Consider the following 72,089-nt stretch of genomic DNA (forward strand, 5'->3'; position numbering starts at 1 on the left):
CATCAATCAGTTCATGATTGGGGCAGAGGTTGATTAGTGAAATAACCCTAACAAAGAAGGATAGGTTAGGAAAAAGAAATGCTTTTGAAGCAGCCATCCATGTCTATAATTTGTTTTCATATAGACTTTTAGTGAATTTTATATGAATAAAATGGGATCCTCAGACTTCTCAGGGCCAAACCCTCATATCAAAAAAGTCTAATAGGTTTTGATTCAGACCTATAGACCCTGGTGTAAAAAAAAAAAAAAATCTCCAAAGAAAGCCAAATTATTATTATTTTTTCTGGACTTTTGGGACCAACTATGTTATCAGAGACTGGTCCACTGGAGGATCCTCTGGTTTACTGGTGTGCATATCTAATGTTGCCTAAGGCGGTGCTGCAGAAACACTGAACACTTATGCCAAGTTCACACAAACGTTTTTTTTGCAAGTGTACGGGTAATTTTTTTGTGTCCCGTATACGGTCCGTATACGGAACCATTAATTTCAATGGTTCCGCAAAAAAAAACGGAATGTACTCCGTATGCATTCCGTTTCCGTATATCTGTTTTTCCGTTTCGTGGAAAGATAGAACATGTCCTATTATTGCCCGCAAATCACGTTCCGTGGCTCCATTCAAGTCAATGGGTCCGCAACAAAAATGGAACACATACAGAAATGCATCCGTATGTCTTCCATATCCATTCCATTTTTTCTGAACCATGTATTGAAAATGTTATGCCCAGCCCAATTTTTTCTATGTAATTACTGTATACTGTACGTGGCATACGGAAAACTGAAAGGAAGCGGAAACACAACGGAACTCAAACGAAACAACGGATCCGTGAAAAACGGACCGCAAAAAACTATAAAAGCCATACGTTCGTGTGAACTAGGCCTTACTGTCAGGTTTCCTCACCGATTATAGCAAATTGTAGAGGAATGTTTTGTGATCTTAATATCATTAAGTGAGTCTAACAAGTAGACATTGTACAAGACATTGTAGGGGTTGTTCTCACATGCAATAGCATCTCATGTTATTTGACCATATCATGCTCTTTTCTGGATGATAACATAATTAATATGATTGCACTTGTTTTGTTGACCTTTAGATATAATGTCTTAGGTATTATTAAGGACATATAAAGACGAGGCTTTAGTACTCACCAAATTTATATGATGCCTGGAAGCCTCTAAACTGAGTTCTGTCATCACTAACAAATCTCAGCCACAGTGAATTGCCTTGAGAGATAAAGGAAGGGATTTTATAGTTCCCACAGAATGGACCCTTCCAGTTGGACCCATCCTGGATCTCTAAATAGTCATAGATGCAGTACTGACTAGCCTCTGTCTGAAAATCAGCAACCTTGAAGGAAATCTGGAAAGATCAGAAGCAAAGATTGAAATATCAAGTGGGTCAGACTGCAACATATGAATCATTACTGAGAAGTTCACAAGACAAAATTATCATTTGTGTAGGTTGAAAAAAATTAGGTGGAAATATTTTAGAACTTTATTGCTCTAATAAAACTTTTTTACAGATTAATTTTAGAACGCCTAAAATAATAAATTAAAAATATTTTTGTGGGGCTTCAGACAAACTGAAAAAAATAAAAATCACTTTACCTTCTTTCTAATAGGAGCTGTAATGGTGTAGATGCAATTCATGTTTGGGCCGTAGGAATTGGGGTAACCGGGGGATGTAACGTTTCTTCCAGGGGTATAGAATGTTCCTCCACATTGCACTGAGGGAAATACATTTTAATGTCATTATTAAAGTAGAATATTCCTACACAACATATTTTACATTACCATTCGCATTGTATTTAATATGGTAGTCTGAAGAATTAAAAGAAAAAGAAGTGTAAAACACTATCTGATATTAGCTTTTTTTTTCAGATAAACTGAACTTTGAGCCCCCCCCCCAAAAAAAAAGCCAGATAGACTTTAAAAGGGCATTCTAAGACTTTTGTTTTGCTGATCTATCCTTAGGATAGACAATCAATATTTGATTGGTGCACCCCACCAATAGGCTGTTCCTGAATAGCTCGGGTTCTAGAAGACAAAGCTAGAACCAAATGGCTCCATACAATATGTTATGGACAGACCTCGTTACTGCAGTAATCACTTCAATGGGAGCAGCGCTTCAGTATCTAGCTCCATCCACTATGCATTTTATGAAGCTGTGCAGTTTCAGGGTCAATCTTTTTGTTCCAGAGCTACTCATGAAAATCTGATTGGAAGAGGTAAATAGTCTATCCTAAGGATAGTCCATCAATATTATAAACCTTTTCTTTTAAATAAGTTTTCCAGTAACATTAAATATCCAACACCAACAGCAAAGGCTTAGCTCTCTAAAAATAAAAGTATTCCATTTCAACTGCCCACTCTTTTTCCTCCTGGAATGTAAAAGCCCCTCCCCCCACAAACACACACACTTACAAATTAATTGGTATACCTCTAAAATCATTGTGATCATGCTTGAAGTAATAATGATATGACTGTTGAAAAATGATCTTCACAGAACAGGAAGACTTGCCATTATCATTACTCAGTGACATCAGCCATAATTTAGGATTTTGTTTGAATATAAATAGTGGCATGGAAAACACAAAAACTTACTAAATTCTAAACAAAATAGGTTTAACATACAAACTTTATTTAAACTATAGGACATTTTATGTAGAGGCATTCTCTTTAAACATTGAAATAAAAAAGTACAAGTTAGAATAAAAGATTTAGTATATAATAGTGTACCTGAGCTGTATGAGGCTGTAAAGCCTACCCCAGTACCACTGCTGTCACTGGAAAACTCAACCAATAACTGGTTAGTAGAGGCAATAATTGGAGGGATCAAGACAGTCCCACAAGTTCTGTCCAACACCAGGGGATCTCTCTTAGTGGGGCCATCATAAATCCTAATATAGTCAGATATACAATTGGGAGATGACTGGACATCAAAGGCAACAAAGTTCAAAGCAACCTAAAAAACAAACAAACAAAAAATCATCAAATCAGTAGAAGATTAGATACATTCTGAAGATATGGTATGAAGACTGATACTTGATTAGTTCATGGCAAAAATATACTAAAAGCACAAAATTTTAATTCAGTTGACATGAATTCATTGTCAGATTTCAGGCCCAACTAAAATCAAACCAAATTGAAAGTCTCTCATTTGCCTTAAAATGTCTGTGGTCTTCTAGGGCTGTATCAAACCTCTTTCAATCTCTTCAAAGCCAAGACAACATTAGAAATATCAACTTGACAGTGACATTCATGGCTTTGGGTAAACGGATGGTAGTAGGAAGTCACACACCACCGGTCTGTTTTTGGCTAAGAAACTATCTAAAACTGTTCCTTTTTTGGTGGCTGTCGCTGTTTGGTGGCTGTCGTCTTCTGTCGTGTACAAACCATTGTAGCCACCATTTTGATTGATTGCTCAAAAATAGATTTAAGAATCTTCGTATTCGCCTGAATTCCAATTTTTGGGGAAACTTTTCTATAACTTATTCACTTATCTCCACTAATAACAGTTGGATAATTTAGTTCCTTGTATACTAGATATTGAATTTATAAAAATTAAAAAATATGGTCTTGTGTCAAAAACTAAGTAGCTTTGGTTCTTTGTTAATAGTTCAGCCTCTTAACTACGGTACCTGATCTGATGGTGTTCTGATCAGCCAAACACAGCTGGCATTATTCGGGTAGGCTGATGGGTAGTTGGCGGATGTTAGACTTCCATTCTTTTCATTAAGTAAATTGGCACAGACATCTATTAGGAGAAACACAATTTGATCAATGACCGCGATGGATCTTTTATACAACTTTCTGAAATCTGTAGACCTGCAATAACTTACTGCATTGATACAATTGGTTGATTTTAGCGACATCTAAAACACTCAGTCCATTAATTTGCCCAATTGGGATGTTTGGGACCGGTATGGTCACAATGGTGGGTTGTCCAGAAGTGTTTGAGAAAGCGAAACTATCAGAAAAAAAAAGTTATAACACATTAGAATGTGACCATATAATACAGCATATAAAATAATATTCCAGAATTGTATTTGTTTTAGTATTAGTCACAGTGGATTATTCATTTTGCCAATAAGTAATGAGCTAATGACCTTACCTGTCATAATGCATCACTGATCCATAGTCATACTCAAGACCAAGGTTATTGGTGTTTTGCATTTCAAAATTTATTATATTACCTATAAAAGAAAGCATCTCTATAAGGGTTAACATGTTAACATGTGTTGGATTTTATGTAGATTTTGGTGTGGATTCTGCACCCGAAACCATGTGAAGTTTGCATCCAATGCAGGTAACTGGGGTTTCCACAACCCTGTTCACATGCAATTTATATCTGTAGGACAAAATAAGGAAAAATATGGAAATATATTTACTGAGAAGGAATTACCTGGTGATATGTACTGGTACATGATGGTGACATAGTTATCCCGGTCACTCCTTGTATGCTCATGGTAGAATCCCAGGGCATGGTTTAGCTCATGCTGTACAATTCCTCTGTACATACAGCCATCCATGTCTACTGCAACCATCTGACCTCCACCTATCCGGCCCACAAATGATGCACATCTGAATATAAATAGGACATTATTATTACTAACATCAAGAAATTGGTCAAAAATGATAAAGCATAAGAAACAAGTAGACAAAACATCAAAGTAATCACTAATATTCTGATTCATATAATCTTGTACAGGAGACAAAATGAGTTATTTTATAGCTAAATAACTATCATTTCATATTATTACTGTGCTACAATTAAGTTTAGGAATTATTGATCATAAATTAGTGAGGGATGGAAAATCCCAAGAGCTTTTAACGAGGAGGCTCAGGAGTTGTATTGTGGTATAATGGAGCCCTTGACACAACAGACTGACAGACTCCATGCAAATACAGACCACGGTGGTTTTCTATTATTCTAATGACCGCTTCATAGATTGTCAGCAGTGAATTTCAGTTCCCTTCAGCTCTTTCATCACTATATTTCAAACTGTGACCAAATCTAGTCAACTAATAAGATAAGGAAAATTGGATCAGGTCGCACATTCCTCCAAAAATCCAATCACTCTGGTGTATGGACTAGCTGGGCTGGCTCCCTTCAAATGTTCTTTTATACTGTGCATATTGCATAGCTTTTAACAATAACTTTTATTCTACAAGTCATCTAGGACACATAATGATGATAGAAATCTGGTCTCTACGTGCATGTTTTCATTCTACCTTTGCTGTTAGCTTGTAATGTCTAAAAGCTATGCTTCAAGTTAGGGTTGAGCAAACCCGAACTTTGCCGCAAAATTTTGGGTTTGGTGTTCGGGCATTTAATAAAGCTTGCTGAAAGGCTGCTTATCAACAAGCTTTTAAGTTGTGGGCATTTAGAAGCCATCATAGCCATGCCTAGTAATGGCATGGCTGTGATTGGCTGGTGCATCATGTGACCCAGTCTCTAAACAAGCTGGATCACGTGTCGCACCTCCCATGAGCTCTGAGTAGTGCAGGGACAGGAAGCAGCCAGCTGAAGTGAGGGAGTGCGTTAGGAATTTCATCTGGCTATTTATTTTGTGGGTGACATATAGCGATTTTTTGTGGGTGTAATGTACTATCTTTGTACCCCTTACACAAAAATATAATAGTTAACCTGTCTGTTAGTTCGGTTTGGTGACATTTACCCCTTTTTGATGTTAGGTACACCTGCACTGCATTCATGACAATGAAATTCATATAGTTAATCTGTTTGTTAGATCGGTGGGTGACACATACCCATTTTTGGTGTGAGGTACACCTGCACTGCATACATAACAGGAAAATAATATAGTTAATCTGTCTGTTAGATCAGTGGTTAACATCTAAATATTTTTGGTGTGAGGTACACCTGCACTGCATTCGTGACAGGGGAATTAATATAGTTATTCCGTCTGTTAGATCTGTGGGTGACATATAAACTTTTTTGGTGTGAGGTACACCTGCACTGCACACGTGATAGTGAAATTGGATGACGAATTTATAAAAAAAATAAAAATGTTGGCTACCTCCTCCTCCACCGCCACTTCCACCTACACCACCATGTCCACCACCTCCTCAACCTCCTATTTCACTTTGAAATCAGACTCCTAGTTCAAGATTATTATTTTTATTTTTTTCTATGTTATTTTAAATCATTTCCCTCTCCACATTTGTTTGCAAGGTAATTCTCCTGCTCTTACCCCGATTTCTCTTCCCTTTGCAGCCCTCTAGCTCTTCTATGACTGTTTTACATACATTTTTGTGCACCAAAGTTCAGGTCCCCATTGACTGCAATGGGGTTTGAGTTCGAGTCAAGTTCGTTTCTCAAATTTTGACCCGAAGTTAATAGAAACCCGGCAAACCGAAACATCCACAGGTCCGGTCATACCTACTTGAAATGTTTGAAATGCATAAGCAAAGATCATAATTTTTAACAGTGTTATTGTGTGCCCAAGGTAAAATAAGGTTTTTGTAGCCAAGTGTCGGGAATTGTTGAGTCTAAAATGATAATTCATTATGGAATAATATTTTTCTTAGTATAGGTACACCAAGCTTCACACACAATAGTAGACAAAGGTTTCTATTTCTTCACTTGTTTCACACTTATAATCATAGATTACAATATTATAGATACCTACCCCCTAGACATAATATTAAGGTAGTCATTCTCCGTTGTCCGAGGCACAAACCTCACACAGGTAAGGGTTTCGAATTCCCCCATTGACGTCTGAAACAAGTTGAGGTTCCAACTACCTGGGGTTAAAAGAACATTTATACAATATTAAATCTACTATAAAACAGTTAGGGCGGCCAAATTAGATATAACATTAAAAAAAACTTACTATAATTGGAGGCAAACGAATAAGGCACATTGACCGTCCCATTGGCAGATTTGGGCCACAAGCACCCTGTGCAGGACGTAGCGCTGCGTCCAGATGTTTTCAATATGTCACCTTGATATAAGTTCAAGGCATTTTCTAAATAAAGAAGATGGTGACATTTTAAATGCAGTATATACCATTACTTTACAAATCAAATACTCAGGTCACTTAATTTCACTAATCTAGACTTTTAGACCCATAGACAACACAGAGAGAGGAGTCAATGGTTGAACACGAAGTGTGTAATCTATCTGATATCCATCTTATGTACTACAGTACTACTGCATATCCTATTCCATTATGTTTGATTTCTAAAAACTACTCTATACAGAGACATTTTCTCATATTCTTAATTAGGTCTATTAATATTCTCTTCATATTCTTAATATAATATATAGATATAAGATATACAGTAAATATAATATAATGGTGATGGAAAGGGCAATCGGCGGATAGTATGTACTGCTAGTAAGTTCCAGCCTAAATTTTACATTGAACCCCTGGGGATAGGCCATCAATGTTAAAGGACCAGAAACCCCTTCAGGTTTACACAGTCTTATTATATACTATTAACAACTACTCTTTGTTTACAAGGAATGATTTTAGTAGACCATTAGTTTGATAAGAAACTTGTGGAGCTGAAAGTTCAAAGGGGATAGCTGTTGGTAACCTATGAAAGCTACATGACCCTAGGGCTGTGATGGATAGCCTCCGGTACTGCAGCTGTGGTAAAACTACAACCCTCAAGATAGGCACTTGCTTTGCTGTTCTCAGAACTCCATATAAATGAATGGGGCATGCTGGGAGTCTCACCACAGCTGGAGTGCCGGAGGTTAGCCATCACTGCCCTTGGCCATTGCCAGGGTCAGTGCAAATTAAGTAATTATCACTCATTGGTCAGCATACCCTTGAAGCATATGACCCTTGCCCCATGTCACGTACACTAAAGTAATTCCAGACCAACAATTTATTTAATGACTAAATAAATTTGATGGCTTTAAGATATTATCTAAATTATTAATGTAAATAATTGAGAATTACCTTGTGTGATGTCTATAACTCATCACTTACTGCACATTGACAGGAAACATAACTAAGCGGTTACCTTTGTTGACCTTTATTATCTTGGCAAAGTTTTCTTCAGGTTCTTCTGCTGCTTCAGAATCTGTAGCTAAAAGCATATCTATAATGAAGGACGTGTGTCACATATATCAGCAGCCAATACATATTGGTGAATAAGTTTAATATTATTATAAATCAGAATGAGAAGAGTTTTAAACTAGACTTGAGAGAACTGATTTGTTAGAATAGATATTCAACCCAAATGTTTTAAATTAAATACTTTAAATTCATTTGGGTAGAATTTGAGAGATGGTGAGAGAGAGGTTTTACAGATTTTTAAAGCACTTTTGATTTAGGTGGAAAATGTGTATACCCAAATCAAATTTCAGACAAACAAACCAAAATTAATTTTAAGAAATGTTGTCACCTCTACTTTAAATGACTAAATTAAAAGTTATTCTAAATCTTTCACTAAAGACTATATATAAATCTTCTCATCTTCTCATGCTCTAGAAATTGCTGCTAGAAGATTGTTTACTTTAAAAGAAGCCTGTCGCCTCCAAATATAAATGTAGGCATGCTGTCATGTAGGATTGGTAATCCAAAATGTAAAAATACCTTTCATGCAATAATTCGGTTCTCTAGCTTTGTGAAATGCTTTGTTTCTAGGCAAATATAGATTTTGGTGCTCTGTGGGTGAGGCTGCTCATTTCTGTGCACTAGACATCCCCTATAAGGGACAATAGCTATGCTAAACTGTGTACCACTAAATGGAGGCACTGACCATAAACACGGATCCCCAAAAAAATATCCAGCTTCCAATAAAAAGCGTTGCCTTATTCATGATGGCATCGTATTTTGGAATCCTAAATGCATAAACTGTAATGCTATGTTTCTGTATATGATGTCACACTTGGATTTTAGTACCCATGAAGAATAATGATGCAACAATTTGTATTGTAAGCTGGACTTTTTTCACTTATTTTTTTGGACTAGACTTCCCCATGTCACAATTATCTGCTCTGAAATATCAAGTACTGTCAATGACACCAGAGCGGGGAGACACTGGATGGTGTTACTGATGGAGCAATGGTGCACTGAACTGATAATCTCTACCCACAGTGCACTGAAAACCTTAGCTGCATACAAATGAAAATAAGCATTTCTCAGGATTTGAGGATATGATTTTCACAAGAAAGAGCTGATTATTATTGTTATGTTTAAGAATTCACTAGAATAGTAAGTATGGTACTAGTAAAATTCAATCCAGACACCAGAGACACACTTAAAGAATAAAGAGTGGCACAAACACTGAAGGACAGCCCAAATAACACTGAGGAGCTCTTACCAGGTTCATCTAATCCAGGTATGGAAAGCTGGAGAAGAAATACATGTGATCATTAGTAACACCTTATAACAGAACTGAAAATGCCAATGATGAAAAATGAGTTGTAAAGTGGATTATACTGGGCTAAAACTCCCATCGTGAAAAATAAATGTCTTCATTAATATAATAAGTTAATAAAACTTCAATCTGATTTGATATAAAAGCAAGGATATCTACACTTCCCTTTCATATGAATGGGACAATGTTAACTGTTTCTTCCTTCCTAAAATGTGCAGAGACTGGCATAACATTTGAGAAGATTCTATGTTACTAGAGACATAGGAAATTATCTTACCTGTGATGATGCAGATAGAGGAACACTCGTCACCTGTCCCACCACAAAAAGCAGGAGAAGAGAAATCTTCTTATCCATGTTACTGAGAGATAGCTACAGTATTTGGAGATTGTTTCTTTGTCTAGATTACTGCTCAATGTATATGCCTTATATACCTGTAAATTATAGACCTCTACCAATCACAAAGCAGAACTAAAGATATCTGTAATAGTCAAAAGAACAGCCTGGAGCCTAAAGCCTATAACAGGTTTAGAATCCTCTCTGCATGTGACCACCAAGGAGATGTTTTCCAATTAGTTCAGCCATTCCAGAACGTTTTCATGGTGTAATTTTTATGCCATTGATAATTTTGTGTCTGTGTCAAACCTGAAGAATACTCCGTTTTTTAAAGATCCAAAGTGAAATTTGAATTGTGAATGTATATATCGACTGAACGATATTACTATAAACGCTCATTCTACTCTTGATGTCGTTAATGAATTGTGATAATGTAAATTTCTCTGATAGGCACGATGACTAGACCTTTCTGAACAAAGATAACTATCAGCATTTTAGCAAGTTTATGACCAGATATGAATGAAGGTGTACACAATACTCCATGCTTGTAAATGATTGTTATTATTATTGGCGGTGTCTGTAGGTCACTTGTGTCATCAATCATCTGAGTGATTACTGATAATGATGTTTACCCTATTACAATAGTCGCAGTCCATTGTCATTTAAAGATCCCCTATTAAAGAGTTTCCTCAGCCAGTATGTGCAGTTTCACCAGTAACCAGTCCTTTGTAGGTGCTAAGTAACAGTTTTGTCGCTTTAATTAGGAATCTTGACACTGAATATAGTCATTTATGCAAATACTTAAGCTATTTGTGTGATACCTAATTACCCACTTATCCCTTGTTCTATAAACAGCAAGTGATTTAGAAGTTATTCTGGTTATATGGGATCCCTGTTCTTCCAGAACATCTAACCTTAGGGTCTTTGTATATTGACAAACCAACTGAAAAAATTGTGTGGTGTTAAACAGGCAGGTAGTGCTCAAACCCATATGCAGTTGTGCATGTGTATACAGAGGAGCAAATCCTACACTTGTGGCCCATTGCTAATGGCAATCTCCAGCAAAAATGCATACAGTGGAGGATGCCTGCAGCGGACCACAAGAACCACAATAGATAGCAATTATGTGGATGTGATAACCAACTTAACAATATAATAACATTTGCAAAGACAGGTGTACTCTGCGCTCATAATAAACTCTCATACTTGTGTTAAAAAAGAGAGATTACCCAACATATCCTATTGTGGAGGACATGTCTGAGCCCGATCACCACGCCAATGTTTCTCAAGTAGCTCGGTACCTAACTGTGCCATATGGACAATACCATGAGCCAGTGGGAAAATTACAGGAGCGTAAGGTCCAACTCATAGCCAACGCACCAGGTACCTCAAATATGTAGCCATGCTTGTAATGGGAGGAGTCTGCGAGTCCCACTCAAGACTGGCTGATATGGCCCAGGCCTCGCATGTGCACCCAAATGTAGCCTGTGGATAGAAAACAGGCACATTTAAATTGGTTTTGCACTCCCTGGACTTTGTGTGGCTGTCATGGCCCATAACAGGTAGAAACTAGTGTTAGGGACCACTCATGGAGGAAACCTTGACGTGGTGAGTGGCTTATTACGCTTTGGCCAAAATGTACACTAATGCATCATTCAACATCCAGCATAGAGGCAGGACAGAGTGCTGGTTGCAGAGTGCTATTGCATTTGTGTTTTTACATTTATATTGGACTTTATACAAATACAAACATCTCAATATACTCACCAACTGAAAAATGGTGTGGTGTTAAACAGGCAGGAAGTGCTCAAACCCATATGCAGCTGTGCATGTGTATACAGCGGAGCAAATCCTGCACTTGTAGCCCATTGCTAATGATGATCCCCAGCAAAAAGGCATACAGTGGAGGATGCCCGCAGCAGAGCACAACTACCACAATAGACATTCTACACAAGATAGCAATTATGTGAATGTAATAACCAATAGACCAATATAGTAACATTTGATAAGACAGGTGCACTCTGCTGTCGTACTAAACCCTCATACTGATGTTAAAATTGAGAGATTAGTCAACATATCCTTCTGTAAAGGACATGTCTGAGATTGAGCATCGTGCCAAGGTTTCTCAAGTAGCTCCAGACCTAAAACTCACCTACCTGTGCCATATGGGCAATACCAGGAGCCAGTTGGCAAATTACAGGAGCGTATTTAAACTCCAATTTAAATTTACCCGTTTTCCATACACAGGCTACGTTTAGGTGCACCTGCGAGGCCTGGGCCATATCAGCCAGTCTTGAGTGGGACTCACAGACACTGCAAGCATGGCTACATACTGGAGGTAACTGGTGAGTTGGCTAAGAGTCGGACATTACGTTCCTACAATTTGCCCACTGGCTCCTGGTATTGCCCATATGGCACAGGTAGGTGAATGTTAGGTCCCGTGCTAATTGAGAATCCTTGGCCCGGTGCTCGGGCTCAGACATGTCCTTCACAGTAGAATATGTTGGCTAATCTCTCAATATGAGGGTTTAGTATGACTGCAGAGTAAACCTGTCTTTGCAAATGTTATTATATCTTTGTATATAGGAACAATTATTTAGGATAACAATTTATTTATTCATTTTACTCATTTTCAAAGCTTTGGAGTATCGTTGGAGTGTTGGAGGAGACCAGAGTACCAAGAAGGAAACCATAAAAACATGGAGAGGACATTCCAAATTCCCTGCAGATGTTGTCCTTGGTTGAATTCAAATCTAGGACTCAAGTGCTCCAAGGTTGTTAACCACTGAGGCAACTTCCATATGAAGAGTCATTTCGTATATTGTGGATTGCAATTTGTGGAACAGAACGGTCCGCCCATAATAGAGAAATGCCTATTCTTGCCACTTTGAAATGAATGGGTCCACATCCAAGGTGTTAAACCAGTTAACACATTCAAGTTTACTGATTTAATATTTGCTATGAAATCTATTGAGGAATTTCTGATAAAGAGCGACGTCACTCTTGCTTGCATATTTCAACTTTGTCAATATACCATATGATAAGTCAATACCTTCTAGGGTCATGTGCTTTGCACATGACCCATAGTAAGGTCATCTTTCAGACTGAACATGTACAGAAACACTCTTTAAAGATACTATTGTTTATTTAGGACTCCTGTCAAGGTTGAGTATTCCGCCAATAACACCAATTGTGCCAGCTATGCAGACTATGGCTGCTCTGGCGCCATACATTGCTAGACAAAAGTGTCAGATGCTAACTCATTTTTTCTCCAACCAAAAGGTTCTGAACAAAAGGAAAAGTAGATGGAGTACACCCCCGTTTTAGTGACAAGATCTTGACATGCAAGCATTATACAGTATAAACAACATGTTTTTTGTTTGGGCTGGCAATAGAACTGAGGCTGAGGACAACAGAATATTAATGAGTTTTGCTTGTCCTTCACCCATCAATTCCCAAGTATTCTTAGATCTGTTGATGTTGAAAAATTCTTATAGTTGTGTACATACTCGTACTCATTTTAAAGTGGTGGATGTTGATTGTTACTTAGATTTTAAAAGTACACAATTTTATACTCTCTGGTTGAAGAACATATGTTTTGAGTAATTAAAACATTTAAAAAACTGTTCTGATTAGGGTCAGAATGAAGATCAGGCAAGAATCAGGGCAGACAGAGAAAAGTCAATACCAGAAGATAGGCAGAAGTCCATGCAATGAACAGGCAAACTAACAATTGGCACACCTTAGAAGACAACTAGCATACAACTTTGGAAAGTGCCCAAAGTACCCCAGGATGACCATCCATTGGCTTGGAAACATTATGGTGAGAGCATGATGGCCATTTTAAGGGCTAGAGAGAGCATTCAACTGATACGGGTGGAAAAAGGAATTGCCAACAGGTAGTAGGCCTCGGGCTGTGAGGAAGGTGAATTGTTACTCTGGTGGTCAGGACTATTGGGCAGGGAAAGGGAAACTCCACATGGACCGGAAGCTACTGAGCAGGTGAGCAAGGTCTTGCTCTCCAGTAGAAGAGGTACGGCAGATAGCATGACCCGCCACCATGACAAAGTGATAACAAATGGTTTCACCAGTTGAATAATGGATCCCAAGACTTTAGGGGCACCCTCTAGTGTCACTAGCACATTTTGCTTGGTGATTTATATTATAAAGAGTTTACTTTAGGGACTAGGTATGTTTTTTAGATGCTTCACTCCTCTGCATAATTTATTACCCATTAGTAGAATGCATATGACCCAAATAAATGTCCCACTAGAGATTTTAAAGGGGTTGTCTCACTTCAGTAAATGGCATTTATCATGTAGAGAAAGTTAATGCAGGCACTTACTAATGTATTGTTATAATCCATATTGCTTCCTTTGCTGGCTGGATTAATTTTTTTTATCACATTATACACTGCTTATTTCCATGGTTACAGACCATCCTGCAATCCATCAGTGGTGGCAGTGCTTGTACTTTATAGGAAAAAACACTAGCCTATGTGTGCTCCCATGGTCCCGGCCAGCAGGGAGGCTGATGCTATTTCCTATAGTTTGCAAGCACGATCACCGTGGAAACGAGCAGTGTATAATGTGATGGAAAAATGAATCCAGCCAGCAAAGGAAGCAATATGGATAATAATATACTAGTAAGTGGCTTGTATTAACTTTCTCTACAGGATAAATGAAACTTACTGAAGTGAGACAACCCCTTTAAGTTCAAGGAGCCTCTTTTGCAATAAAATCATCCATAAGATTCCTTTTTTTCTTTTACTGTCACTCATAAAAAATTTTCATCTTTTTGTTTCTGATTACATGACCAGTTTCTACTTACTTCAGTGTCCGTATAATTTTCTATATTGGTCACACTACATAGAATAGAATTTACAAAGACCATTCTAATATCACTTATGCTTATTTAAAGCACAGGGGGCACTTAGACACTATACAGGGGTTGATAATAGTCAGTTTGGAGCAGCCCCCTTTTGTACAAAATTTGCAACTTTTTTAGGTTTCCGTTTGCACCATTTGCCTCTTCTCCAAAAAGTGAGCAGATTAGGCAGAGCAGAAGGTGGTGAGGGGCCAGGGCACATTTATTATAATCTACACTACGAAACTGGCATAGATTAAACCTGAAATTTACACCATCTTCCTTGACTTACAGTAGAGTAGATTTCAGTTTGGGTGCCTGGACCTTGTCAGATGTGCCACAATTATTAAGAGGCTCGTGCCACCAAGAGATGGCTCGAGACCATGGGGTAAAATGGCAATCTTAATAAATGCCCTCTGGTATTTTAGACACTGTGCCCAGGTGGGATCTCAGAAGCATTCACATCATCCTGTCGAACAAATTGAGTTGTTTTAGATTTAAAGGCTTTTTTGTCTTCAGGCCATTGGGCTGAATGACATGGTAGAATGGCACTTTGTGTTCCTTCATTTGTAACTCCATTCTTTGTTTGCATTTTGCAGCTTGGTGAGCAAGCACATTTATCTTTTCTGTCACCTTACAAGAGCTAATTTATAGATTATATAATTTTTCTACCGATGTAGCCATGTGAGGGCTTGTTTTTTGTGGGACAAATTGTAGTTTTTAATGGCAATATTTTGTAGTGCCTTCAATATATTCATTGATTAAATTGATTAAAGGGCAGGGGCGTTGCTAGGGTCTAAAAAGATCAGGGCCGAAGCCCCAATGAATATTGCCCAATTCTCGAAGATAACCAATCGCAAACCCTGCAAACACTAGCACTGAAGACATTTTACTGTACTTTCTATACAGCAGCACATACATTTCACATCCATTGCCTCCCAGGTGACATCCCCCCTGATGTAGATCTTCTCTGTCATCATCTCAGTTCTGTCCGGGCAACTTCTCTCAGCCACGCCTCGTCTGTGCAAAGTGTGACACACGGACACCTTAGGTTCCTGACTTTTCTGTATAGACTATCCTGAAGAAAAATGAGTGCCCTTCATAGTAATAGTACTCATCAAAGTCCCACCAATAGTAATTTCCTTCTATAATGCCTTTATTAGTAAGTCTGCCCCCTACAGTGCCCCCAACAGTGATAGTGCTTCCCAAGAATGCCTCCATTAGTAGAAGAAGCCCTCCGGTAATAATAATGTCCTTACAGAAATAATGTCCCTAGTAGAAATAAGGCCCCCCCTATTGTTATCCCAGTGGTAATAAAGCTCTCTACAGACCCCTCAGTATTATTAAGGCCCCCCATAATGCTCTTAACAGAAATAATGTGGATCTATAAGTCCCTCCTATAGAGCCCCCAGTAGTAATAAGAACGCTTAATGCCCCCTGGATTTAAAATGTCCCCACAGTGCCCCCAGCATTTATAATATCCCCTAATGTTATAATGTTGACCCTGAAGTGCCCCAGTATTTATATTGCCCCCTGCTGTTATAATGCCCACACAGTGCCCCCAGTATTTATATTGCCCCCTACTGTTATAATATTTCCCTTGAAGCACCCCAAGTATTTATAATGCCCCCTGCAGTTCCCCCTATATTTATATTCCTCTGTTTACTGTCCTCAGAAATTATAATTCCTTAGCCCCTCCACCATACAGTCCCATGTAAATAATATTATTTCCCTCCTCCACCATATTTCTCTCCTCTCCCATGTAAATACCATCATACCATCTCTCCAGCCCCCCTCATTATACATTCCCATGTAAATAACATCCCTCTTAATCTACAGCCCCCTCCAAAATAAAGTCCCACATAACTAAAATCACCCCCTCCCCAGCCACCTTTAACATATAGTCCCATGTTAATAACATCACCCCTCAATATTCAGTCCCATGTAAATAACATCACTCTACTCCACTGTCCCACGCAAATAACTTCAGCCTTAACATACAGTCCCAGTTAAATAACTACAACTCCCAACATTGCTCTGTCTCTCACACTGAGTAGTCTAACCCTTCACTTACCTCTCCTCATGTAGGAGACCTCACCACAGCTTCTTCCCAGGACTTCTCTTCACTGCTTAGCCGTCCTCTCCTGCACTGGTCACATGAAGGTGACATCATCGCAGGTCCTTTTCAGATACTGCATTTAAAACTGATCATATGGTCTGTGATGTCATCACAGGTCCTTCAGCTCTTGCAAGGCATTAGATTTAATTGTATTGCTGTCCTTAGGATGGCAATACAGTTGGATCTATCTAGCAGGCAGTACATCCGGGGCCTGGGACAAAACATCAGGGGCCCAGGCCCCAAATGTTTTAACCTAGCAATGCCCCTATTAAAGGGGTTTTACAATTGTGGACATTGGGGTTTTATTAATAGAGGATATCCCACCAATGTCTGATAGGTGCGAGTGCCGCCATTGGGAACGCCCACCAATCCTTGGAACGTAGCCCCCACCGTCCATTCTTGGTCCCTGTTCATTTCTTTGGGAGTGCCAAAAATAGTTATTTCTGTAGGCCCCATAGAAGTATATATAGTTGTGGCTGTAAGACTTTATAAAATAGCCAAGTGCGCTGCTCGGCCATTTTCAGCACTCCCTTAGAAATAAATGGATGAAGGCCACACATGATTTTGCATTGCCGCATCTGAAGACCAATACTTTTATTTCTTGTATTCTACAAAGCTGAGCTGTGTGAGATCTTGATGTTTGTAGGGTCTTTAGTAGTTTTTATAGGTATCATTTGTATTTGTTTTATAGGTGGGGGGTTGATAGTGAATATGCAAAATAAAAGGTTTTTTTTCCAATTTTTTTTTTGGGTTTCACCATGCAGGGTAAATTATGTGATAATTGTATCGTTTGGGTCGTTATGGATGAGACAATACCAAATATGTGGAGGGGAATTTATTTTTTCTAATTTTTTCCATTGAAAAGCATTTTTTCAATGGAAAAGGGCTTATATTTTTTTGTCTTTAAAAGAACAGTTTTTAACTTATTAGTAGAGTTGAGTGGACACCTGGATGTTCGGGTTCGAGAAGTTCGGCCGAACTTCTCGGAAATGTTCGGGTTCGGGATCCGAACCCGATCCGAACTTCGTCCCGAACCCGAACCCCATTGAAGTCAATGGGGACCCAAACTTTTCGGCACTAAAAAGGCTGTAAAACAGCCCAGGAAAGGGCTAGAGGGCTGCAAAAGAAAGCAACATGTAGGTAAATCCCATGCAAACAAATGTGGATAGGGAAATGAATTAAAATAAAAATAAAATAAATAAAAATTAACCAATATCAATTGGAGAGAGGTCCCATAGCAGAGAATCTGGCTTCACGTCACCCACCACTGGAACAGTCCATTCTCAGATATTTAGGCCCCGGCACCCAGGCAGAGGAGAGAGGTCCCGTAACAGAGAATCTGGCTTCATGTCAGCAGAGAATCTGTCTACAAGTCAGCAGAGAATCAGGCTTCACGTCACCCAACATTGGAACAGTCCATTGGCATATATTTAGGCCCAGGCACCCAGGCAGAGGGGAGAGGTCCTGTAACAGAGAATCTGTCTTCATGTCAGCAGAGAATCAGGCTTCACGTCAGCCACCAGTGCAACAGTCCATTGTCATATATTTAGGCCCAGCACCCAGGCAGAGGAGAGAGGTCCCGTAACAGAGACTCTGGCTTCATGTCAGCAGAGAATTAGTCTGTATGTCATAGCTGAGAATCAGGCTTCACGTCAGCCACCAGTGCAACAGTCCATTGTCATATATTTAGGCCCAGCACCCAGGCAGAGGAGAGAGGTCCCGTAACAGAGGATCTGGCTTCATGTCAGCAGAGAATCAGTCTGCATGTCATAGCAGAGAATCAGGCTTCACGTCACCCAACATTGGAACAGTCCATTGGCATATATTTAGGCCCAGGCAGCCAGGCAGAGGAGAGAGGTCCCGTAACAGAGAATCTGTCTTCATGTCAGCAGAGAATCAGTCTGCATGTCATAGCAGAGAATCAGGCTTCACGTCACCCAACATTGGAACAGTCCATTGGCATATATTTAGGCCCAGGCACCCAGGCAGAGGAGAGAGGTCCCGTAACAGAGAATCTGTCTTCATGTCAGCAGAGAATCAGTCTGCATGTCATAGCAGAGAATCAGGCTTCACATCAGCCACCACTGCAACAGTCCATTGTCAGATATTTAGACCCAGCACCCAGGCAGAGGAGAGAGGTCCCGTAACAGAGAATCTGTCTTAATGTCAGCAGAGAATCAGTTTGCATGTCATAGCAAAGAATCAGGCTTCACGTCAGCCACCACTGCAACAGTCCATTGGCATATATTTAGGCCCAGCACCCAGGCAGAGGAGAGAGGTCCCATAACAGAGAATCTGTCTTCATGTCAGCAGAGAATCAGTCTGCATGTCATAGCAGAGAATCAGGCTTCACGTCACCCAACATTGGAACAGTCCATTGGCATATATTTAGGCCCCGGCACCCAGACAGAGGAGAGGTTCATTCAACTTTGGGTAGCCTTGCAATATAATGGTAAAATGAAAATAAAAATAGGATTGAATGAGGAAGTGCCCTGGAGTACAATAATATATGGTTAAGGGGAGGTAGTTAATGTCTAATCTGCACAAGGGATGGACAGGTCCCGTGAGATCCATGCCTGGTTCATTTTTATGAACGTCAGCTTGTCCACATTGGCTGTAGACAGGCGGCTGCGTTTGTCTGTAATGACGCTCCCTGCCGTGCTGAATACACGTTCAGACAAAACGCTGGCTGCCGGGCAGGCCAGCACCTCCAAGGCATAAAAGGCTAGCTCTGGCCACGTGGACAATTTAGAGACCCAGAAGTTGAATGGGGCCGAACCATCAGTCAGTACGTGGAGTGGTGTGCACACGTACTGTTCCACCATGTTAGTGAAATGTTGCCTCCTGCTAACACGTTGCGTATCAGGTGGTGGTGCAGTTAGCTGTGGCGTGTTGACAAAACTTTTCCACATCTCTGCCATGCTAACCCTGCCCTCAGAGGAGCTGGCCGTGACACAGCTGCCTTGGCGACCTCTTGCTCCTCCTCTGCCTTGGCCTTGGGCTTCCACTTGTTCCCTGTGACATTTGGGAATGCTCTCAGTAGCGCGTCTACCAACGTGCGCTTGTCCTCGCGCATCTTCCTATCACGCTCCAGTGCAGGAAGTAAGGTGGGCACATTGTCTTTGTACCAGCAGGGTGGCAACCCAGTAGTCCGCACACGTTAAAATGTGGGCAACTCTGCTGTCGTTGCGCAGGCACTGCAGCATGTAGTCGCTCATGTGTGCCAGGCTGCCCAGGGGTAAGGACAAGCTGTCCTCTGTGGGAGGCATATCGTCATCGTCCTGCCTTTCCCCCCAGCCACGCACCAGTGATGGGCCCGAGCTGCGTTGGGTGCCACCCCGCTGTGACCATGCTTCATCCTCATCCTCCTCCACCTCCTCCTCATCCTTGTCCTCCTCGTCCTCCAGTAGTGGGCCCTGGCTGGCCACATTTGTACCTGGCCTCTGCTGTTGCAAAAAACCTCCCTCTGAGTCACTTCGAAGAGACTGGCCTGAAAGTGCTAAAAATGACCCCTCTTCCTCCTCCTCCTCCTCCTCCTCCTGGGCCACCTCCTCTTCCATCATCGCCCTAAGTGTTTTCTCAAGGAGACAAAGAAGTGGGATTGTAACGCTGATAACGGCGTCATCGCCACTGGCCATGTTGGTGGAGTACTCGAAACAGCGCAACAGGGCACACAGGTCTCGCATGGAGGCCCAGGCATTGGTGGTAAAGTGGTGCTGTTCCGCAGTGCGACTGACCCGTGCGTGCTGCAGCTGAAACTCCACTATGGCCTGCTGCTGCTCGCACAGTCTGTCCAGCATGTGCAAGGTGGAGTTCCACCTGGTGGGCACGTTGCATTTGAGGCGGTGAGCGGGAAGGCCAAAGTTACGCTGTAGCGCACACAGGCGAGCAGCGGCAGGATGTGAACGCCGGAAGCGCGAACAGACGGCCCGCACTTTATGCAGCAGCTCTGACATGTCGGGGTAGTTGTGAATGAACTTCTGCACCACCAAATTCAGCACATGCGCCAGGCAAGGGATGTGCGTCAAACCGGCTAGTCCCAGAGCTGCAACGAGATTTCGCCCATTATCGCACACCACCAGTCCGGGCTTGAGGCTCACCGGCAGCAACCACTCGTCGGTCTGTTGTTCTATACCACGCCACAACTCCTGTGCGGTGTGGGGCCTGTCCCCCAAACATATGAGTTTCAGAATGGCCTGCTGACGTTTACCCCGGGCTGTGCTGAAGTTGGTGGTGAAGGTGTGTGGCTGACTGGATGAGCAGGTGGAAGAAGAGGAGGAGGAAGCCGAGAATGAGGAGGTGGCAACAGGAGGCAAAGAATGTTGCCCTGCGATCCTTGGCGGCGGAAGGACGTGCGCCAAACAGCTCTCCGCCTGGGGCCCAGCTGCCACTACATTTACTCAGTGTGCAGTTAGGGAGATATAGCGTCCCTGGCCGCGCTTACTGGTCCTTGTATCTGTGGTTAGGTGGACCTTGCTACAGATGGCGTTGCGCAGTGCACACTTGATTTTATCGGATACTTGGTTGTACAGGGAAGGCACGGCTCTCTTGGAGAAGTAGTGGCGGCTGGGAACAACATACTGTGGGACAGCAAGCGACATGAGCTGTTTGAAGCTGTCTGTGTGCACCAGCCTAAATGACAGCATTTCATAGGCCAGTAGTTTAGAAATGCTGGCATTCAGGGCCAGGGATCGAGGGTGGCTAGGTGGGAATTTACGCTTTCTCTCAAATGTTTGTGAGATGGAGAGCTGAACGCTGCCGTGTGACATGGTTGAGATGCTTGGTGACGGAGGTGGTGGTGGTGTTGGTGGTACATCCCCTGTTTGCTGGGCGGCAGGTGCCAACGTTCCTCCAGAGGCGGAGGAAGAGGCCAAGGCGGCTGCAGCAGAAGACGCCGAGGCGGCAGCAGCAGAAGAGGTAGCAGGGGGAGCCTGAGTGACTTCCTTGGTTTTAAGGTGTTTACTCCACTGCAGTTCATGCATTGCATGCAGGTGCCTGGTCATGCAGGTTGTGCTAAGGTTCAGAACGTTAATGCCTTGCTTCAGGCTCTGATGGCACAGCGTGCAAACCACTTGGGTCTTGATGTCAGCACAATGTTTGAAGAAGTGCCATGCCAGGGAACTCCTTGAAGCTGCCTTTGGGGTGCTCGGTCCCAGATGGCGGCGGTCAGTAGCAGGCGGAGTCTCTTGGCGGCAGGTGTTCTGCTTTTGCCCACTGCTCCCTCTTTTGCTACGCTGTTGGCTCAGTCTCACCACTGCCTCTTCCTCTGAACTGTGAAAGTCAGTGGCACGACCTTCATTCCATGTGGGGTCTAGGACCTCATCGTCCCCTGAATCATCTTCCACCCAGTCTTGATCCCTGACCTCCTGTTCAGTCTGCACACTGCAGAAAGACGCAGCAGTTGGCAACTGTGTTTCGTCATCATCAGAGACTTGCTGAGGTGGTATTCCCATGTCCTCATCATCAGGAAATATAAGTGGTTGTGCATCAGTGCATTCTATGTCTGCTGGGGAAGGGCTAGGTGGATGCCCTTGGGAAACCCTGCCAGCAGAGTCTTCAAACAGCATAAGAGACTGCTGCATAACTTGAGGCTCAGACAGTTTCCCTGATATGCATGGGGGTGATGTGACAGACTGATGGGGTTGTTTTTCAGGCGCCATCTGTGCGCTTTCTGCAGAAGACTGGGTGGGAGATAATGTGAACGTGCTGGATCCACTGTCGGCCACCCAATTGACTAATGCCTGTACCTGCTCAGGCCTTACCATCCTTAGAACGGCATTGGGCCACACCATATATTGCTGTAAATTCTGGCGGCTACTGGGATCTGAGGTAGTTGGTACACTAGGACGTGTGGATGTGGCAGAACGGCCACGTCCTCTCCCAGCACCAGAGGGTCCACTAACACCACCACGACCATGTCCACGTCCGCGTCCCTTACTAGATGTTTTCCTCATTGTTATCGTTCACCACAACAACAAAAATATTATTTGGCCCAATGTATTGAATTCAAATTCAGGCCTTTTTTTACAGACACCTAACACTATCTGGCTATCTATTTAGGTACCGTATTACACTAATAACGGCACAGCAGTAACCACAGATTTAGCTGACTATGAATTTGAGGCCTAGTATTTAGGCACTGGGTGACAGGTATACGTTTTATGGACAGAATTAGACTGGGATATGCACAGTAGCGTGTGTGTGAAGTTATTGAGAATGACCCTATCAGCACCTTGATTCTGATATACCCTTTTAGGGATGTATTTAAAGTAGGCCTGATACAGCAGAAACCACTAAATTAGGAAATTGCTAAATTGGGAATTGTATTTCAACCCAGAACAAAAAATGTGCTTTGACGGACACTAAATAACTTGCCCAGCCACAACAGCACAGCAGTAACGACAGATTTAGCTGGATATAAATTTGAGGCCTAGTATTTAGGCGCTGGTTGACAGGTATAGGTTTACTGACAGAATTCAACTTGGAAATGCACAGTAGCGTGTGTGTGAAGTTATTCAGAATGACCCTATGTACACCTTGAATCTGATATACCATTTTAGGGATAAATTTAAAGTAGGCCTGATACAGCAGAAACCACTAAATTAGGAAATTGCTAAATTGGGAATTGTATTTCAACCCAGAACAAAAAATGTGCTTTGACGGACACTAAATAACTTGCCCAGCCACAACAGTACAGCAGTAACGACAGATTTAGCTGGATATAAATTTGAGGCCTAGTATTTAGGCGCTGGGTGACAGGTATAGATTTACTGACAGAATAAGACCTGGAAATGCACAGTAGCGTGTGTGTGAAGTTATTTAGAATGACCCTATGTGCACCTTGAATATTATATACCCTTTTAGGGATAGATTTAAAATGGCTCTGATACAGCAGAAAACACTAAATTAGGAAATTGCTAAATTGGGAATTGTATTTCAACCCAGAACAAAAACTGTGCTTTGACGGACACTAAATAACTTGACCAGCCACACCAGTAACGACAGATTTAGCTGGATATAAACTTTAGGCCTAGTATTTAGGCGCTGGGTGACAGGTATACGTTTACTGACAGAATTAGACTGGGATATGGCCAAAAAAATAACCACACTATTGATAGTTAAATGCACTTGGTGTGACAGCTTGACCAACCACACTACTGAGGGTTAAATGCACTTGGTGACAGGCGCAGCTTGCCCCTGATGTAGTATATGGCCAAAAAATAAACAGACTATTGCTGATTAAATGCACTTGGTGTGACAGCTTCACCCTGATGTAGGATTTAGCCAAAAAACAACCACACCATTGAGGGTTAAATGCACTTGGTGACAGCTTGCCCCTGATGTAGTATATGGCCAAAAAATAAACAGACTATTGCTGGTTAAATGCACTTGGTGTGACAGCTTCACCCTGATGTAGGATTTAGCCAAAAAACAACCACACCATTGAGGGTTAAATGCACTTGGTGACTGGTGCAGCTTGCCCCTGATGTAGTATATGGCCAAAAAATAAACAGACTATTGCTGGTTAAATGCACTTGGTGTGACAGCTTCACCCTGATGTAGGCTTTAGCCAAAAAACAACCACACCATTGAGGGTTAAATGCACTTGGTGGCAGCTTGTGCTGGCGCAACACAATACACAAAATGGCCGCCGATCACCCCAGAAAAAAGTGACTGAAAAACGCTCTGGGCAGCCTAAAAACAGTGAGCAATTCAATAGCAGCAGTTCAATCATCCACAGCTGCAGATCGATCAATGGATGGAGTCTTGTGGAGGAGTTAATCAGCCTAATCTCGCCCTACTGTCGCAGCTGCAACCTCTCCCTACACTGATCAGAGCAGAGTGACGGGCGGCGCTATGTGACTCCAGCTTAAATAGAGGCTGGGTCACATGGTGCTCTGGCCAATCACAGCCATGCCAATAGTAGGCATGGCTGTGACGGCCTCTTGGGGCAAGTAGTATGACGCTTGTTGATTGGCTGCTTTGCAGCCTTTACGAAAATGTACAGTTCGGGTTCGCTCATCCCTACTAATAAGTGGCAAATAATAATTAAGTTTTATTTTAAAAAAAAAAGTTATTTCAAAAATAAAAAATATAAGCCCTTTTTAATTAAAAAAATGCTTTTCAAATGAAAAAAATAGAAAAAATTCCCCCCCACATATTTGGTATTGTCTCATCAACAATTATAACATAATTTATCCTGCATGGTTAAAACAAAAAAAAACAAAAAAATGGTGAATATATATATATATATATATATATATATATATATATATATATACATTATCAACCCCCCCCCCCCCCACACACAAAAAAAATGCAAAGCACATGACCCTAGAAGGTATTGACTTATCATATGGTATATTGACAAAGTTGAAATATGCAAGCAAGAGTGACGTTGCTCTACATCAGAAATTCCTCAATAGATTTCATAGCAAATATTAAATCAGTAAACTTGAATGTGTTAACTGGTTTAATGCCTCGGATGTGGACCCATTCATTTCAAAGTGGCAAGAATAGGCATTTCTCTATTATGGGCGGACCGTTCTGTTCCACAAATTGCAATCCACAATATACGAAATGACTCTTCATATGGAAGTTGCCTCAGTTGTTAGCAACCTTGGAGCACTTGAGTCCTAGATTTGAATTCAACCAAGGACAACATCTGCAGGGAATTTGGAATGTCCTCTCCATGTTTTTATGGTTTCCTTCTTGGTACTCTGGTCTCCTCCAACACTCCAACGATACTCCAAAGCTTTGAAAATGAGTAAAATGAATAAATAAATTGTTATCCTAAATAATTGTTCCTATATACAAAGATATAATAACATTTGCAAAGACAGGTTTACTCTGCAGTCATACTAAACCCTCATATTGAGAGATTAGCCAACATATTCTACTGTGAAGGACATGTCTGAGCCCGAGCACCGGGCCAAGGATTCTCAATTAGCACGGGACCTAACATTCACCTACCTGTGCCATATGGGCAATACCAGGAGCCAGGGGGGAAATTGTAGGAACGTAATGTCCGACTCTTAGCCAACTCACCAGTTACCTCCAGTATGTAGCCATGCTTGCAGTGTCTGTGAGTCCCACTCAAGACTGGCTGATATGGCCCAGGCCTCGCAGGTGCACCTAAACGTAGCCTGTGTATGGAAAACGGGTAAATTTAAATTGGAGTTTATATATGCTCCTGTAATTTGCCAACTGGCTCCTGGTATTGCCCATATGGCACAGGTAGGTGAGTTTTAGGTCTGGAGCTACTTGAGAAACCTTGGCACGATGCTCAATCTCAGACGTGTCCTTTACAGAAGGATATGTTGACTAATCTCTCAATTTTAACATCAGTATGAGGGTTTAGTACGACAGCAGAGTGCACCTGTCTTATCAAATGTTACTATATTGGTCTATTGGTTATTACATTCACATAATTGCTATCTTGTGTAGAATGTCTATTGTGGTAGTTGTGCTCTGCTGCGGGCATCCTCCACTGTATGCCTTTTTGCTGGGGATCATCATTAGCAATGGGCTACAAGTGCAGGATTTGCTCCGCTGTATACACATGCACAGCTGCATATGGGTTTGAGCACTTCCTGCCTGTTTAACACCACACCATTTTTCAGTTGGTGAGTATATTGAGATGTTTGTATTTGTATAAAGTCCAATATAAATGTAAAAACACAAATGCAATAGCACTCTGCAACCAGCACTCTGTCCTGCCTCTATGCTGGATGTTGAATGATGCATTAGTGTACATTTTGGCCAAAGCGTAATAAGCCACTCACCACGTCAAGGTTTCCTCCATGAGTGGTCCCTAACACTAGTTTCTACCTGTTATGGGCCATGACAGCCACACAAAGTCCAGGGAGTGCAAAACCAATTTAAATGTGCCTGTTTTCTATCCACAGGCTACATTTGGGTGCACATGCGAGGCCTGGGCCATATCAGCCAGTCTTGAGTGGGACTCGCAGACTCCTCCCATTACAAGCATGGCTACATGTTGGAGGTACCTGGTGCGTTGGCTATGAGTTGGACCTTACGCTCCTGTAATTTTCCCACTGGCTCATGGTATTGTCCATATGGCACAGTTAGGTACCGAGCTACTTGAGAAACATTGGCGTGGTGATCGGGCTCAGACATGTCCTCCACAATAGGATATGTTGGGTAATCTCTCTTTTTTAACACAAGTATGAGAGTTTATTATGAGCGCAGAGTACACCTGTCTTTGCAAATGTTATTATATTGTTATATTGGTTATCACATTCACATAATTGCTATCTATTGTGGTACTTGTGGTCTGCTGCAGGCATCCTCCACTGTATGCATTTTTGCTGGAGATTGCCATTAGCAATGGGCCACAAGTGTAGGATTTGCTCCCCTGTATACACATGCACAACTGCATATGGGTTTGAGCACTACCTGCCTGTTTAACACCACACCATTTTTTCAGTTGGTTTGTCAATATACAAAGACCCTAAGGTTAGATGTTCTGGAAGAACAGGGATCCCATATAACCAGAATAACTTCTAAATCACTTGCTGTTTATAGAACAAGGGATAAGTGGGTAATTAGGTATCACACAAATAGCTTAAGTATTTGCATAAATGACTATATTCAGTGTCAAGATTCCTAATTAAAGCGACAAAACAGTTACTTAGCACCTACAAAGGGCTGGTTACTGGTGAAACTGCACATACTGGCTGAGGAAACTCTTTAATAGGGGGTCTTTAAATGACAATGGACTGCGACTATTGTGATAGGGTAAACATCATTATCACTAATCACTCAGATGATTGATGACACAAGTGACCTACAGACACCGCCAATAATAATAACAATCATTTACAAGCATGTAGTATTGTGTACACCTTCATTCATATCTGGTCATAAACTTGCTAAAATGCTGATAGTTATCTTTGTTCAGAAAGGGCTAGTCATCGTGCCTATCAGAGAAATTTACATTATCACAATTCATTAACGACATCAAGAGTAGAATGAGCGTTTATAGTAATATCGTTCAGTCGATATACACATTCACAATTCGAATTTCACTTTGGATCTTTAAAAAACGAAGTATTCTTCAGGTTTGACACAGACACAAAATTATCAATGGCATAAAAATTACACCATGAAAACGTTCTGGAATGGCTGAACTAATTGGAAAACATCTCCTTGGTGGTCACATGCAGAGAGGATTCTAAACCTGTTATAGGCTCCAGGCTGTTCTTTTGACCATTACAGATATCTTTAGTTCTGCTTTGTGATTGGTAGAGGTCTATAATTTACAGGTATATAAGGCATATACATTGAGCAGTAATCTAGACAAAGAAACAATCTTCCAATACTGTGGTGATAACTGCATAGCATGGGTGAGAAGATGTATCTCCTTCTCCTGTTTTTTGTGGTGGGACAGGTGACGAGTGTTCCTCTATCTGCATCATCACAGGTAAGATAATTTCCTATGTCTCTAGTAACATAGAATCTTCTCAAATGTTATGCCAGTCTCTGCACATTTTAGGACAGAAGAAACAGTTAACATTGTCCCATTCATATGAAAGGGAAGTGTAGATATCCTTGCTTTTATATCAAATCGATCCCATTCAGATTGAAGTTTTATTAACTTATTATAATAATAAAGACATTTATTTTTCATGATGGGAGTTTTAGCCCAGTATAATCCACTTTACAACTCATTTTTCATCATAGTCATTTTCAGTTCTGTTATAAGGTGTTACTAATGATCACATGTATTTCTTCTCCAGCTTTCCATACCTGGATTAGATGAACCTGGTAAGAGCTCCTCAGTGTTATTTGGGCTGTCCTTCAGTGTTTGTGCCACTCTTCATTCTTTAAGTGTGTCTCTGGTGTCTGGATTTAGTTTTACTAGTACCATACTTACTATTCTAGTGAATTTTTAAAACATAAAAATAATAATCAGCTCTTTCTTGTGAAAATCAAATCCTCAAATCCTGAGAAATGCTTATTTTCATTTGTATGCAGCTAAGGTTTTCAGTGCTCTGTGGGTAGAGATTATCAGTTCAGTGCACCATTGCTCCATCAGTAACACCATCCAGTATCTCCCCGCTCTGGTGTCATTGACAGTACTTGATATTTCAGAGCAGATAATTGTGACATGGGGAAGTCTAGTCCAAAAAAATAAGTGAAAAAAGTCCAGCTTACAATACAAATTGTTGCATCATTATTCTTCAAAAATCATGGGTACTAAAATCCAAGTGTGACATCATACACAGAAACATAGCATTATAGTTTATGCATTTAGGATTCCAAAATACGATGCCATCATGAATAAGGCAACGCTTTTTATTGGAAGCTGGATATTTTTTTGGGGATCCGTGTTTATGGTCAGTGCCTCCATTTAGTGTTACACAGTTGAGCATAGCTATTGTCCCTTATAGGGGACGTCTAGTGCACAGAAAGGAGCAGCCTCACCCACAGAGCACCAAAATCTATATTTGCCTAGAAACAAAGCATTTCACAAAGCTAGAGAACCAAATTATTGCATGAAAGGTATTTTTATATTTTGGATTACCAATCCTACATGACAGCATGCCTACATTTATATTTGGAGGTGACAGACTACTTTTAAAGTAAACAATCTTCTAGCAGCAATTTCTAGAGCATGAGAAGATGAGAAGATTTATATATAGATTTTAGTAAAAGATTTAGAATAACTTTAAATTTAGTCATTTAAAGTAGAGGTGACAAAATTTCTTAAATTTAATTTTGGTTTGTTTGTCTGAAATTTGATTTGGGTATAAATAATTTCCACCTAAATCAAAAGTGCTTTAAAAATCTGTAAAACCTCTCTCTCACCATCTCTCAAATTCTACCCAAATGAATTTAAAGAATTTAATTTAAAACATTTGGGTTGAATATTTATTCTAACAAATTAGTTCTCTCAAGTCTAGTTTAAAACTCTTCTCATTCTGATTTATAATAATATTAAACTTATTCACCAATATGTATTGGCTGCTGATATATGCGACACACGTCCTTCATTATAGATATGCTTTTAGCTACAGATTCTGAAGCAGCAGAAGAACCTGAAGAAAACTTTGCCAAGATAATAAAGGTCAACAAAGGTAACAGCTTAGTTATGTTTCCTGTCAATGTGCAGTAAGTGATGAGTTATAGACGTCACACAAGGTAATTCTCAATTATTTACATTAATAATTTAGATAATATCTTAAAGCCATCAAATTTATTTAGTCATTAAATCAATTGTTGGTCTGGAATTACTTTAGTGTACGTGACATGGGGCAAGAGGCATATGCTTAGAGGGTATGCTGACCAATGAGTGACAATTACTTAATTTGCACTGACCCTGGCAATGGCTAACTTCCGGCACTCTAGCTGTGGTGAAACTATGACTCCCAGCATGCCCCATTCATTTATTTGGGGTTCTGAGAACAGCAAAGCAAGTGCCTATCTTGAGGGTTGTAGTTTTACCACAGCTGCAGTACCGGAGGTTATCCATCACAGCCCTAGGGTCATGTAGCTTTCATATTTGACCAACATCTATCCCCTTTGAACTTTCAGCTCCACAAGTTTCTTATCAAACTGATGGTCTACTAAAATCATTCCTTGCAAAAAAGAGTAGTTCTTAATAGTATATAATAGGACTGTGTAAACCTGAAGGGGTTTCTGGTCCTTTAACATTGATGGCCTATCCCCAGGGGTTCAATGTAAAATTTAGGCTGTAACTTACTAGCAGTACATACTATCCGCCGATTGCACAATGGTCTTGCAATTTAAACAGGCCCTTCCCATCACCATTATATTATATTTACTGTATATCTTATATCTATATATTATATTAAGAATATGAAGAGAATATTAATAGACCTAATTAAGAATATGAGAAAATGTCTCTGTATAGAGTTGTTTTTAGAAATCAAACATAATGGAATAGGATATGCAGTAGTACTGTAGTACATAAGATGGATATAAGATAGATTACACACTTCGTGTTCAACCATTGACTCCTCTCTCTGTGTTGTCTATGAGTCTAAAAGTCTAGATTAGTGAAATTAAGTGACCTGAGTATTTGATTTGTAATGTAATGGTATATACTGCATTTAAAATGTCACCATCTTCTTTATTTAGAAAATGCCTTGAACTTATATCAAGGTGACATATTGAAAACATCTGGACGCAGCGCTACGTCCTGCACAGGGTGCTTGTGGCCCAAATCTGCCAATGGGACGGTCAATGTGCCTTATTCGTTTACCTCCAATTATAGTAAGTTTTTTTAATGTTATATCTAACTTGGCCACCCTAACTGTTTTATAGTAGATTTAATATTGTATAAATGTTCTTTTAACCCCAGGTAGTTGGAACCTCAACTTTTTTCAGACGTCAATGGGGGAATTCGAAACCCTTACCTGTGTGAGGTTTGTGCCTCGGACAACGGAAAATGACTACCTCAATATTATGTCTAGGGGGTAGGTATCTAATAATGTTTTAATCTATGATTATAAGTGTGAAACAAGTTAAGAAATAGAAACCTTTGTCTACTATTGTGTGTGAAGCTTGGTGTACCTATACTAAGCTCAATATTATTCCATAATGAATTATCATTTTAGACTCAACAATTCCCGACACTTGGCTATAAAAACCTTATTTTACCTTGGGCACACAATAGCACTGTTAAAAATTATGATCTTTGCTTATGCATTTCAAACATTTCAAGTGGGTATGACCGGACCTGTGGATGTTTGGGTTTGCCGGGTTTCAATTAACTTCGGGTCAAAATTCGAGAAACGAACTTGACTCAAACTCAAACCCCATTGAAGTCAATGGGGACCTGAACTTTGGTGCACAAAAATGTCTATAAAATAGTCATAGAAGAGCTAGAGGGCTGCAAAAGGAATAGAAATGGGGGTAAGAGCAGGACAATTACCCTGCAAACAAATTTGGAGAGGGAAATGACTTAAAATAACATAGAAAAAAATAAAAATAATAATCTTGAACTAGGAGTCTGATTTCAAAGTGGAGTAGGAGGTTGAGGAGGTGGTGGACGTGGTGGTGTAGGTGGAAGTGGCGGTGGAGGAGGAGGTAGCCCACATTTTTTTTTTATTTTTTTTTTATAAATTCGTCATCCAATTTCACTATCACGTGTGCAGTGCAGGTGTACCTCACACCAAAAAGGTTTATATGTCACCCACAGATCTAACAGACGGAATAACTATATTAATTCCCCTGTCACGTATGCAGTGCAGGTGTACCTCACACCAAAAATGGGTATGTGTCACCTACCGAACTAACAGACAGATTAACTATATGAATATCATTGTCATGAATGCAGTGCAGGTGTACCTAACATCAAAAAGGGGTATATGTCACCAAACCGAACTAACAGACAGAATAACTAGTATATTTTTGTGTAAGGGGTACAAAGATGGTACATTACACCCACAAAAAATCGCTATAGGTCACCCACAAAATAAATAGCCAGATGAAATTCCTAACACTCTCCCTCAGTTCAGCTGGCTGTTTCCTGTCCCTGCACTACTCAGAGCTCATGGGAGGTGCGACACGTGATCCAGCTTGTATAGAGACTGGGTCACATGATGCACCAGCCAATCACAGCCATGCCATTACTAGGCATGGCTATGATGGCTTCTAAATGCCACAGCTTAAAAGCTTGTTGATAAGGAGCCTTTCAGCAAGCTTTATTAAATGCCCGAACTCCAAACCAAAACTTTTGCGGCAAAGTTCGGGTTTGCTCAACACTAATTTCAAGCATAGCTTTTAGACATTACAAGCTAACAGCAAAGGTAGACTCAAAACATGCACGTAGAGACCAGATTTCTATCATCATTATGTGTCCTAGATGACTTGTAGAATAAAAGTTATTGTTAAAAGCTATGCAATATGTACAGTATAAAAGAACATTTGAAGGGAGCAAGCCCAGCTAGTCCATACACCAGAGTGATTGGATTTTTGGAGGAATGTGCGACCTGATCCAATTTTCCTTATCTTATTAGTTGACTAGATTTGGTCACAGTTTAGAATATAGTGATGAAAGAGCTGAAGGGAACTGAAATTCACTGCTGACAATCTATGAAGCGGTCATTAGAATAATAGAAATCCACCGTAGTCTGTATTTGCATGGAGTCTGTCAGTCTGTTGTGTCAAGGGCTCCATTATACCACAATACAGCTCCTGAGCCTCCTCGTTAAAAGCTCTTGGGATTTTCCATCCCTCACTAATTTATGATCAATAATTCCTAAACTTAATTGTAGCACAGTAATAATATGAAATGATAGTTATTTTGCTATAAAATAACTCATTTTGTCTCCAGTACAAGATTATATGAATCAGAATATTAGTGATTACTTTGATGTTTTGTCTACTTGTTTCTTATGCTTTATCATTTTTGACCAATTTCTTGATGTTAGTAATAATAATGTCCTAATTATATTCAGATGTGCATCATTTGTGGGCCGGATAGGTGGAGGTCAGATGGTTGCAGTAGACATGGATGGCTGTATGTACAGAGGAATTGTACAGCATGAGCTAAACCATGCCCTGGGGTTCTACCATGAGCATACAAGGAGTGACCGGGATAACTATGTCACCATCATGTACCAGTACATATCACCAGGTAATTCCTTCTCAGTAAATATATTTCCATATTTTTCCTTATTTTGTCCTACAGATATAAATTGCATGTGTACAGGGTTGTGGAAACCCCAGTTACCTGCATTGGATGCAAATTTCACATAAATTCGGGTGCAGAATCCATGCCAAAATCTACATAAAATCCAACACATGTTAACATACCCTTATAGAGATGCTTTCTTTTATAGGTAATATAATAAATTTTGAAATGCAAAACACCAATAACCTTGGTCTTGAGTATGACTATGGATCAGTGATGCATTATGACAGGTAAGGTTATTAGCTTATTACTTATTGGCAAAATGAATAATCCACTGTGACTAAGACTAAAACAAATAAAATTCTGGAATATTCTTTTCTATGCTGTATTATATGGTCACAGTCTAATGTGTTATAACTTTTTTTTTCTGATAGTTTCGCTTTCTCAAACACTTCAGGACAACCCACCATTGTGACCATACCGGTCCCAAACATCCCAATTGGGCAAATTCATGGACTGAGTGTTTTAGATGTCGCTAAAATCAACCAATTGTATCAATGCAGTAAGTTATTGCAGGTCTACAGATTTCAGAAAGTTGTATAAAAGATCCATCACGGTCATTGATCAAATTGTGTTTCTCCTTTTAGATGTCTGTGCCTATTTACTTAATGAAAACAATGGAAGTCTAACATCCGCCAACTACCCATCAGCCTACCCGAATAATGCCAGCTGTGTTTGGCTGATCAGAACACCATCAGATCAGGTACTGTAGTGAAAAGGCTGAACTGTTGACAAAGAACCAAAGCTACTTAGTTTTTGACACAAGACCATATTTTTTAATTTTTATAAATTCAATATCTAGTATACAAGGAACTAAATTATCTAACTGTTATTAGTGGAGATAAGTGAATAAGTTATAGAAAAGTTTCCCCAAAAATTTGAATTCAGGCGAATACGAAGAATTTTAAATCTATTTTTGAGCAATCGATCAAAATGGTGGCTACAATGGTTTGTACACGACAGAAGACGACAGCCACCAAACAGCGACAGCCACCAAAAAAGGAACAGTTTTAGAAAGTTTCTTAGCCAAAAACAGACCGGTGGTGTGTGACTTCCTACTACCATCCGTTTACCCAAAGCCATGTATGTCACTATCATATCAAGTTGATATTTCTAATGTTGTCTTGGCTTTGAAGAGATTGAAAGAGGTTTGATACAGTTCTAGAAGACCACAGACATTTAAAGGCAAATGAGAGACTTTCAATTTGGTTTGATTTTAGTTGGGCCTGAAATCTGACAATGAATTCATGTCAACTGAATTAAAATTTTGTGCTTTTAGTATATTTTTGCCATGAACTTATCAAGTATCAGTCTTCATACCATATCTTCAGAATGTATCTAATCTTCTACTGATTTGATGGGTTTTTTTTGTTTGTTTTTTAGGTTGCTTTGAACTTTGTTGCCTTTGATGTCCAGTCATCTCCCAATTGTATATCTGACTATATTAGGATTTATGATGGCCCCACTAAGAGAGATCCCCTGGTGTTGGACAGAACTTGTGGTACTGTCTTGATCCCTCCAATTATTGCCTCTACTAACCAGTTATTGGTTGAGTTTTCCAGTGACAGCAGTGGTACTGGGGTAGGCTTTACAGCCTCATACAGCTCAGGTACAGTATTACATACTAAATCTTTTATTCTAACTTTTATTTTTACTTTTTTATTTCAATGTTTAAAGAGAATGCCTCTACATAAAATGTCCTATAGTTTAAATAAAGTTTGTATGTTAAACCTATTTTGCTATTCAGGAACAGCCTATTGGTGGGGTGCACCAATCAAATATTGATTGTCTATCCTAAGGATAGATCAGCAAAACAAAAGTCTTAGAATGCCCTTTAAAAGTCTATCCTGCTTTTTTTTTTGGGGGGGGGGCTCAAAGTTCAGTTTATCTGAAAAAAAAGCTAATATCAGATAGTGTTTTATACTTCTTTTTCTTTTAATTCTTCAGACTACCATATTAAATACAATGCGAATCCTAATGTAAAATATGTTGTGTAGGAATATTCTACTTTAATAATGACATTAAAATGTATTTCCCTCAGTGCAATGTGGAGGAACATTCTATACCCCTGGAAGAAACGTTACATCCCCCGGTTACCCCAATTCCTACGGCCCAAACATGAATTGCATCTACACCATTACAGCTCCTATTAGAAAGAAGGTATAAGTGATTTTTATTTTTTTCAGTTTGTCTGAAGCCCCACAAATTTTTTTTTAATTTATTATTTTAGGCGGTCTAAAATTAATCTGTAAAAAAGTTTTATTAGAGCAATAAAGTTCTAAAATATTTCCACCTAATTTTTTTCAACCTACACAAAAGATAATTTTGTCATGTGAACTTCTCAGTAATGATTCATATGTTGTAGCCTGACCCACTTGATATTTCAATCTATGCTTCTGATCTTTACAGATTTCCTTCAAGGTTGCTGATTTTCAGACAGAGGCTAGTCAGTACTGCATCTATGACTATTTAGAGATCCAGGATGGGTCCAACTGGAAGGGTCCATTCTGTGGGAACTATAAAATCCCTTCCTTTACCTCTCAAGGCAATTCACTGTGGCTGAGATTTGTTAGTGATCGCAGCAATCAGTTTAGAGGCTTCCAGGCATCATATAAATTTGGTGAGTACTAAAGCCTCGTCTTTATATGTCCTTAATAATACCTAAGACATTATATCTAAAGGTCAACAAAACAAGTGCAATCATATTAATTATGTTATCATCCAGAAAAGAGCATGATATGGCCAAATAACATGAGATGCTTTTGCATGTGAGAACAACCCCTACAATGTCTTGTACAATGTCTACTTGTTAGACTCACTTAATGATATTAAGATCACAAAACATTCCTCTACAATTTGCTATAATCAGTGAGGAAACCTGACAGTAAGGCCTCATGCACACGACATTTTTTTTCACGGTCCGCAAAAACGGGGTCCGTGGGTCCGTGATCCGTGACCGTTTTTTCGTCCGTGGGTCTTCCTTGATTTTTGGAGGATCCACGGACATGAAAAAAAAGTGCGGAGCCAAACGGATCCGTCCTGAATTACAATGCAAGTCAATGGGGACGGATCCGTTTGATGTTGACACAATATGGTGCCATTTCAAACGGATCCGTCCCCATTGACTTTCAATGTAAAGTCTGGAGTTCTTTTATACCATCGGATTGGAGTTTTCTCCAATCCGATGGTATATTTTAACTTGAAGCGTCCCCATCACCATGGGAACGCCTCTATGTTAGAATATACTGTCGGATATGAGCTACTTCGTGAACCTCAGATCCGACAGTATATTCTAACACAGAGGCGTTCCCATGGTGATGGGGACGCTTCAGGTTAGAATACACTACAAACTTTGTACAAGACTGCCCCCTGCTGCCTGGCAGCACCCGATCTCTTACTGGGGGATATGATCATATTCCCCTGTAAGAAATCAGCAGCCCCCCCCTCCCCAGTTTGAATATCGTTGGTGGCACAGTGTGCCCCCACCATCGCCCCCCCTCCCTCCCTCTATTGTATTAAATCGTTGGTGGCACAGTGTGCCAACCACCATCGGCCCCCCTCCCTCCCTCTATTGTATTAAATCGTTGGTGGCACAGTGTGCCAACCACCATCGGCCCCCCCTCCCTCCCTCTATTGTATTAAATCGTTGGTGGCACAGTGTGCCAACCACCATCGGCCCCCCTCCCTCCCTCTATTGTATTAAATCGTTGGTGGCACAGTGTGCCAACCACCATCAGCCCCCCTCCCTCCCTCTATTGTATTAAATCGTTGGTGGCACAGTGTGCCAACCACCATCGCCCCCCCCCCCCTCCCTCTATAGCAGTAACATTGGTGGCAGTGTGCGGTCTCAACAGTAGAAGATTAGTACTTAACTGCTTGCTGCTGCGATGTCTGTGTCCGGCCGGGAGCTCCTCCTACTGGTAAGTGAAAGGTCTGTGCGGCGCATTGCTAAAGAACTGTCACTTACCAGTAGGAGGAGCTCCCGGCCGGTCACAGACATCGCAGCAGCAAGCAGGTAAAGTATGAATCTTCTACTGTTGAGACCGCACACTGCCACCAATGTTACTGCTATAGAGGGAGGGGGGGGCGATGGTGGTTGGCACACTGTGCCACCAACGATTTAATACAATAGAGGGAGGGAGGGGGGCCGATGGTGGTTGGCACACTGTGCCACCAACGATTTAATACAATAGAGGGAGGGAGGGGGGCCAATGGTTGTTGGCACACTGTGCCACCAACGATTTAATACAATAGAGGGAGGGAGGGGGGGCGATGGTGGGGGCAGACTGTGCCACCAACGATATTCAAACTGGGGAGGGGCGGGGTCTTCCCCCTGCTGCCTGGCAGCCCTGATCTCTTACAGGGGAATATGATAGTACAATTAACCCCTTTAGGTGCCGCACCTGAAGGGGTTAATTGTGCTATCATATCCCCCTGTAAGAGATCGGGTGCTGCCAGGCAGCAGGGGGCAGTCTTGTACAAAGTTTGCAGTGTATTCTAACTAGAAGCGTCCCCATCACCATGGGAACGCTTCTGTGTTAGAATATACTGTCGGAAATGAGTTTTCACGAAGTGAAAACTTAGATCAGAAAAAGCTTTTATGCAGACGGATCTTCGGATCCGTCTGTATGAAAGCAACCTACGGCCACGGATCACGGACACGGATGCCAATCTTGTGTGCATCCGTGTTCTTTCACGGACCCATTGACTTGAATGGGTCCGTGAACCGTTGTCCGTCAAAAAAATAGGACAGGTCATATTTTTTTGACGGACAGGATACACGGATCACGGCCTCGGCTGCAAAACGGTGCATTTTCCGATTTTTCCACGGACCCATTGAAAGTCAATGGGTCCGCGAAAAAAAACTGAAAACGGCACAACGGCCACGGATGCACACAACGGTCGTGTGCATGAGGCCTAAGGCCTAGTTCACACAAACGTATGTCTTTTATAGTTTTTTGCGGTCCGTTTTTCACGGATCCGTTGTTCCGTTTTTGAGTTCCGTTGTGTTTCCGCTTCCTTTCAGTTTTTCCGTATGCCATGTACAGTATACAGTAATTACATAGAAAAAATTGGGCTGGGCATAACATTTTCAATAGATGGTTCAGAAAAAACGGAATGGATACGGAAGACATACGGATGCATTTCTGTATGTGTTCCATTTTTGTTGCGGACCCATTGACTTGAATGGAGTCACGGAACGTGATTTGCAGGCAATAATAGGACCTGTTCTATCTTTCAACGGAACGGAAAAACAGATATATGGAAACGGAATGCATACAGAGTACATTCCGTTTTTTTGCGGAACCATTGAAATTAATGGTTCCGTATACGGAACACAAAAAAATACGTTTGTGTGAACTTGGCCTAAGTGTTCAGTTTCTCTGCAGCACCGCCTTAGACAACATTAGATATGCACACCAGTAAATCAGAGGATCCTCCAGTGGACCAGTCTCTGATAACCTAGTTGGCCCCAAAAGTCCAGAAAAAAAAATTATAATTTGGCTTTCTTTGGAGAATTTTTTTTTTTACACCAGGGTCTATAGGTCTGAATCAAAACCTATTAGACTTTTTTGATATGAGGGTTTGGCCCTGAGAAGTCTGAGGATCCCATTTTATTTATATAAAATTCACTAAAAGTCTATATGAAAACAGATTATAGACATGGATGGCTGCTTCAAAACTTCTCCACCTTCAAACATGCCTTTAAAACACATACTTTCAAGCAGGCTTATTAAGCTACCTAAACTGACTATTCCCTGACTAAACCTCCACCCACCAACTCCTCAGGCCTAAACTCGATCCTCTAGTAGTCCCAAACCCGAAGCAGATCGTCCGGCACCACTCCTGTCAGTTCAATAATGGCTCAAATCCTACTTATCACAATCAACTACCTTATGTGTCCCCCCCAATTCCTCATAGATTGTAAGCTCTTGCGAGCAGGGGTCTGACTCCTAGTGTTTCAGTTGCATACTATCCAGTTATTTTTGTTTGTTTATATATGAACCCTATGAACTTGTAAAGCGCTACGGAATATTGTGGCGCTATATAAATAAATGTAATTATTATTATTATTTCTTTTTCCTAACCTATCCTTCTTTGTTAGGGTTCTTTCACTAATCATCCTCTGCCCCAAACATGAATTGATTGATGGTATACAAGTTATTCAGCACTAGTTTCTAAACAACCCAAAACACACTGAATGAGGAATGAATGATCACCACTATAAAGCCTTATTCACACAGTCAGTGTTTGGTCAGTGATTTCCATCAGTGATTGTAAGCCAAAACCAGGATTGGAGCCTCCAGAGACATAAGGTATAATAGAAAGATCTGCTCCTGTTCTGTGTTTAGAACCGCACCTGGTTTGGGCTCAAAATTACTGATGGAAATCACTGACCGAACACTGATGTGTGAATGAGGCATAAATGTTTGTCAACCATTCAGTTTCCACATTGTTGGCAGCAGATCCGAAGTGCACACAAGACCATGCCATGTACTTTCAGTTAAAGATGCAATCACCCAACAAACTATCTTTTTTAGTACCTGATAGTTGACTTGCATAAAGGTGCCCTTAAGAATGCAGGCAGTAAGCTTATACAATTTGGAGTCAATGCTGGTACCTCCAAGAATTAGCTGTTAAATGTGAGATAATACAGCAGAAAAGTTCCATTCTCTATACCACAACTGCTAAACAGCATTTAAGGGGTTAACAACTGGATCCTCCAGAAGAATAGATGATCGTTATACTGGTTTTCTGGCCAGAACAAGGTTCTGGTGACATCTCATTCCTCTCTTATTTCAGATTTTGTAAAACTATTCTTATTATACATTGGGAAAACCCTAGAGTTAATCTCCTATAAATAAAAATGCTTCTAATTTGTCATTTTATTATTACTCCATTGGTTTTCTAATCAGTATTTTCAATGAATACGGTGGATTAAATGTTATATATCTGTTACTTTAATCCATCCTTTTGTCTCTCTGCAGTGTAAAAGGAGATCAGACCCTAAAATACAATGAAGTTCTACCAGTTTACTCTACATCATCATCATCATCAGTATTTGATATTCTTAATTTTTTTTTTACTTGTATTTATTTATAGTACACACAGAGATTCAGAGTCATTCCAATAAAGTTTCTAACTGCATCATCTAAAATGATTTATAGTCCATTCTTTTGAGTGTATTTATATGTGTGTGATAATGTGAAGATACGGTATGTGACAATTTCTGCTGTATCAATGCCTGTCTGATAATGAATCCTGAGGAAAGCACCAGTCCAGTGCTACAACACATCATTTTTAATAAAAATAATTTGTTATAGGATCCATCTTTCCCTCATTATAGTATCTTGCTGTTGGGGACTGGGAGGAATAGTGGTACCACCAGGTTAGTTCCAAAGGGTTCTTGTTGAGCTGCATATCTACTGCCATTCATTACTTAGTTGATTGAATGGTTTATGAAAGAAAAATACTGACCTTCTCTATAGCTTCAACTAGTGTTGAGCGAATTGGTGTCAATGAAGTGGAATTTGATCCAAATCTTAGGAAAAATTTGACTCGTCGTGAACCCAAATCTCCTGGACCTTCATGGTAACAAATATATTTTTCCTGAAATGGTGGAAAATCAACCACCTTCTGGAGTAGATAAGGGATATAAAAACAATTTATTCAAATATATATATAGACCATAAAACGGGATCATACACTTGATAAAATACATGTGGGAAAATACACCTAGTAAAATACAAGACTGAATGAACTAAGAAATAAAATCACGCAAATTAATCATCACATAAATCCACTGGTTGAGGATGTATAGAAAATGGCTGTTGCCTCTAGATAGAGGGTGATGAATGTTCACCAAAAAGCAGAGATGTTATCCAGGAGACCTTAAAGACTCAATGTCACATGGAAAAAAAGTTCTCAATGTTGGCAACACAGCATTATGTATAGAGAACAGGTCACAATTTTAGAGACCCAGTAACGTGTGTAGGAACACAGCACAGTGTATATAAGTGCACAGTAATTCAGTAATTCAGAGTTGCCTCACTGAGGCTCTTACCGCTCTGTTGATATTACAGTGTCCATTCTGTGTAAGGGCATAAGAGCCGACTCACATGTAGGTTTGGGCACTAGTTCCAGGAGACGGAAGGTGAAAAGACTGTGTGAATAATTTGCTTAGAACACTAACTCCACATGGTAGGAGCGCTTGGTTCCGACACTTAGTTGGCGTGTATAAATGTGACTTCACGCTGTTAAGGAGGTCAGATGATCCGGTCAGCTGGCATGTTCATCAGTCAGCTGCTGTGGTCATGTGACTCGCAGGTCCTGTCGGTCACAGGTCCTTATAGAGATTTTTGGAAAATGCTGTATTTAGATGAGAACGAAGGTAATAAAGTTCTTCTTCCTTCTGGTCCGGACCAGCAAAGAGTATGGAAAAAACGCAGACTGTCAGACGCGTTTCGAGGCAACTTGCCTCTTCCTCAGTGGCTACAAGACTACGTTCCTCCAGAGATCTTTTATAGGCCTCAGAATTTTGGAACAAATAAAACATGGATTTGATTCAGAGGTGTTGCCTATGAGTAGGAGAGCTCTCAGGAAATTTAAATGTAAATCAAATTAAAATGCACATGTGTTGTATTTATTTGAAAAAAACATAAAAAAAGATAAAAAAAAAAATATATATATATATACATTAGAATAATAAAAATGTACATGATATTAGACCTTCAATTATACTTGTCAATATATTCGTAGAACATCTTGAAATCCCTACATGTACAGTTGATGTGTTATCCGTGCATTATATTCTAATGTTGTTAATGCGTTTTTTATCTTTTTCTTTATTTTTATTCAGTGCATTTCTTTTTCTCTGTTTTTCCTTACTATAGTGATTGTTGACACAAACAAGGGAGAATATTTCAAGAATTTCAAGTGAGGGAGAATATTTAGGGCCTCACCTCAAAAACATACTCACCTCATCCATTTGAACATGGAGATGGCCATCGTGATTGAAGAAAATGCACCAATTATCGTGCACGCTGATGTGTGACGTCACTATGCTGGGCGGATGTGGCCATGCTATCAGTGATGACATCACAGTGCCCGCCCAGCATGACAACATGGTGACATTTACATGTTTTCTTCAATCAAGATGCCGCGACAGCCTCTGTGCAATCAAATGGTTGAGGTAAGTATTTTTTTATTTTAACACCTGATTAACCATGATAGGCTGCATGTGACTCTCAGCTGCTACAATCAGCATAGAAAGCAGCATTTAAGGGATCATTGTGCCCTGTCCATAAAATGGAATGCGATTTGCTACTAAGTAATTTGTAACGAAACACATTTCTCGTCAACGGTTTGGCAAAGCAGCTGAATCAAATTTTGGAAAACTTTACTCAACAATAGCATCTACTCTAGGTTTAGACAGTGACATGTATCTGGGTAGACCTTGAAAATACAAGACACCATCATAAATGTCTTGCAATATAACTATAAGGATTGAGCAAGTGTGGCAGTCATGCCCACAAATTCCTGAAGAGATGGCTGGTTGTATTCACCAGGATCTGAAGGAGCCACTACAGGGGAAGTCTCTCTGTTTGCACTGATGGTCTGACAGTGTTGAGAGACTGGCTGCAATGCAAAAAGTCAAAACAAAGAGGAAGCTAAAGTAGACAAGAAGTAGATTACACATCTTGACTTATATTCAGAAAACCATCCATTCTTTTACAAAACCATTTCATATATTATTCACATATAGGCTAATATTAGTGTTGATTGACCACCATAGTGCTCGTGGGCTCGGGCCGAACACATTGTGATATTCGGATGCTCGACCGAGCACCTGAGTATAATGTAAGTCAATGGATGAACACAAGCATTAAACCAGGTACCCCCTGCTCTGAAGAGGGGAGGGTGCCTGGTTCATAAGAAAATGTCAGAAATTGTTAACACCAACAAAATGGTTCTGTAACAGCATGGGGAGGATGTATGGATGCATCTTGGACTCACTGGTCGCTGCTTGGAACTATGTTGTCCGAATAGTACGCCACTTTTACATAATGACAATAATACACACAAAACCAATGAAAAAATATCTATTTTAGAGGAAAAATTGATAGAATACTATCTTTCCTGAATATTTACTTATATATAAATTGCAAGTGCTGCCAAAAATTACAAGGAAGAGGCACTCGGATACATCCTTAGTTACACATAAAGGAGGGCATCATACACACCCTTTAAAAATTATGATTGATGGTCTGCTGGTGACCCTCAAAAACATTAAGAGCAAGGGCCTGCTGATTTGACTATCTAAAACATTATGGGTGGTGGCCTGCTGCCGCTTTGGTGACTCTAGTTAACCTGGGGCCGATGGGATTTTCCCATTACTGCAACGATCCTTTCGGATGTCTGGCCTATCAACTTTCAATGTAATTGACAGCTCAAATCCATTGTAAACTACGGGTAACGGGGAATCAGTGTTTCATTCCAGAGAGGGAGCCTGAGAAACAGCTAACACATCCAAGGAAGGCAAGCGGGTGTCGCGGGGGTCACACTTCAGACTCGTGGAGGTAGTGACGATAAACAACAATACAGTACTCTTAAGATAATTACAGGGAATGTCACTGCCAGTGGCGTAGCTATAGGGGTCGCAGCGGTCGCAATTGCGACCGGGCCCCTGAGTCAGGGGGGCCCACAGTGCCCCCTCAAGCCAGGAGAACGCAGCCGCAGCTGATAACTAAAATAAGATTTACAGGGGGCGGAGCGGAGGCCGAGAGGAGAGGCCCTGCGTGACGGGCACTGTGCAGGGCAGCTGGGCAGGCGAAGTGAGGAGGGGCCGGGGGAGCGGCTTCAGTTGAGGTCAGAAGAGGAGAGTGACTCACTGACTCGTCTCCTATCCTGCGAGTGTGACTGCGACTGTGAGACACACTGACTGACCTGACTGAGGCGAGCGTCCGACCGACCGGCGTCCTGGTCCGGTCGGTCCAGTGAGTGAGTGACTGCGACTCTGTGTCTGTCCTGAGTGAATCCGGGCTCTGACCCGCCTGGTGGGAGCGACGGTGAGATCGTGATAATAAGCCCAGACCAGACCAGTCAATACAGCCCTTTAGGAAATCTCAGTATTCTCATCATGCATCATGTGACTGCAGCAGGCAGCGATCGATCAGCCAGGATTAATGTGCACAGCCTGGGAGGTCCCCCCTTAGGCAAGTGACAAACTGCCCCCCCCTCAATCTTAGGCAAGTGACAAACTCATCTCTGCTACATCTACAATGCGCAACTACAACAAATGTAATGCCAAACTGCAGTTCCTTGTGATGCCTTGGATAGCTTCCACTGGACCCACACAGCCTGTGAGTCCAGTGGAAGCTATCCAAGGCATCACATAGAGGAACTTCAGTTTGGCATTACATTTGTTGTAGTTGCTCATTGTAGATGTAGCAGAGATGAGTTTGTCACTTGCCTAAGAATGAGGGAGGGGGGGGGGGCAGTTTGTCACTTGCCTAAGGGGGGGCCTCCCACTGTGCACATTAATCCTGGCTGATCGATTGCTGCTGCTCTCACATCTGATGAGAGATTTCCTAGGGACGGGCTGGTGGATGAGGGCAGCCACCCGGTCCTGCCTATGGATCACACAGTTTGCACTTAGCTATGCCCAGGCCCCATGCCAGGGAGTCCCTGATGTATTAACTGACCAATAACATAGAGATCCCAGTGCCAGCTGCCTTGCTGGTGGACGATTGGCATATACTTCTGCTGTGGGGTAGGGGGGGCCCAAATTGAACTCTTGCACCAGGGCCCATGAGCCTATAGCTACGCCCCTGGTCACTGCAGTATTTTGGATGCAGAAACATTATACAGGAGAGGCCCTGCTGCCACACTGTTGTCTCTAGAAAACTTTTGCCTGATCGCACGTCCATGTGATGTCCACGATCCATTTAGATATCTTCTTTATCAACTTTCCATGTTATTTTATGAGACTAATATGGTGACCACCGGTAACGGGGAATCATTGTTCAATTTCGGGGAGGGAGCCTGATAAACGACTACGGCTACTACTTCAAAGCAAGGCAGCATGGAAGTTAGCTGACCCTGTAAAAGATTTGAGTTGCGGGCCTGCAGGTGAGCTGACTCTGTAAAAGATTTTAGGTGCGGGCCTGCTAGTGAGCTGACCCTGTAAAACATTACATGCGAGTGCCTGCAGCTGAGCTGACCCTCTAAAAAGTTATATTTGAGGGCCTGTATGTGAGCTGACCCTGTAAAAGATTTGAGTCGCGGGCCTGCATGTGAGCTGACCCAGTAAAAGATTTGAGTTGCGGGCCTACAGTTGAGCTGACCCTGTAAAACATTTGAGTTGCCGGCCTGCAGGTGAGCTGACCCAGTAAAAGATTTTAGGTGCGGACCTCCTGGTGAGCTGAGGTGGAACCGACAAACCCAACTTGATTTAAATGGCTGCATTAATCTGCAGGTGACCGTCATACGGCTCTACAGACTTGTTTCCACCTGCATCTTTCTAAACATTCTGTGGCCTCAGTCTTTTATCCAGACTCTGTCATTGTGACACTATGTGTCCTCCTCATGCTGCCATCTCCACACCATGTCACCTTGCCACTCATTTTTATCACCATGCTGTTGCTGATGCTGCTTAAAAGGCCTTAAAGTGATCACCAGGCCCGCAATTTAATTAAGGTTTTGTAATCGATAAATGTAACTTGCTTTTGTGGGATGCATCAGTGGCGTAGCTAAAATAGACTGGGCCCCACAGCAAATTTATAAATGGGGCTCCATCCCACAGTATATTTTTAGAGACCCCTTCCTTTCATGTCACCCCCATTCCTGTGGATAGTAAAGATAGCTCTCTCGGACCAGGGCCAGCAGCTGTTCCATCCATTTTATACACTGTCTATACTGTCACTGTATATCATTTAATTGTGTAATACAGTTAGGGGGGGACATGTAGAAGAGAAAACAAAGTTTGCGGCACTCACCGAAGCTGTTATTATGTTGCGGCTTTATTTCACTTCATGAAAAGACGATACAAACATTGGATCCAGGGGCAGACACACTGTGGCAAGTAGTAGCGGCTACGGACGTTTTGCGCGACGAGGCGCGCTTCTTCTGGCCACTATGAACGTCATGGCGCACTTGCACTTTAGAGGGGCGGGCTAGGTGCAGCCTGCCCTATTGTGGCCACAGCTGTGCGCCGCAGGTTAATGACATTACTTAAAAACATGTGAATCAGGAAAACGAGTGTTCAGTTACATAGCAGATAGAGAAAGGAGGTACAGTTTAGATGCAACAATATCTATTATGATGGATATGCGCAATGGTTTAAAGCAATATGTGCTGGAGGCTAGATAGATCAAATGCGCAGAGCAGTAACGGTATGCCCTTATAGGAACACAGACATATCATTCCTCTCGTTTAACTCTGCAGCTCCCATGGCCTCAGTGAGCATAATCCATCTTGCTTCCCTAGTAAAGAATTGCGATCCAGCTTGGCGGCCTTACACAAAGCTGCTGAGACGCTCCCCGACGGATAACCCCGGTCCAGCAGTCTACTCTTGAGTTCGCCAGCCTGCTTGAGGAAACCGGCATCGGTATCATTGATCCTCCGTAACCGGACAAATTGTCCGTACGGGACCGTACGCTTGACTGATGGCGGGTGGAAGCTGTTCTGGTGGAGGAGTGAATTAGTCGCCGTGGGCTCACGAAAGCCTTTGGTGTGTACTACACCATCTGTGACCGTGACGCGCACGTCCAGAAAATCAAGGGATCCACCATCAAAATTTATGGTGAATCTCATGTTCATCTAGCTGCGCGTATTGAGGTAATCAACAAAGGCACAGCATGACGCTTCACTCCCCGACCAGACCAGAAAAATATCATCCACATATCTTAAAAACAGGTACAGGTTCGCAAATGTGCACGAAACCCGCGGTACCTAGTACCTGGCGGCACCACTGGCCGTCAAACTGGAAGACATTATTAGTGAGAACAAGATCTAATGCCTCATAGATGAAGTTTTGAAACATCGTGTCCTTATCACTTCGGCTAAGCACATGCTTAATGGCCCTAGGCCCTAAATCGTGTGGAATACGAGCATATAGGCTTTCAACGTCCAAGGACACAAGGCTAAACTCACTCCGCCACTCTAGGGATTTGAGTGCCCGGAGGAGGTCGCCTGTGTCTTTCAGGTACGTTGGGGTGCTAGCCAGCAGTGGTCTCAGGAGCCAATTAACATAGCCAGACAAAGACTCAGTCACTGACCCGATCCCGGCGATGATGGGACGGCCCGGGGGTCGGGTCAGTGACTTATGGACTTTGGGTACAAAGTACCAAATGGAAACCTTGGGGTGTGCAGGAATAAGTCGGTCCACCATGCCTTTGGGTAAGAAACCTGCCATGATGTATCGGTTGACTGGAGCGTACAACTTCGACGAGATCCCTGGAATGGGGTCCCCTCTGAGTTTAAGAGTACACTGTATTGTCATCTAATTGCCTGCCTGCCTTCTCTAGGCATCAGGACCACGTTCCCTCCCTTGTTGGCCGGCTTTATTACTATGCTATCTTGCTTGCTTAACCACGAGAGGGCACGGGACTCTTCAATCGAGAGATAAGGGTGTGCTATGGGATGCATCAGCGCACGCATTTCCTTCAATACCCGCTTGTGGAACAGGTCTATTGCTGAGCCGGCCGGCATGGGAGGAAGGAAGGTAGACCTGACGCCTCCAGTGAATTTGTCTAAATGGCCCTGCTTGTCTAATGGCTCCTCTGGCTCCATGCTGGACAGAAAATCAATGCACTCTATCTCCTCCTCACTAAATTTGCCCTTTAAATGAAAGTCAGTTTGGGTTATAGTGGCTGGGACTTCTCCCGGTAAAGGGACAGAGCCCTACAAAGGAGTCTCGGCGAACAGCTTTTTCAAGTATAGCTTACGAACTGATAGGAATAAATCGATCTCAAAATCCACCGGGCTGAACTGCTCAGGTAGGCTGAATCCCAGCCCTCGATTGAGGAGTGGGATGCAGCCAGGTGGCAGTTCTAAGCCCGTAAGATTGATCACTATGTCCTTGGTGTGTACGTTGACAGGGTCTGCATCTGTCATTGTCGCCAGGAGACCTAACACCTCCTTCTGGTCGTCTTGCGGACCTCTTTTATTTTTTCTTGAGCGTCTGCCACGCCCCTTTCTCTTGCTTTTTCTAAAGGGGATGGATCGTCCATAGGGTTGGCTCCATTCCCTTCCGATTGACTCGAATCAGAGTCGGTGGCCCAAAAGTTGTGACGTCCACGGCGTGGCATGCGTTTAGGGCGGGTCAAACACACGGTCCAATTCATAGTCGTTTTTGTCTCTGATAAACTTGTCTCTCTTTCTGTGTCCATCTGTGTTGTGAGTAACTTTTTATTAAGCTAATTCTCAAAATTAACAAACTGCGACTCCAAGAGTCTACGTTGGAGTTCCTCTTGCGCTTTGTTTAGCTCATTAGTGACCGCTGCATACTCCTGCTGGTCACGGGCCAGTACTAGCTCCATAATCTCTGTGGAGAATCGTTGGTGTGCAGCTTTCCAATCTCCCACAAATTGGGGGTCATCATCATATTGCATGACATCTTTAAATAGGCGCAAGCCTCTCGGGACCCTGACCAAATTCTTTAGTCCTCCCCCTATTGGATGGACCCCTTCTTGGTCAGGGCCCCAATACTACCACTTCCCCTACTTCCCCTATACAGGGAGTGCAGAATTATTAGGCAAGTTGTATTTTTGAGGATTAATTTTATTATTGAACAACAACCATGTTCTCAATGAACCCAAAAAACTCATTAATATCAAAGCTGAATATTTTTGGAAGTAGTTTTTAGTTTGTTTTTAGTTTTAGCTATTTTAGGGGGATATCTGTGTGTGCAGGTGACTATTACTGTGCATAATTATTAGGCAACTTAGCAAAAAACAAATATATACCCATTTCAATTATTTATTTTTACCAGTGAAACCAATATAACATCTCAACATTCACAAATATACATTTCTGACATTCAAAAACAAAACAAAAACAAATCAGTGACCAATATAGCCACCTTTTTTTGGAAGGACACTCAAAAGCCTGCCATCCATGGATTCTGTCAGTGTTTTGATCTGTTCACCATCAACATTGCGTGCAGCAGCAACCACAGCCTCCCAGACACTGTTCAGAGAAGTGTACTGTTTTCCCTCCTTGTAAATCTCACATTTGATGATGGACCACAGGTTCTCAATGGGGTTCAGATCAGGTGAACAAGGAGGCCATGTCATTAGATTTTCTTCTTTTATACCCTTTCTTGCCAGCCACGCTGTGGAGTACTTGGACGCGTGTGATGGAGCATTGTCCTGCATGAAAATCATGTTTTTCTTAAAGGATGCAGACTTCTTCCTGTACCACTGCTTGAAGAAGGTGTCTTCTAGAAACTGGCAGTAGGACTGGGAGTTGAGCTTGACTCCATCCTCAACCCGAAAAGGCCCCACAAGCTCATCTTTGATTATACCAGCCCAAACCAGTACTCCACCTCCACCTTGCTGGCGTCTGAGTCGGACTGGAGCTCTCTGCCCTTTACCAATCCAGCCACGGGCCCATCCATCTGGCCCATCAAGAAGACTCACTCTCATTTCATCAGTCCATAAAACCTTTGAAAAATCAGTCTTGAGATATTTCTTGGCCCAGTCTTGACGTTTCAGCTTGTGTGTCTTGTTCAGTGGTGGTCGTCTTTCAGCCTTTCTTACCTTGGCCATGTCTCTGAGTATTGCACACCTTGTGCTTTTGGGCACTCCAGTGATGTTGCAGCTCTAAATATGGCCAAACTGGTGGCAAGTGGCATCTTGGCAGCTGCACGCTTGACTTTTCTCAGTTCATGGGCAGTTATTTTGCGCCTTGGTTTTTCCACACGCTTCTTGCGACCCTGTTGACTATTTTGAATGAAACGCTTGATTGTTCGATGATCACGCTTCAGAAGCTTTGCAATTTTAAGAGTGCTGCATCCCTCTGCAAGATATCTCACAATTTTTGCCTTTTCTGAGCCTGTCAAGTCCTTCTTTTGACCCATTTTGCCTAATATTTATGCACACCTGATATAGGGTGTTGATGTCATTAGACCACACCCCTTCTCATTACAGAGATGCACATCACCTAATATGCTTAATTGGTAGTAGGCTTTCGAGCCTATACAGCTTGGAGTAAGACAACATGCATAAAGAGGATGATGTGGTCAAAATACTAATTTGCCTAATAATTCTGCACTCCCTGTAGTTACGCCCCTGGTCTGCATTAATCTGAAGATGACCGTCATACAGCTCCACAGATTGTTTCCATCTGCATCTTTCTAAACAATCTGTGGCCTTAGTCTTTTATCCAGACTCAGTCAGTGTGCCACTATGTGGCCTGCTTATGTCACCTTGCCACTCGTTTTTATCACCATGCTGCTGCTGATGCTGCTTAAAAGGCCTTAAAGTGATCACCAGGACCACAATTTAATTAAAGGGGTTCTGCATTTTGTTTTAACTGATGATCTATCCTCTGGATAGATCATCAGCATCTGATCGGCGGGGGTCTGACACCCGGGACCCCCGCCGATCAGCTGTTTGAGAAGGCAGCGACGCTCCAGCAGTGCCGCGGCCTTCTCACTGTTTACCGCTGGCCCAGTAACGTCACGACTAGGATCAACTAGCGTGGGCGGGGCTAAGTTCTGTTCACTTGAATGAAGCTTAGCCCCGCCCACGCTAGTTGATACCAGTCGTGATGTCACTGGGCCAGCGGTAAACAGTGAGAAGGCCGCGGCGCTGCTGGAGGGCCGCTGCCTTCTCAAAAAGCTGATCGGCGGGGGTCCCGGATGTCAGACCCCCGCCGATCGGATGCTGATGATCGATCCAGAGGATAGATCATCAGTTAAAACAAAGTGCAAAACCCCTTTAAGGTTTTGGAATTGATAAACCCAACTTGCTTTTGTTCGGCTGCATCAGTGGCATAGCTAGAAATGACTGGGCCCCACAGCAAATATTTGAATAGGGCTCCATCCCACAGTAATTTGTAGTGACCCCTTCCAATCATGCCACCCGCATTCCTGTGGATAGTAAAGATCGCTCTCTCAGACCAGGGCCGACAGCTGTTTAATTCATTTTATACACTGTCTATACTGTCTCTGTATATACTTTCCTTGTGAAATACTGTTGAGGGGGCCCTGACCAAATCCTTTAGTCCTCCTTACTCCTCGATGGGCCCCTTCTGGGTCAGGGCCCCAAAGCTGCAGCTTCCCCTGCTTCCCCTATAACTACCCCCTGGTCTGCTTTAATGTGTAGGTGACCGTTATACAGCTCCACAAATTGTTTCCATCTGCATCTTTATAAACAATCTGTGGCCTTAGTCTTTTATCCAAACTAAGTCATTGTGCCACTATGTGGCCTCCTCATGCTGCCATCTCCACAGTATGTCACCTTGCCACTCAGTTTTACCACCATGCTGCTGATGATGCTGCTTAAAAGGCCTTAAACGAATCGTCAGGCCCACAATCTAATTAAGGTTTTACGCACAAAACCAAAGTAAAAAAATGTATTGAAAACATTATTTCCTATATATTTACTCATATATAAAGTGCAAGTGCTGCCAAAAATGGCAGAGGCACTCCAATACAAACTGTATATCACATAAAGGAGGGCCTCCTTTACATTGAGTTGCAGGTCTGCAGGTGAGCTGACCCTGTAAAATATTTGAGTTGCGGGCCTACAGGTGAGCTGACTCTGTAAAGTATTTGAGTTGCGGCCCTGCAGGTGAGCTGACCCTGTAAAATATTAGAGTTCTGGGCCTACTGGTGAGCTGACCCTGTAAAAGATTTGAGTTGAGGGCCTGTAGGTGAGTGGACCCTGTAAAAAATTAGATGTGAGGGCCCGCTTGTGAGCTGACCCTGTCAAAAACTAAATGTGAGGGCCTGCTGGTGAGCTGACCCTGTCAAAAACTAAATGTGAGGGCCTGCTGGTGAGCGGACCCTGTAAAAATTAGTTGTGAGGGCCTGTTGGTAAGCGGACCCTCTAAAAAATTATATTCGAAGTCCATATATGAGAGGGCATTATATGTGACGAATAAGCAATGCATGTTGATAGGATGGAAGAGGAGAAGAAGGATGAGAAAAGAAAGATTAAACCATATACCCTTGTTTGTGGTGGAAGGGGTGTATAGGACTACAGTCTATTAACTACATTAAAAACAACACATGTAAAGTACCTTTATGTTCATCAGCATTCTTCTGGTGGAGTCGAGAAGTCATGGTCAATCCAGGCCTTGTTCATTTTTATATGAGTCATCCTGTCAGCATTTTCAGTTGACAGGCAGATATGCTTATCTCTTTTAATGCCACCAGCAACACACTCCGACAAAACGCTGGCGGCAGGGCAGGCCAGCTTCTCCAAAGCACAGAGCGCCAGTTCGTTCCATGTGTCTAGCTTGGACACCCAGTAGTTGTAAGGCACTGAGGGATCATTGAGGACGCTGACATGGTCAACTATGTACTCTTTCACCATCTTCCCAAAAATTTCTCTCCTTGTGGCAGTAGGTCGCACATCAGGGTGAGGGTGCTGGCGGGGTATTATGAAACTGTCCCAGGCTTTGATGAGTGCTGCCCTGCCTCTCTTGGAATTGCTGTGTGTTCATCTTGTCTCCCCTCCTTGGTTGGCCAGGAAAGTACATACTCTGCCACCAGCATTGTCAGATGGAAACTTTTGGAGCAATTTTCATAAAAAGATCTTCTGGTATTGCACCATTTTGCTCGTCCTCTCCACCAGAGGAATGAGAGATGAGAAGTTCTCTTTGTAGCGAGGGTCGAGAATGGTGAACAACCAGTAATTCGTGTTGCGGAAAAGGCAGCCTAACATGAAGTCAGACATGTGTGCCAGAGTATCAAAAATTTGCTGTCGTCATCAGGAGGATCACTCCTAATCTCCTCTTCTGCCCACCCATAAACAACAGATGGAATTAAACTTCCATGGGTACTACCCTCTGTAAATAGAGATGAGGGGCAGTAACGTATTATAAAAAACTAAGGTTTATTAGAATTAATTAAGATCCCAAATTTGGGAAAACAAGCCCCTACTAGACGAAACAACACAGACAACAATGTGGGTCCCACGTGGGTGAGTCCCCACAAGGTAGGTCCCTCAGTCAGAGCTGACCACCAGTTAAACACAAAATTGGGGTCTTTGGCGGGTGCCATAGACCTAAAATGATGCCATAAGGCAAAGTAAAGGGTAGATCTTACCGGGAGTGCCAGTCAGGACAGATGTACTCCAGTGCACAGGAGGTGGAGGAGCTGTTTGTGTTATGAGACACGTCCTCTTGTCCGTGATACCAGGGTTCCAAGGGGCTACAGGGAAGAGTCTATCCCTGTTAATGCCCTACTTGGCCTATAAGTCCCTATGGTATCCTCCTAACACGGGGTCCTGTCCCCGCAAGGGGTGGCCACGTCCGGAACCTAGCCCTATTAAGTCGCCCTAGGTAGCCCTAAAGGGACAACAATCTGGTCCTGATGATGATAAGGGCTGCCAGAGTGAGATGGGGGAAATGGGTATGATATATGTATATAGGGTCCCGTCGGGACTGAGGGACCTACCTTGTGGGGAATCACCCACGTGGGCCCCACATTGTTGTCTGTGTTGTTTTATCTAGTAGGGGCTTGTTTTCCCAAATTTGGGATCTTAATTAATTCTAATAAACCTTAGTTTTTTATAATACGTTACTGCCCCTCATCTCTATTCACTTTCTCTGTTACAGAGCAGTACATCCCGGGAGAGTGTTTCCGCACTATCTCCCCTTAGGGACCACCCTCCATTTTTCATGTACTACCCTCTGTAGCTGAGGCAACCGTCTCCTGCTCCTCCTACTCTTCAGCCCCCAATTAGCGCTGAGAAGGTGAACTGAGGGTGGTCTTCCCCCATTTCCATCTCTTCCACATGCACAGTGTCATCCTTAATTGTGAGCAGCAAGCATTTGAGAAGACACGGAAGTGGGATGGTGATGCTGAAAATATCGTTATCGTCGCTCACCATCTGTGTTGCTGCCTCAAAGTTGTGTAAAACCTCACAGAGGTCAGACATCCCTGCCCACTCCTCGCTTGTGAAAAGTGAAAGCTGACTGAAAAGGCGATAATGTTGCAGCTGGTATTCCATAAATGCCCTCTTCTGCTCACAATGCCTGGCCAAAATGTGAAACGTGGAGTTCCAGCGCGTGCTCATGTCGCACAACAGCCGGTAAGCTGGCAATTTCAAGCACTGCTGCATCGTTGACAGACCGGCTGCAGCTGTCGGTGACTTGCGGAAAGGTGCACACACGTGGCGCACCTTCACCAGTAGCTCAGGCAAATTGGGGTAGGTCTTTAGAAACCGCTAAACCACAAGGTTGATTATGTGGGCAAGGCATGAGTTGTGTCTAAGGTTTCCCAGCTCCAAAGCCGCCACCAAGTTACAGCCATTATCAGACACAACCATGCCTGTTTCTAGGTTGAGTGGCGAGAGCCACAGCTCAGTCTGGTCTCTAATCCCCTGCCACAGCTCTGCGGTGGTGTGCTGTTAGTCAACTAGGCAGATCAGCTTCAGCAAGGCCTGTTGATGCTTCCCCACTGCAGTGCTAGACTACTTCCAGCTACCGACTGATGACTGACTGGTGCTGCACGAGGATAAATCGGAGGTGGAAGTGAAGGAGAAGAATTGGGGGTTGGAGCCACTAATGTAGGTGTTGGAGCCACTGATGTAGGTAGGGCCCGAAATCCTTGGCGTCAGTAGCACCTGTTCCAGCCCAGAGTACAAGTCACTCCCGGCCTCCACAACATTCACCCAGTGTGCCATCAGGGAAATGTAGCGTCCCCTGGCCGAAAGCACTTGTCCATGTGTCTGTGGTTAAGTGGACCTTCCCAGTAACTGTGTTCTTCAGGGCACGTGTGATGTTAAAGCACACATGTTGGCGTAAGGCTGGAATGGCACACCTTGAAAAATAGTGGTGCCTGGGGACTGCGTAACGAGGGACGGCCGCCGACATAAGCCTTCGGGAGGCCCCAGTGTCCACAAGCCTAAATAGCAACATTTCCATGTCCAGCAATTTGGAAAGATGTGCATTTAGTGCTATGGCCTGTGGGTGGGTGGCTGGGTATTTGCTCTTGTGTTCAAATGCCTGGGGTACTGACAAATTTGATGCTGCACTGGGACAGGGAAGTGGATGTGGTTGCTGATGGTGCTTGCGAAGATCCAGGTGCAGGGCTGGAGGCATGGCCTGTGTCTCGGACAGTGGATTGGCCAGCAAGTAACACAGGGTAAGAGGAGGCAGTGGTGTGACCTGCAGACACAGATTGTGGACCCAGGCATTCGGCCCACCTATTAGGGTGCTTCGATGCCATGTGGCAGATCAAGCTGGTGGTGGTGAGGTTGCTAGTGTTCAAGGCCCGGCTCTTTTTGAGGTTTCAAACTTTTATTCTTTTGTCATCCGCACTTTTCTCAAAAAAGCACCATACTGCTTGCAGTGCAGGTGTGACAATACACTGCAGGCACCGTTTATAGGCAAAGTGTGGATAAATTATGCAAAAAATATATTTGTGGTCAATAATATTTTTTTCCCAATATCTGCCATGACACGCGCACTCGCAGTGCAGCTGTGACAATTCACTGCAGGCACCATTTATAGGCAAAGTGTGGATAAATTATGGAAAATATATATTTGTTGTCAGTAATATTTTTCCCAATATCTGGCCCTGATACCTGCTATTGCGGCGCAGATGTGACAATTCACTGCAGACACCGTTTATAGGCAAATTGTGGTTAAATTATTGAAAAAATATATATATTTGTTGTCAGTAATATTTTTCAAGGTATTGCAGCACAGATGTCACAAGTCACTGCAGACACCCTTTATCGAAAAAGTATTGTAATGTATTGGAAATAAAAATGCTGGCTACATTATATTGCTGCCAGCCTGCCACCTCACATAATAGTCCGTAAGAGGACTTTTAGGTCTTTGAAAAGTTTTTATATCAAATATTTTGCGGTCAGGCTCCCAAAACTATCTGTCACTTCCTACGCGCAGTACTCCCTGACTCACAATGAGCCAAACCCATGTCATCGGGTGCTATATAGCACCCAATGACTCGTTTTGGCCAGCCGATCACTGTAATGCCAGTAGCAAGCATGGCCTGGGACAATTAAATCTAATGCCTTGAAAGAGCTGAAGAACCTGTGATGACATCACAGACCATATGATCAGTTTTAAATGCAGTAGCTGAAAAGGATCTGCGATGATGTCACCTTCATGTGACCAGTGCAGGAGAGGACGGCTCAGCAGTGAAGAGAAGTCCTGGGAAGAAGCTGTGGTGAGGTCTCCAACATAAGGAGAGGTAAGTGAAGGGTTAGATTACTCAGTGTAAGAGACAGAGCAAATTTGGGAGTTGTAGTTATTTAGCTGGGACTGTATGTTAGGGCTGAAGTTATTTACGTGGGACAGTGGAGTAGAGTGATGTTATTTACATGGGACTGAATATTGAGGGGTGATGTTATTTACATGGGACTATATGTTGAAGGTGGCTGGGGAGGGGGTTATTTTAGTTATGTAGGACTGAATTTTGGAGGGGACTGTAGATAGAGAGGGATGTTATTTACATGGGACTGTATAATGAGGGGGCTGGAGAGAGGGTATTTACATGGGAGAGGAGAGAAATATGGTGGAGGAAGGAAATAATATTATTTACATGGGACTGTATGGTGGAGGGGCTAAGGAATTGTAATTTCTGAGGACAGTAAACAGAGGAATATAACTATAGGGGGAACTGCAGGGGGCATTATAAATACTTGGGGTGCTTCAAGGGAAGTATTATAACAGTAGGGGCAATATAAATACTGGGGGCACTGTGTGAGCATTATAAAAGCAGGGGGCAATATAACTACTGGGGCACTTCAGGGTGAACATTATAACATTAGGGGGTATTATAAATGCTGGGGGCACTGTGGGGACATTTTAAATCCAGGGGGCATTAAGTGTTCTTATTACTACTGGGGGCTCTATAGGAGGGACTTATAGATCCACATTATTTCTATTAAGAGCATTATTGGGGCCTTAACACTACTGAGTGGTCTGTAGAAAGCTTTATTACCACTGGGATAACAATAGGAGGGCCTTATTTCTTCTAGGGGCTCTGTAAGGATATTATTAATACCGGAGGGCTTTTTCTAGTAATGGAGGCATTCTTGGGAGCACTATCACTGTTGGGGGCACTGTAGGGGGCACACTTACTAATAAAGGCATTATAGAAGGAAATTACTATTGGTGGGACTATGATGAGTACTATTTCTATGGAGGGCACTCATTTTTCTTCAGGATAGTCTATACAGAAAAGTGAGAAACCTAAGATGTCTGTGTATCACACTTTGCAGAGACGAGGCGTGGCTGAGAGAAGTTGCCCGGACCGAATAGAGATGATGACAGAGAAGATAATACATCAGGGGGGATGTCACCTGGGAGGCACTGAATGTGAAATAAAAACTACAAAATATTGCCAATAAAAACTACAATTTGTCCCACAAAAAACAAGCCCTCACATGGCTACATCAGTAGAAAAATTATATAATCTATAAATTAGCTCTTGTAAGGTGACAAAAAAGAGAAAATGTGCTTGCTCACCAAGCTGCAAAATGCAAACGAGGAAAGGAGTTACAAATGAAGGAACACAAAGTGCCATTCTACCATGTCATTCAGCCCAATGGCCTAAAGACAAAAAAGCCTTCAAATCTAAAACAACTCAATTTGTTCGACAGGATAATGTGAATGCTTCTGAGATCCCACCTGGGCAAAGGGTCTAAAATACCAGAGGGCATTTATTAAGATTGCCATTTTACCCCATGGTCTTGAGCCATCTCTTGGTGGCACCAGCCTCTTAATAATTGTGGCGCATCTGACAAGGTCCAGGCACTGAAATCTACTGTATGTCAACAAGGAAGATGGTGTAAGTTTCAGGTTTAATATATGCCAGTTTCCTGGTGTAGATTATAATAAATGTGCCCTGGCCCCTCACCACCTTCTGCTCAGCCTGATCTGCCCACTTTTTGGAGAAGAGGCAAATGGTGCAAAACGGAAACCTAAAAAAGTTGCAAATTTTGTACAAAAGGGGGCTGCTCCAAACTGACTATTAGACACTAATGTTCTGTTATACAGGAGTTGAAAAGTGCCCCCTGTGCTTTAAATAAGCTTAATTAATATTAGAATGGTATTTGTTAATTCTATTCTATGTAGTGTGACCAATATAGAAAATCATACGGACACTGAAGTAAGTAGAAACTGGTCATGTAATCAGAAACCAAAAGATGAAAATGTTTTATGAGTGACAGTAAAAGAAAATAAGGAATCTTATGGATGATTTTATTGCAACTGAGGCTCCTTGAACTTAAAGGGGTCGTCTCACTTCAGTAAGTTGCATTTATCATGTAGAGAAAGTTAATACAAGCCACTTACTAATATATTGTTATTATCCATATTGCTTCCTTTGCTGGCTAGATTTATTTTTCCATCACATTATGCACTGCTCGTTTCCATGGTTACTGATCGTTCTGCAATCTATCAGTGGTGGTCGTGCTTGCACACTATAGGAAAAACCATCAGCCTCTCTGCTGGCCCGGACCATGGGAGCACACATAGGCTAGTTTTTTTTCCTATAAAGTACAAGCACAACCACCACTGATGGATTGCAGGGTGGTCTGTAACCATGGAAACAAGCAGTGTATAATGTGATAGAAAAAATTTATCCAGCCAGCAAAGGAAGCAATATGGATTATAACAATACATTAGTAAGTGACTGTATTAACTTTCTCTACATGATAAATGCCACTTACTGAAGTGAGACAACCCTTTAAAATCTCTAGTGGGGCGTTTTTTTGGGCCAAATGCATTCTGATAATGGGTAATAAATTATGCAGGAGAGTGAAGCATCTAAAAACCATACCTGGTTCCTAAAATAAACTCTTTCAAATGTAAATCACTAAGCAAAATGTGCTAGTGACACTAGAGGATGCCCCTAAAGTCTTGGGATCCATTATTCAACTGGTAAAACCATTTGGTATCACTTTGTCATGGTGGCGGTTCATGCTTTCTGCCGTACCTCTTTTGCTGGAGAGCAAGGCCTTGCTCACCTGCTCCATAGCTTCCTGTCCATGTGGAGTTTCCCTTTCCCTGCCCAATAGTCCTGACCACCAGAGTAACAATTCCCCTTCCTCACAGCCCGAGGCCTACTACCTGTTGGCAATTCCTTTTTCCACCCATATCAGTTAAATGCTCTCTAGCCCTTAAAAATGGCCATCATGCTCTTACCTAATGTTCCCAAGCCAATGGATGGTTATCCTGGGGTACTTTGGGCACTTTCCAAAGTTGTATGCTAGTTTTCTTCTAAGGTGTGCCAATTGTTAGTTTGCCTGCTCAATGCATGGACTTCTGCCTATCTTCTGGTATTGACTTTTCTTTGTCTGCTCTGATTCTTGCCTGATCTCCATTCTGACCTTAATCAGAACAGTTTTCTTTTGTTTTTTTTTAATTATTCAAAATGTATGTTCTTCAACCAGAGAGTATAAAAATGCGTACTCTTAAAATTTAAGTAGCCATCAGCATCCACCACTTTAAAATGAGTACTAGTATGTTAACAAGTATCAGAATTTTTCAACATCACCAGATCTAAGAATACTTGGGAATTGATGGGTGAAGGACAAGCAAACCTCATTAATATTCTGGTGTCCTCAGCCTCAGGTCTATTGCCAGCCCAAACAAAAAAACAAGTTGTTTATACTGTATAAAGCGGTCATGTCAAGATCTTATCACTAAAACGGGTGTGTACTCCATGCCACATCATCTACTTTTCTTTTTGTTCAGAACCTTTTGGTTGGAGAAAAAAAATGAGTTAGCATCTGACACTTTTGACTAGCAATGTATAGGCCAGAGCGGCAATAGTCTACATAGCTGGCACAATTGGTGTTATTGGCGTAATGCTCAACCTTGACAGAAATCTTAAACAAGCAATAGTACCTTTGAAGAGTGTTTCTGTACATGTTCAGTCTGAAAGATGACCCAACTATGGGTCATGTGCAAAGCACCTGACCCTAGAAGGCATTGGCTCATCATATGGTACATTGACAAAAGTTGAAATATGCAAGCAAGAGTGACGTCGCTCTTTATCAGAAATTCCTCAAAAGATTTCATAGCAAATATTAAATCAGTAAACTTGAATGTGTTAACTGGTTTAACACCTCGGATGTGGACCCATTCACTTCAAAAAGGCAAGAATAGGCATTTCTCTATTATGGGCGGCCCGTTCTGTTTCACAAATTGCAATCCACAATATACAAAATGATTGTTTATATGGATGTTACCTCAGTGGTTAGCAACCTTGGAGCACTGAAATCCTAGATTTGAATCCAACCAAGGACAACATCTGCAGGGAATTTGGAATGTCCTCTCCATGTTTTCATGGGTTCCTTCTTGGTACTCTGGTCTCCAACACTCCAAAGATACTCCAAAGCTTTGAAAATGAGTAAAATGAATAAATAAATTGTTATCCTAAATAATTGCTCCTATATACAAAGATATAATAACATTTACAAAGACAGGTTTACTCTGCAGTCGTACTAAACCCTCATATTGAGAGATTAGCCAACATATTCTACTGTGAAGGACAAGTCTGAGCCCAAGCACCGGGCCAAAGTTTATCAATTAGCTCGGGACCTAACATTCACCTACCTGTGCCATATGGGCAATACCAGGAGCCAGTGGGAAAATTATAGGAAAGTAAGGTCCGACTCTTATCCAACTCACCAGTTACCCCCAGTATGTAACCATGCTTGCAATGGAAGGAGTGAGAAGTCTGTGAGTCCCACTCAAGACTGGCTGATATAGCCCATGCCTCGCAGGTGCACCTAAATGTAGCCTATGTATGGAAAACATGTACATTTGTACATTTAAATTGGAGTTTATACACGCTCCTGTAATTTGCCAACTGGCTCCTGGTATTGCCCATATGGCACAGGTAGGTGAGTTTTAGGTCCTGAGCTACTTGAGAAACCTTGGCACGATGCTCGGTCTCAGACATGTCCTTTACAGAAGGATTTGTTGGCCAGTCTCTCAATTTTAACATCAGTATGAGAGTTTAGTACAACAGCAGAGTGCACCTGTTTTTGCAAATGTTATTATATTGGTTTATTGGTAATCACACATCCACATAATTGCTATTTTGTGTAGGATGTCTATTGTGGTACTTGTGGTCCGCTGCGGGCATCCTCCACTGTATGCCTTTTTGCTGGGGATAACCATTAGCAATGGGCTACAAGTGCAAGATTTGCTCCCCTTAGAGGTGTAAAAAATCCAATTTGAATGTGCCTGTTTTCTATCCACAGGCTACATTTAGGTGCACATGCGAGGCCTGGGCCATCTTAAGTGGGACTCGCAGACTCCTCCCATTTCAAGCATGGCTACATGTTTGAGGTACCTGTTAAGTTGGCTATGAGTTGGACCTTACGCTGCTGTAATTTGCCAACTAGCTCCTGGTATTGCTCATATGGCACAGGTAGGTGAGTGTTAGATCCCGAGCTACTTGAGAAACATTGGCGCAGTGCTCGGGCTCAGACATGTCCTCCACAATAGGATATGTTGGCTAATCTCTCAATTTTAACACCAGTATGAGGGTTTATTATGAGCGCAGACTGCACCTGTCATTGCAAATGTTATTTTATTGTTATATTGGTTATCACATCTACATAATTGCTATCTATTGTGGTACTTGTGGTCCGCTGCAGGCATCCTCCACTGTATGCATTTTTGCTGGAGATCGCCATTAGCAATGGGCCTCAAGTGTAGGATTTGCACAACTGCATATGGGTTTGAGCACTACCTGCCTGTTTAACACCACACCATTTTTTCAGTTGGTTTGTCAATGTACAAAGACCCTAAGGTTAGATATTCTGAAAGAAAACTGTAGCTACAGGGATCCCATATTACCAGAATGACTTCTAAATCACTTGCTGTTTATAGAACAAGGGATAAGTGGGTAATTAGGTATCACACAAATAGCTTAAGTATTTGCATAAATGACTATTTCCAGTGTGAAGATTCCTAATTAAAGCGACAAAGCTGTTACTTAGCACCTACAAAGGGCTGGTTTCTGGTGAAACTGCACATACTGGCTGAGAAAACTCTTTAATAGGGGATCTTTAAATGACAATGGACTGCGACTAATGTGATAGGGTAAACATCATTATCAGTAATCACTCAGATGATTGATAACACAAGTGACCTACAGACACCGCCAATAATAATAACAATCATTTACATGCATGGAGTATTGTGTACATCTTCATTCATATCTGGTCATAAACTTGCTAAAATGCTGATAGTTATCTTTGTTCAGAAAGATCTAGTTATCGTGCCTATCAGAGAAAGGTCACACAATGTAAATTTACATTATCACAATTCATTAACGACATCAAGAGTAGAATGAGCGTTTATAGTAATATCGTTCAGTCGATATATACATTCACAATTCGAATTTCACTTTGGATCTTTAAAAAATGGGGTATTCTTCAGGTTTGACACAGACACAAAATTATCAATGACATAAAAATTACACCATGAAAACGTTCTGGAATGGCTGAACTAATTGGAAAACATCTCCTTGGTGGTCACATGCAGAGAGGATTCTAAACCTGTTATAGGCTTTAGGCTCCAGGCTGTTCTTTTGACCATTACAGATATCTTTAGTTCTGCTTTGTGATTGGTAGAGGTCTATCATTTACATGTATATAAGGCATATACATTGAGCAGTAATCTAGACAAGGAGACAATCTCCAAATACTGTAGCTATCTCTCAGTAACATGGATAAGAAGATTTCTCTTCTCCTGCTTTTTGTGGTGGGACAGGTGACGAGTGTTCCTCTATCTACATCATCACAGGTAAGATAATTCCCTATGTCTCTAGTAACATAGAATCTTCTCAAATGTTATGCCAGTCTCTGCACATTTTAGGACAGAAGAAACAGTTACCATTGTCCCATTCATATGAAAGGGTAGTGTAGAAATCCTTGCTTTTATATCAAATCGATCCCATTCAGATTGAAGTTTTATTAACTTATTATATTAATGAAGACATTTTTTTTTCACGATGGGAGTTTTAGCCCAGTATAATCCACTTTACAACTTATTTTTCATCATAGGCATTTTCAGTTCTGTTATAAGGTGTTACTAATGATCACATGTATTTCTTCTCCAGCTTTCCATACCTGGATTAGATGAACATGGTAAGAGCTCCTCAGTGTTATTTGGGCTGTCCTTTAGTGTTTGTGCCACTCTTCATTCTTTAAGTGTGTTTCTGGTGTCTGGATTTAGTTTTACTAGTACCATACTTACTATTCTAGTGAATTCTTAAAACATAACAATAATAATCAGCTCTTTCTAAATCATATCCTCAAATCCTGAGAAATGCTTATTTTCATTTGTATGCAGCTAAGGTTTTCAGTGCACTGTGGGTAGAATTTATCAGTTCAGTGCACCATTGCTCCATCAGTAACACCATCCAGTATCTCCCCGCTCTGGTGTCATTGACAGTACTTGATATTTCAGAGCAGATAATTGTGACATGGGGAAGTCTAGTCCAAAAAGATAAGTGAAAAAAGTCCAGCTTACAATACAAATTGTTGCATCTTTATTCTTCAAAAATCATGGGTACTAAAATCCAAGTGTGACATCATATACAGAAGAAAATTCAGGGGTTTGCAGCACTACTCATCCCACTCATTTGGGTACTGACCAGGAAATGGCTTACAAGCCAAATGGTGCGCGCAGATAGGGATCCTGGCTGGGGGTCCCAACTCATCCAGAAAATTCAATAATCCGCAGCACTCGCCGGTAAATGATGAAAATAGTGGTGATTTATTCACTCAAGCAGCCAGTATACAGCGACGTATCGACCTCAGTTGGTCTTTATCAAGCAGTGCTTGATAAAGACCAACTGAGGTCGAAACGTCGCTGTATACTGGCTGCTTGAGTGAATAAATCACAACTATTTTCATGATTTACCGGCGAGTGCTGCGGATTATTGAATTGTCATCATATACAGAAGGATAGCATTATAGTTTATGCATTTAGGATTCCAAAATACGATGCCATCATGAATAAGGCAACGCTTTTTATTGGAAGCTGGACTTTTTTTGGGGATCAGTGTTTATGGTCAGTGCCTCCATTAAGTGGTACACAGTTGAGCATAGCTATTGTCCCTTATAGGGGACGTCTAGTGCACAGAAAGGAGCAGCCTCACCCACAGAGCACCAAAATCTATATTTGCCTAGAAACAAAGCTTTTAACAAAGGTAGAGAACCGAATTATTGCATGAAAAGTATTTTTATATTCTGGATTACCAATCCTACATGACAGCATGCCTACATTTATATTTGGAGGTGACAGACTTCTTTTAAAGTAAACAATCTTCTAGCAGCAATTTCTAGAGCATGAGAAGATGAGAAGATTTATATATAGATTTTAGTGAAAGATTTAGAATAACTTTTAATTTAGTCATTTAAAGTAGAGGTGACAAAATTAATTTTGTTTTATTTGTCTGAAATTTGATTTGGGTATAAATAATTTCCACCTAAATCAAAAGTGCTTTAAATATCTGTAAAACCTCTCTCTCACCATCTCTCAAATTCTACCCAAATGAATTTAAAGAATTTAATTTAAAACATTTGGGTTGAATATCTATTCTAACAAATCAGTTCTCTCAAGTGTAGTTTAAAACTCTTCTCATTCTGAGTCCTATTGAATGACAATTCTACCTGTATACCCATATATACATTGAAGAAGGTCACTGATAGTAGCCAAGTGGGTGGTCCTGAGATCGGAGCACAATTTTAAATAAATTGCAAATTTATGTTAATCTTTTCACAATAAAAATTTCTCAATCTGCTTCTCAACCTCAGACCTATTAAAATCTCTGTAGGCCAGTATAGTGTGGAATGTTAGACAATACTGTATAATACATACTGGAAATGACGTGTGCACAGTGTAATTTTTTATTCTTATATTTCATTTAAAAAAAAGTTTTTACTCTAGCCATGAGAACTGTAAGCAGCTAAGATAGAATTCTTGTTTTACTCATCAATATACTTTTCATTTATATCAACATAAAATAATTTATTTTCAATGAAAGGTGTATAAGAATGATAAATGCCCTAACAATCTGGTATTTATGTTACTATTATTTCCTAAATTTCCAGTTAAATATCAAAGTCACAGATTCCCCCCCCCCCCCTCCAATTTGTGACCTTGTTTTTTAACAAATGGGTCAAGTATAGTAATTGAAAGATAAATTACAGATCTGGATATTATTATATTTAAATTGCATTAATTTAATTGTTATAGAAAACAAAACATCAGTCTCATGTCAGTGTTAGATCAGTGTTGTGGAGCTAAAACTAGATGTGGTATGTATAGTCTGACACACAGTCACAGTGTCAGATCAAATAATGACATACCAAGGTACTTTATAGATGCAGTTTGGATGAACCTGTAGAGGAAGTGTCTTTGATCCCCATGGTAACCTCCCCGTCCCTGTGACGCTTTGGCCAAAGCAGAGCGGGTGGAGAGCGAGGCTGACTGAGCAGACATGGCCGAACTCCTCCCTCCGTCTGCTATTGGCCAACCGCTGCTCCCTGATGAGCCGTATTACCAGAGAAACGCATTGGGACAATTAGGGGTTTGTTTTTATTAGGGTGGATTACATAGGTCAGAGGTTCCAAAGGCTGGGGGTCGCTCTTCTCAGGGCGGGTGCTCCAAATACAGCCATATAGGTACTCCCCATCTACAGACTAGGGTCTATTAGGGATAGTGTACCTAGGCACCAGTTACACGGCTGGATTTAGAGCCCACGATACCACTGAGATTAGTGAAGCTATTTTACCCCTCCCCCAAGCTGTACCATGTGTCACCTGATCTAGCCCTTCTTATTTTTTTGAGCACCTTATTTATTTTGTTTGCAATACTTATTAAAAGTTACGTTTTATGTCTCTTTAAAGAGTTCCCAGCCTGTCAGTTTTCTAAAACTAGATGTGGCTCTTTCCATTATACCGTACATAATGTCTGTGTAGGCTCCAACCTTGGTTTTTGCTCACAATTACTAACCAAAACATCAACGTGTGAATAAGGCATAAGACGATTCGATTTCTGAGGTTTCATTGAATGGTAGTATAAAGATTTATGGCAGATTAATAATAATATGAAACTTATTCACCAATATGTATTGGCTGCTGATATATATGACACACGTCCTTCATTATATATATGCTTTTAGCTACAGATTCTGAAGCAGCAGAAGAACCTGAAGAAAACTTTGCCAAGATAATAAAGGTCAACAAAGGTAACAGCTTAGTTATGTTTCCTGTCAATGTGCAGTAAGTGATGAGTTTTAGACATCACACAAGGTAATTCTCAATTATTTACATTAATAATTTAGTAATATCTTAAAGCCAAATTTATTTAGTCATTAAATCAATTGTTGGTCTGGAATTACTTTAGTGTACGTGACATGGGGCAAGGGTCATATGCTTAGAGGGAATGCTGACCAATGAGTGACAATTGCTTATTTTGCACTGACCCTGGCAATGGCCAAGGGCAGTGATGACTAACCTCCGGCACTCCAGCTGTGGTGAAACTATGACTCCCAGCATGCCCCATTTATTTATATGGAGTTCTGAGAACAGCAAAGCAAGTGGCCATCTTGAGGGTTGTTATTTACTGTATATCTTATATCTATATATTATATTAACAATATGAATAGAATATTAATAGACCTAATTAAGAATATGAGAAAATGTCTCTGTATAGAGTAGTTTTTAGAAATCAAACATAATGGAATAGGATATGCAGTAGTACTGTAGTACATAAGATGGATATAAGATAGATTACGCACTTAGTGTTTAACCATTGACTCCTCTCTCTGTGTTGTCCATGAGTCTAAAAGTCTAGATTAGTGAAATTAAGTGACCTGAATATTTGATTTGTAAAGTATTGGTATATACTGCATTTAAAATGTCACTATCTTCTTTATTTAGAAAAGGCCTTGAACTTATATCAAGGTGACATATTGAAAACATCTGGACGCAGCGCTACGTCCTGCACAGGGTGCTTGTGGCCCAAATCTGCCAATGGGACGGTCAATGTGCCTTATTCGTTTGCCTCCAATTATAGTAAGTTTTTTTAATGTTATATCTAATTTGGCCAACCTAACTGTTTTATAGTAGATTTAATATTGTATAAATGTTCTTTTAACCCCAGGTAGTTGGAACCTCAACTTGTTTCAGACGTCAATGGGGGAATTCGAAACCCTTACCTGTGTGAGGTTTGTGCCTCGGACAACGGAGAATGACTACCTCAATATTATGTCTAGGGGGTAGGTATCTATAATATTGTAATCTATGATTATAAGTGTGAAACAAGTGAAGAAATAGAAACCTTTGTCTACTATTGTGTGTGAAGCTTGTTGTACCTATACTAAGCTAAATATGAATTCCATAATGAATTATCATTTTAGACTCAAAAATTCCCGACACTTGGCTATAAAAACCTTATTTTACCTTGGGCGCACAATAGCACTGTTAAAAATTATGATCTTTGCTTTTGCATTTCAAACATTTCAAGTGGGTATGACCGGACCTGTGGCTGTTTGGGTTTGCCGGGTTTCTATTAACTTCGGGTCAAAATTCGAGAAACAAACTTGACTCGAACTCAAACCCCATTGCAGTCAATGGGGACCTGAACTTTGGTGCACAAAAATGTCTGTAAAATAGTCATAGAAGAGCTAGAGGGCTGCAAAAGAAAGAGAAATAGGGGTAAGAGCAGGACAATAACATAGAAAAAAATAAAATAATAATCTTGAACTTGGAGTCTGATTTCAAAGTGGAGTAGGAGGTTGAGGAGGCGGTGGACGTGGTGGTGTAGGTGGAAGTGGCGGTGGAGGAGGAGGTAGCCAACACTTTTTTTTTTTTTATAAATTTGTCATCCAATTTCACTATCACGTGTGCAGTGCAGGTGTAACTCACGCCAAAAAAGTTTATATGTCACTCACCGATCTAACAGACGGAATAACTATATTAATTTCCCTTTCACGTATGCAGTGCAGGTGTACCTCACAACAAAAATGTGTATGCGTCACCCACCAATCTAACAGACAGATTAACTATATTAATTCCCCTGTCACGTATGCAGTACAGGTGTACCTCACAAGAAAAATATTTATATGTTAACCACCGAACTAACAGACAGATTAACTATATTAATTTCCCTGTTATGTATGCAGTGCAGGTGTACATTACACCAAAAATATGTTTATGTCACCCACCGATCTAACAGACAGATTAACTATATGAATTTCATTGTCATGAATGCAGTGCAGGTGTACCTAACATCAAAAAGGGGTATATGTCACCAAACCGAACTAACAGACAGGTTAACTATTATATTTTTGTGTAAGGGGTACAAAGATGGTACATTACACCCACAAAAAATCGCTATAGGTCACCCACAAAATAAATAGCCAGATGAAATTCCTAACACTCTCCCTCACTTCAGCTGCCTGTTTCCTGTCCCTGCACTACTCAGAGCTGATGGGAGGTGCGACACGTGATCCAGCTTGTATAGAGACTGGGTCACATGATGCACCAGCCAATCACAGCCATGCCATTACTAGGCATGGCTATGATGGCTTCTAAATGCCCACAGCTTAAAAGCTTGTTGATAAGGAGCCTTTCAGCAAGCTTTATTAAATGCCCGAACTCCAAACCCAAACTTTTGCGGCAAAGTTCGGGTTTGCTCAACACTAATTTCAAGCATAGCTTTTAGACATTACAAGCTAACAGCAAAGGTAGACTCAAAACATGCACGTAGAGACCAGATTTCTATCATCATTATGTGTCCTAGATGACTTGTAGAATAAAAGTTATTGTTAAAAGCTATGCAATATGTACAGTATAAAAGAACATTTGAAGGGAGCCAGCCTAGTCCATACACCAGAGTGATTGGATTTTTGGAGGAATGTGCGACCTGATCCAATTTTCTTTATCTTATTAGTTGACTAGATTTGGTCACATTTTAAAATATAGTGATGAAAGAGCTAAAGGGAACTGAAATTCACTGCTGACAATCTATGAAGCGGTCATTAGAATAATAGAAATCCACCGTAGTCTGTATTTGCATGGAGTCTGTCAGTCTGTTGTGTCAAGGGCTCCATTATACCACAATACAGCTCCTGAGCCTCCTCGTTAAAAGCTCTTGGGATTTTCCATCCCTCAATAATTTATGATCAATAATACCTAAACTTAATTGTAGCACAGTAATAATATGAAATGATAGTTATTTTGCTATAAAATAAATCATTTTGTCTCCTGTAAGATTATATGAATCAGAATATTAGTGATTACTTTGATGTTTTGTCTACTTGTTTCTTATGCTTTATCATTTTTGACCAATCTCTTGATATTAGTAATAATAATGTCCTATTTATATTCAGATGTGCATCATTTGTGGGCCGGATAGGTGGAAGTCAGATGGTTGGACTAGATATAGATGGCTGTATGTACAGAAGAATTGTACAGCATGAGCTAAACCATGCCCTGGGGTTCTACCATGAGCATACAAGGAGTGACCGGGATAACTATATCACCATCATGTACCAGTACATATCACCAGGTAATTCCTTCTCAGTAAATATATTTTCATGTTTTTCCTTATTTTGTCCTACAGATATAAATTGCATGTGAACAGGGTTGTGGAAACCCCAGTTACCTGCATTGGATGCAAATTTCACATGGTTTCGGGTGCAGAATCCACACCAAAATCTACATAAAATCCAACACATGTTAACATACCCTTATAGAGATGCTTTCTTTTATAGGTAGTACAATAAATTTTGAAATGCAAAACACCAATAACCTTGGGCTTGAGTATGACTATGGATCAGTGATGCATTATGACAGGTAAGGTCATTAGTTCATTACTTATTGGCAAAATGAATGATCCACTGTGACCAAGACTAAAACAAATACAATTCTGGAATATTCTTTTTATTATATGGTCACATTCTAATGTGTTTTAACTTTTTTTTTCTGATAGTTTCGCTTTCTCAAACACTTCAGGACAACCCACCATTGTGACCATACCGGTCCCAAACATCCCAATTGGGCAAATTAATGGACTGAGTGTTTTAGATATTGCTAAAATCAACCAATTGTATCAATGCGGTAAGTTATTGCAGGTCTACAGATTTCAGAAAGTTGTATACTAGATCCATCACGGTCATTGATCAAATTGTGTTTCTCCTTTTAGATGTCTGTGCCTATTTACTTAATGAAAAGAATGGAAGTCTAACCTCCGCCAACTACCCATCAGACTACCCAAATAATGCCAGCTGTGTTTGGCTGATCAGAACACCATCAGATCAGGTACCGTAGTGAAGAGGCAGAACTATTGACAAAGAACCAAAGCTCCTTGGTTTTTGACACAAGACCATTTTTTTCTTTATAAATTCCATATCTAGTATACAAGGAACTAAATTACCCAACTGTTATTAGTGGAGATAAGTGAATAAGTTATAGAAAAGTTTCCCCAAAAAATCAGAATTCAGGCGAAAACGAAGATTTTTAAATCTATTTTGGATCAATCACTCAAAAAGGTGGCCACAATGGTTTGCACACGACAGAAGATATCAGACACCAAAAAAGGAACTGTTTTAGATAGTTTCTTAATTAAAAACAGACCGGTGGTGTGTTACTACCTGCTACCATCCGTTTACCCAAAGCCATGTATGTCACTGTCAAGTTGACATTTCTAATGTTGTCTTGGCTTTTAAGAGCTTGAAAGAGGTTTGATACAGTCCTAGAAGACCACAGACTGGCATGTATGAATTTTTAAGGCAAATGAGACACTTTCAACTTGGTTTGATTTTAGTTGGGCCTGAAATCTGACAATGAATTCATGTCAACTGAATTAATATTTTGCGCTTTTAGTGTATTTTTGCCATGAACTAATCATGTATCAGTCTTCATACCGTATCTTCAGAATGTATCTAATCTTTTACATGAAGATTAATGTCTTACTTTCATGAGATTTGTGTGGCTTCATTATTAATATTGGCACTGGTTCACTGATTTGCTTTGCTTTTCTATATTTTTTTTTAGGTTGCTTTGAACTTTGTTGCCTTTGATGTCCAGTCATCTCCCAATTGTATATCTGACTATATTAGGATTTATGATGGTCCCACTAAGAGATATCCCCTGTTGTTGGACAGAACTTGTGGGACTGTCTTGATCCCTCCAATCATTGCCTCTACTAACCAGTTACTGGTTGAGTTTTCCAGTGACAGCAGTGTTAATGGGGTAGGCTTTACAGCCTCATACAGCTCAGGTACAGTATTACATAGTAAATCTTTTATTCTAACTTGGTATATTTTGTAATTTTTTATTTCAATGTTTAAAGAGAATGCCTCTTCATAAAATGTCCTATAGGTTAAATCAAGTTTGTATGTTAAACCTATTTTAATTAGAATTTAGTAATTTTTAATGTTTTCCATGCCACTATTTATATTCAAACAAAATCCTAAATTATGGCTGATGTCACTGTAATGATAATGGCAAGTCCTCCTGTTCTGTAAAGA

At 41.3% G+C, this 72,089-nt stretch overlaps 3 protein-coding genes across 3 annotated transcripts in view; 2 read left to right on the forward strand and 1 right to left on the reverse strand.

Annotated features, from left to right (window-relative positions):
* Positions 1-1,136: 1,136 nt before the first annotated feature.
* LOC122921327 (embryonic protein UVS.2-like) lies at positions 1,137-9,716 on the reverse strand. The gene is made up of 12 exons (XM_044271303.1): positions 9,639-9,716; positions 9,305-9,332; positions 8,000-8,077; positions 6,856-6,990; positions 6,652-6,766; positions 4,404-4,582; positions 4,113-4,194; positions 3,841-3,968; positions 3,640-3,755; positions 2,738-2,963; positions 1,607-1,725; positions 1,137-1,358 (listed from the first exon to the last, which is right to left on the reverse strand). Exons 1-12 carry the CDS (start codon positions 9,714-9,716, stop codon positions 1,137-1,139), a joined length of 1,506 nt encoding a protein of 501 aa, XP_044127238.1.
* A 1,232-nt stretch (positions 9,717-10,948) lies between these two features.
* Positions 10,949-42,308, forward strand: LOC122921328 (embryonic protein UVS.2-like). Its single transcript, XM_044271304.1, has 12 exons — positions 10,949-11,078; positions 29,706-29,783; positions 30,808-30,942; positions 31,031-31,145; positions 33,132-33,310; positions 33,516-33,597; positions 33,742-33,869; positions 33,955-34,070; positions 34,751-34,976; positions 35,409-35,527; positions 35,777-35,987; positions 42,262-42,308. The coding sequence occupies exons 1-12, from the start codon at positions 10,949-10,951 to the stop codon at positions 42,306-42,308; spliced, it is 1,566 nt and encodes a 521-aa protein (XP_044127239.1).
* A 20,960-nt stretch (positions 42,309-63,268) lies between these two features.
* The window catches only part of LOC122921329 (embryonic protein UVS.2-like), a 10,199-nt gene continuing 1,378 nt past the window's right edge, over positions 63,269-72,089 (forward strand). The window contains exons 1-10 of the mRNA XM_044271305.1: positions 63,269-63,346; positions 63,663-63,690; positions 66,735-66,800; positions 67,495-67,629; positions 67,718-67,832; positions 69,948-70,126; positions 70,332-70,413; positions 70,550-70,677; positions 70,763-70,878; positions 71,614-71,839. Of these exons, the coding sequence (XP_044127240.1) occupies positions 63,269-63,346; positions 63,663-63,690; positions 66,735-66,800; positions 67,495-67,629; positions 67,718-67,832; positions 69,948-70,126; positions 70,332-70,413; positions 70,550-70,677; positions 70,763-70,878; positions 71,614-71,839 (1,153 nt within the window). The remainder of the gene's footprint in view (positions 63,347-63,662; positions 63,691-66,734; positions 66,801-67,494; positions 67,630-67,717; positions 67,833-69,947; positions 70,127-70,331; positions 70,414-70,549; positions 70,678-70,762; positions 70,879-71,613; positions 71,840-72,089) is intronic.

The sequence above is a fragment of the Bufo gargarizans genome, chromosome 11, assembly GCF_014858855.1.
Source record: "Bufo gargarizans isolate SCDJY-AF-19 chromosome 11, ASM1485885v1, whole genome shotgun sequence".
NCBI lineage: Eukaryota > Metazoa > Chordata > Amphibia > Anura > Bufonidae > Bufo > Bufo gargarizans.

What these genes read in the sequence shown, in the direction of transcription:
- LOC122921328 (XM_044271304.1), top strand. Translation starts at nt 10,949, where the DNA reads ATGTCTGAGCCCGATCACCACGCCAATGTTTCTCAAGTAGCTCGGTAC. An exon ending in TTCGTTTACCTCCAATTATA is followed by an intron (nt 30,943 to 31,030) that starts GTAAGTTTTTTT and finishes TTTTAACCCCAG; the next exon opens with GTAGTTGGAACCTCAACTTT. An exon ending in CAGCTCCTATTAGAAAGAAG is followed by an intron (nt 35,528 to 35,776) that starts GTATAAGTGATT and finishes TGATCTTTACAG; the next exon opens with ATTTCCTTCAAGGTTGCTGA.
- LOC122921327 (XM_044271303.1), bottom strand. Translation starts at nt 9,716, where the DNA reads ATGGATAAGAAGATTTCTCTTCTCCTGCTTTTTGTGGTGGGACAGGTG. An exon ending in CTTAATATTATGTCTAGGGG is followed by an intron (nt 4,583 to 6,651) that starts GTAGGTATCTAT and finishes ATTTATATTCAG; the next exon opens with ATGTGCATCATTTGTGGGCC. An exon ending in GTACCAGTACATATCACCAG is followed by an intron (nt 4,195 to 4,403) that starts GTAATTCCTTCT and finishes TTTCTTTTATAG; the next exon opens with GTAATATAATAAATTTTGAA.